Raw genomic sequence first — 72,089 nt, 5'->3', positions numbered from 1 at the left:
TGGTATGAAATTTTTATTAATGGCAAAATTATTAAATGAGAGTTTGACTTACCAAGTATATTTATCGAGGCATGGAGAAGGCTGAGGAATGACTTTTCTTTTTTTTTCTCAGCAAGCAGAGAAATATTCCTCTGCAACACTGCCTCTGGTGGCCATTCAGTATAAACTGCAGATGGAAAAGTCCACTGTTAGTCAATTTTTAGAACTTGAATATTTCAAAACCAAATGCAACACTATCAAAAAAAGATTTTTATAAAGCATCAATTATTAGTACTATGGCGTGTCTAATATTGTGACAATTTAAAGCTCACTAAAAATTATATTCTCAATTTAGATTTCAACCTAGCAGACTTCTTTCCATCCTATACCTCATTTGCTGGTACTCTCTACACAACTCTAGCACCTATATGAGGACTTCGATAGAAAGATCTCTTTGGCAGACAAGATAGTGTGCCCTTCTCACAGGAATTATTATAGGTTATGGTACACCATCGCAATTCAGTGATCTGATATGTTAAGGGAGGAAGGTTTACACTACAGTTTGTGGGAATAATAAAAACTATGAATAACAGATTCCAACATCTTAATTTTAGCACATCCCTATCAGGTAACCTATAGAGAACTCCAGAATGTTATGATCAACCACTCCTTCAAACAAATGTATATGTTTCAAATAATGGCCTAGGTCATTTCATCTCACCACCTTAGTCTTCAGCTGGGCATCCTGTCTACATTGCTCCCTTTGCTATACCATGATACATGTATCCTATTGCGTACTAGGCAACTGATTGGCCCTCATGTTAGATGATATCCTGCTGTAGCTTTGTGATGTAATGGCACCACTTGACCAATCGCCCTTGGTGACGATTACACCGGAGGACCAGACATCAGCAATTACACACTAGGTAACTACCTGTAAATATGACTGCACAGCAAGTAGGAGGTGTAATGGGAAAGTACACTGAACCATTAAAATCATTGTGCTCCTATTTAAAGAAGAGTAGAGTTAGAAGAGGCAACTGATTGGCCCTCATGTGAGATGACATCCTGCTGTAGCTTTGTGATGTAATGGCACCACTTGATCAATCGCCCTGGATGACGATTACACCGGAGGACCAGACATCTGCAATTACACACTAGGGATGTATCTGGGAATAAGTCTGCACAGCAAGTAGGAGGTGTAATGGGAAAGTACTCTGCACCATTGAAAGCATTGGGCTCCTATTTAAAGAGGGCTTGAGTTAGAAGAACACAGTTTCTAAATACCAGTCCATCTTGAGTATCAGTGTCCCACTCGCAGAGAGCAGGGAAACAGGTTAAATAGCTTCCCTCCATCTGAAAGTAAGTCAATTGCTCTAACCTAAGAAACCTCATTCCAGCCTGAAAGATGGTAATTAACTCAGAGAAGAAATTGCCTGCACAAGTATCTAAAGAAGATTTTGTCAGCCACATAGACAGCCAAAGTCTTTGATAAAGTATCATGATGGCCATAGCGTTACCCATATTGCTACCATCTTTGAAGATTATATAAATGCGGAAGACCCCACTAAAAGGCACCGAGTGCCATCAGATGGTATGAAATTTTTATTAATGGCAAAATTATTAAATGAGAGTTTGACTTACCAAGTATATTTATCGAGGCATGGAGAAGGCTGAGGAATGACTTTTCTTTTTTTTTCTCAGCAAGCAGAGAAATATTCCTCTGCAACACTGCCTCTGTTGGCCATTCAGTATAAACTGCAGATGGAAAAGTCCACTGTTAGTCAATTTTTAGAACTTGAATATTTCAAAACCAAATGCAACACTACCAAAAAAAGATTTTTATAAAGCATCAATTATTAGTACTATGGCGTGTCTAATATTGTGACAATTTAAAGCTCACTAAAAATTATAATCTCAATTTAGATTTCAACCTAGCAGACTTCTTTCCATCCTATACCTCATTTGCTGGTACTCTCTACACAACTCTAGCACCTATATGAGGACTTTGATAGAAAGATCTCTTTGGCAGACAAGATAGTGTGCCCTTCTCACAGGAATTATTATAGGTTATGGTACACCATCGCAATTCAGTGATCTGATATGTTAAGGGAGGAAGGTTTACACTAAAGTTTGTGGGAATAATAAAAACTATGAATAACAGATTCCAACATCTTAATTTTAGCACATCCCTATCAGCTAACCTATAGAGAACTCCAGAATGTTATGATTAACCACTCCTTCAAACAAATGTATACGTTTCAAATAATGGCCTAGGTCATTTCATCTCACCACCTTAGGCTTCAGCTGGGCATCCTGTCTCCATTGCTCCCTTTGCTATACCATGATACATGTATCCTATTGCGTACTAGGCAACTGATTGGCCCTCATGTTAGATGATATCCTGCTGTAGCTTTGTGATGTAATGGCACCACTTGACCAATCGCCCTTGGTGACGATTACACCGGAGGACCAGACAACAGCAATTACACACTAGGTAACTACCTGTAAATATGACTGCACAGCAAGTAGGAGGTGTAATGGGAAAGTACACTGAACCATTAAAAGCATTGTGCTCCTATTTAAATAAGACTGGAGTTAGAAGAGGCAACTGATTGGCCCTCATGTGAGATGACATCCTGCTGTAGCTTTGTGATGTAATGGCACCACTTGATCAATCGCCCTGGATGATGATTACACCGGAGGACCAGACATCTGCAATTACACACTAGGGAGGAATCTGGGAATAAGTCTGCACAGCAAGTAGGAGGTGTAATGGGAAAGTACTCTGCACCATTGAAAGCATTGGGCTCCTATTTAAAGAGGGCTAGAGTTAGAAGAACACAGTTTCTAAATACCAGTCCATCTTGAGTATCAGTGTCCCACTCCATCCAAAGCCAAAGCCAAAGTCTTTGATAAAGTATCATGATGGCCATAGCGTTACCCATATTGCTACCATCTTTGAAGATTATATAAATGCGGAAGACCCCACTAAAAGGCACTGAGTGCCATCAGATGGTATGAAATTTTTATTAATGGCAAAATTATTAAATGAGAGTTTGACTTACCAAGTATATTTATCGAGGCATGGAGAAGGCTGAGGAATGACTTTTCTTTTTTTTTCTCAGCAAGCAGAGAAATATTCCTCTGCAACACTGCCTCTGTTGGCCATTCAGTATAAACTGCAGATGGAAAAGTCCACTGTTAGTCAATTTTTAGAACTTGAATATTTCAAAACCAAATGCAACACTACCAAAAAAAGATTTTTATAAAGCATCAATTATTAGTACTATGGCGTGTCTAATATTGTGACAATTTAAAGCTCACTAAAAATTATAATCTCAATTTAGATTTCAACCTAGCAGACTTCTTTCCATCCTATACCTCATTTGCTGGTACTCTCTACACAACTCTAGCACCTATATGAGGATTTCGATAGAAAGATCTCTTTGGCAGACAAGATAGTGTGCCCTTCTCACAGGAATTATTATAGGTTATGGTACACCATCGCAATTCAGTGATCTGATATGTTAAGGGAGGAAGGTTTACACTACAGTTTGTGGGAATAATAAAAACTATGAATAACAGATTCCAACATATTAATTTTAGCACATCCCTATCAGCTAACCTATAGAGAACTCCAGAATGTTATGATCAACCACTCCTTCAAACAAATGTATATGTTTCAAATAATGGCCTAGGTCATTTCATCTCACCACCTTAGTCTTCAGCTGGGCATCCTGTCTACATTGCTCCCTTTGCTATACCATGATACATGTATCCTATTGCGTACTAGGCAACTGATTGGCCCTCATGTTAGATGATATCCTGCTGTAGCTTTGTGATGTAATGGCACCACTTGACCAATCGCCCTTGGTGACGATTACACCGGAGGACCAGACATCAGCAATTACACACTAGGTAACTACCTGTAAATATGACTGCACAGCAAGTAGGAGGTGTAATGGGAAAGTACACTGAACCATTAAAATCATTGTGCTCCTATTTAAAGAAGAGTAGAGTTAGAAGAGGCAACTGATTGGCCCTCATGTGAGATGACATCCTGCTGTAGCTTTGTGATGTAATGGCACCACTTGATCAATCGCCCTGGATGACGATTACACCGGAGGACCAGACATCTGCAATTACACACTAGGGATGTATCTGGGAATAAGTCTGCACAGCAAGTAGGAGGTGTAATGGGAAAGTACTCTGCACCATTGAAAGCATTGGGCTCCTATTTAAAGAGGGCTTGAGTTAGAAGAACACAGTTTCTAAATACCAGTCCATCTTGAGTATCAGTGTCCCACTCGCAGAGAGCAGGGAAACAGGTTAAATAGCTTCCCTCCATCTGAAAGTAAGTCAATTGCTCTAACCTAAGAAACCTCATTCCAGCCTGAAAGATGGTAATTAACTCAGAGAAGAAATTGCCTGCACAAGTATCTAAAGAAGATTTTGTCAGCCACATAGACAGCCAAAGTCTTTGATAAAGTATCATGATGGCCATAGCGTTACCCATATTGCTACCATCTTTGAAGATTATATAAATGCGGAAGACCCCACTAAAAGGCACCGAGTGCCATCAGATGGTATGAAATTTTTATTAATGGCAAAATTATTAAATGAGAGTTTGACTTACCAAGTATATTTATCGAGGCATGGAGAAGGCTGAGGAATGACTTTTCTTTTTTTTTCTCAGCAAGCAGAGAAATATTCCTCTGCAACACTGCCTCTGTTGGCCATTCAGTATAAACTGCAGATGGAAAAGTCCACTGTTAGTCAATTTTTAGAACTTGAATATTTCAAAACCAAATGCAACACTACCAAAAAAAGATTTTTATAAAGCATCAATTATTAGTACTATGGCGTGTCTAATATTGTGACAATTTAAAGCTCACTAAAAATTATAATCTCAATTTAGATTTCAACCTAGCAGACTTCTTTCCATCCTATACCTCATTTGCTGGTACTCTCTACACAACTCTAGCACCTATATGAGGACTTTGATAGAAAGATCTCTTTGGCAGACAAGATAGTGTGCCCTTCTCACAGGAATTATTATAGGTTATGGTACACCATCGCAATTCAGTGATCTGATATGTTAAGGGAGGAAGGTTTACACTAAAGTTTGTGGGAATAATAAAAACTATGAATAACAGATTCCAACATCTTAATTTTAGCACATCCCTATCAGCTAACCTATAGAGAACTCCAGAATGTTATGATTAACCACTCCTTCAAACAAATGTATACGTTTCAAATAATGGCCTAGGTCATTTCATCTCACCACCTTAGGCTTCAGCTGGGCATCCTGTCTCCATTGCTCCCTTTGCTATACCATGATACATGTATCCTATTGCGTACTAGGCAACTGATTGGCCCTCATGTTAGATGATATCCTGCTGTAGCTTTGTGATGTAATGGCACCACTTGACCAATCGCCCTTGGTGACGATTACACCGGAGGACCAGACAACAGCAATTACACACTAGGTAACTACCTGTAAATATGACTGCACAGCAAGTAGGAGGTGTAATGGGAAAGTACACTGAACCATTAAAAGCATTGTGCTCCTATTTAAATAAGACTGGAGTTAGAAGAGGCAACTGATTGGCCCTCATGTGAGATGACATCCTGCTGTAGCTTTGTGATGTAATGGCACCACTTGATCAATCGCCCTGGATGATGATTACACCGGAGGACCAGACATCTGCAATTACACACTAGGGAGGAATCTGGGAATAAGTCTGCACAGCAAGTAGGAGGTGTAATGGGAAAGTACTCTGCACCATTGAAAGCATTGGGCTCCTATTTAAAGAGGGCTAGAGTTAGAAGAACACAGTTTCTAAATACCAGTCCATCTTGAGTATCAGTGTCCCACTCCATCCAAAGCCAAAGCCAAAGTCTTTGATAAAGTATCATGATGGCCATAGCGTTACCCATATTGCTACCATCTTTGAAGATTATATAAATGCGGAAGACCCCACTAAAAGGCACTGAGTGCCATCAGATGGTATGAAATTTTTATTAATGGCAAAATTATTAAATGAGAGTTTGACTTACCAAGTATATTTATCGAGGCATGGAGAAGGCTGAGGAATGACTTTTCTTTTTTTTTCTCAGCAAGCAGAGAAATATTCCTCTGCAACACTGCCTCTGTTGGCCATTCAGTATAAACTGCAGATGGAAAAGTCCACTGTTAGTCAATTTTTAGAACTTGAATATTTCAAAACCAAATGCAACACTACCAAAAAAAGATTTTTATAAAGCATCAATTATTAGTACTATGGCGTGTCTAATATTGTGACAATTTAAAGCTCACTAAAAATTATAATCTCAATTTAGATTTCAACCTAGCAGACTTCTTTCCATCCTATACCTCATTTGCTGGTACTCTCTACACAACTCTAGCACCTATATGAGGATTTCGATAGAAAGATCTCTTTGGCAGACAAGATAGTGTGCCCTTCTCACAGGAATTATTATAGGTTATGGTACACCATCGCAATTCAGTGATCTGATATGTTAAGGGAGGAAGGTTTACACTACAGTTTGTGGGAATAATAAAAACTATGAATAACAGATTCCAACATATTAATTTTAGCACATCCCTATCAGCTAACCTATAGAGAACTCCAGAATGTTATGATCAACCACTCCTTCAAACAAATGTATATGTTTCAAATAATGGCCTAGGTCATTTCATCTCACCACCTTAGTCTTCAGCTGGGCATCCTGTCTACATTGCTCCCTTTGCTATACCATGATACATGTATCCTATTGCGTACTAGGCAACTGATTGGCCCTCATGTTAGATGATATCCTGCTGTAGCTTTGTGATGTAATGGCACCACTTGACCAATCGCCCTTGGTGACGATTACACCGGAGGACCAGACATCAGCAATTACACACTAGGTAACTACCTGTAAATATGACTGCACAGCAAGTAGAAGGTGTAATGGGAAAGTACACTGAACCATTAAAAGCATTGTGCTCCTATTTAAAGAAGACTAGAGTTAGAAGAGGCAACTGATTGGCCCTCATGTGAGATGACATCCTGCTGTAGCTTTGTGATGTAATGGCACCACTTGATCAATCGCCCTGGATGACGATTACACCGGAGGACCAGACATCTGCAATTACACACTAGGGAGGAATCTGGGAATAAGTCTGCACAGCAAGTAGGAGGTGTAATGGGAAAGTACTCTGCACCATTGAAAGCATTGGGCTCCTATTTAAAGAGGGCTAGAGTTAGAAGAACACAGTTTCTAAATACCAGTCCATCTTGAGTATCAGTGTCCCACTCGCAGAGAGCAGGGAAACAGGTTAAATAGCTTCCCTCCATCTGAAAGTAAGTCAATTGCTCTAACCTAAGAAACCTCATTCCAGCCTGAAAGATGGTAATTAACTCAGAGAAGAAATTGCCTGCACAAGTATCTAAAGAAGATTTTGTCAGCCACATAGACAGCCAAAGTCTTTGATAAAGTATCATGATGGCCATAGCGTTACCCATATTGCTACCGTCTTTGAAGATTATATAAATGCGGAAGACCCCACTAAAAGGCACTGAGTGCCATCAGATGGTATGAAATTTTTATTAATGGCAAAATTATTAAATGAGAGTTTGACTTACCAAGTATATTTATCGAGGCATGGAGAAGGCTGAGGAATGACTTTTCTTTTTTTTTTCTCAGCAAGCAGAGAAATATTCCTCTGCAACACTGCCTCTGTTGGCCATTCAGTATAAACTGCAGATGGAAAAGTCCACTGTTAGTCAACTTTTAGAACTTGAATATTTCCAAACCAAATGCAACACTACCAAAAAAAGATTTTTATAAAGCATCACTTATTAGTACTATGGCGTGTCTAATATTGTGACAATTTAAAGCTCACTAAAAATTATAATCTCAATTTAGATTTCAACCTAGCAGACTTCTTTCCATCCTATACCTCATTTGCTGGTACTCTCTACACAACTCTAGCACCTATATGAGGACTTCGATAGAAAGATCTCTTTGGCAGACAAGATAGTGTGCCCTTCTCACAGGAATTATTATAGGTTATGGTACACCATCGCAATTCAGTGATCTGATATGTTAAGGGAGGAAGGTTTACACTACAGTTTGTGGGAATAATAAAAACTATGAATAACAGATTCCAACATCTTAATTTTAGCACATCCCTATCAGCTAACCTATAGAGAACTCCAGAATGTTATGATCAACCACTCCTTCAAACAAATGTATACGTTTCAAATAATGGCCTAGGTCATTTCATCTCACCACCTTAGTCTTCAGCTGGGCATCCTGTCTACATTGCTCCCTTTGCTATACCATGATACATGTATCCTATTGCGTACTAGGCAACTGATTGGCCCTCATGTTAGATGATATCCTGCTGTAGCTTTGTGATGTAATGGCACCACTTGACCAATCGCCCTTGGTGACGATTACACCGGAGGACCAGACATCAGCAATTACACACTAGGTAACTACCTGTAAATATGACTGCACAGCAAGTAGGAGGTGTAATGGGAAAGTACACTGAACCATTAAAAGCATTGTGCTCCTATTTAAAGAGGACTAGAGTTAGAAGAGGCAACTGATTGGCCCTCATGTGAGATGACATCCTGCTGTAGCTTTGTGATGTAATGGCACCACTTGATCAATCGCCCTGGATGACGATTACACCGGAGGACCAGACATCAGCAATTACACACTAGGGATGTATCTGAGAATAAGTCTGCACAGCAAGTAGGAGGTGTAATGGGAAAGTACTCTGCACCATTGAAAGAATTGGGCTCCTATTTAAAGAGGGCTAGAGTTAGAAGAACACAGTTTCTAAATACCAGTCCATCTTGAGTATCAGTGTCCCACTCGCAGAGAGCAGGGAAACAGGTTAAATAGCTTCCCTCCATCTGAAAGTAAGTCAATTGCTCTAACCTAAGAAACCTCATTCCAGCCTGAAAGATGGTAATTAACTCAGAGAAGAAATTGCCTGCACAAGTATCTAAAGAAGATTTTGTCAGCCACATAGACAGCCAAAGTCTTTGATAAAGTATCATGATGGCCATAGCGTTACCCATATTGCTACCGTCTTTGAAGATTATATAAATGCGGAAGACCCCACTAAAAGGCACTGAGTGCCATCAGATGGTATGAAATTTTTATTAATGGCAAAATTATTAAATGAGAGTTTGACTTACCAAGTATATTTATCGAGGCATGGAGAAGGCTGAGGAATGACTTTTCTTTTTTTTTCTCAGCAAGCAGAGAAATATTCCTCTGCAACACTGCCTCTGGTGGCCATTCAGTATAAACTGCAGATGGAAAAGTCCACTGTTAGTCAATTTTTAGAACTTGAATATTTCAAAACCAAATGCAACACTATCAAAAAAAGATTTTTATAAAGCATCAATTATTAGTACTATGGCGTGTCTAATATTGTGACAATTTAAAGCTCACTAAAAATTATATTCTCAATTTAGATTTCAACCTAGCAGACTTCTTTCCATCCTATACCTCATTTGCTGGTACTCTCTACACAACTCTAGCACCTATATGAGGACTTCGATAGAAAGATCTCTTTGGCAGACAAGATAGTGTGCCCTTCTCACAGGAATTATTATAGGTTATGGTACACCATCGCAATTCAGTGATCTGATATGTTAAGGGAGGAAGGTTTACACTACAGTTTGTGGGAATAATAAAAACTATGAATAACAGATTCCAACATCTTAATTTTAGCACATCCCTATCAGGTAACCTATAGAGAACTCCAGAATGTTATGATCAACCACTCCTTCAAACAAATGTATATGTTTCAAATAATGGCCTAGGTCATTTCATCTCACCACCTTAGTCTTCAGCTGGGCATCCTGTCTACATTGCTCCCTTTGCTATACCATGATACATGTATCCTATTGCGTACTAGGCAACTGATTGGCCCTCATGTTAGATGATATCCTGCTGTAGCTTTGTGATGTAATGGCACCACTTGACCAATCGCCCTTGGTGACGATTACACCGGAGGACCAGACATCAGCAATTACACACTAGGTAACTACCTGTAAATATGACTGCACAGCAAGTAGGAGGTGTAATGGGAAAGTACACTGAACCATTAAAATCATTGTGCTCCTATTTAAAGAAGAGTAGAGTTAGAAGAGGCAACTGATTGGCCCTCATGTGAGATGACATCCTGCTGTAGCTTTGTGATGTAATGGCACCACTTGATCAATCGCCCTGGATGACGATTACACCGGAGGACCAGACATCTGCAATTACACACTAGGGATGTATCTGGGAATAAGTCTGCACAGCAAGTAGGAGGTGTAATGGGAAAGTACTCTGCACCATTGAAAGCATTGGGCTCCTATTTAAAGAGGGCTTGAGTTAGAAGAACACAGTTTCTAAATACCAGTCCATCTTGAGTATCAGTGTCCCACTCGCAGAGAGCAGGGAAACAGGTTAAATAGCTTCCCTCCATCTGAAAGTAAGTCAATTGCTCTAACCTAAGAAACCTCATTCCAGCCTGAAAGATGGTAATTAACTCAGAGAAGAAATTGCCTGCACAAGTATCTAAAGAAGATTTTGTCAGCCACATAGACAGCCAAAGTCTTTGATAAAGTATCATGATGGCCATAGCGTTACCCATATTGCTACCATCTTTGAAGATTATATAAATGCGGAAGACCCCACTAAAAGGCACCGAGTGCCATCAGATGGTATGAAATTTTTATTAATGGCAAAATTATTAAATGAGAGTTTGACTTACCAAGTATATTTATCGCGGCATGGAGAAGGCTGAGGAATGACTTTTCTTTTTTTTTCTCAGCAAGCAGAGAAATATTCCTCTGCAACACTGCCTCTGTTGGCCATTCAGTATAAACTGCAGATGGAAAAGTCCACTGTTAGTCAATTTTTAGAACTTGAATATTTCAAAACCAAATGCAACACTACCAAAAAAAGATTTTTATAAAGCATCAATTATTAGTACTATGGCGTGTCTAATATTGTGACAATTTAAAGCTCACTAAAAATTATAATCTCAATTTAGATTTCAACCTAGCAGACTTCTTTCCATCCTATACCTCATTTGCTGGTACTCTCTACACAACTCTAGCACCTATATGAGGACTTTGATAGAAAGATCTCTTTGGCAGACAAGATAGTGTGCCCTTCTCACAGGAATTATTATAGGTTATGGTACACCATCGCAATTCAGTGATCTGATATGTTAAGGGAGGAAGGTTTACACTAAAGTTTGTGGGAATAATAAAAACTATGAATAACAGATTCCAACATCTTAATTTTAGCACATCCCTATCAGCTAACCTATAGAGAACTCCAGAATGTTATGATTAACCACTCCTTCAAACAAATGTATACGTTTCAAATAATGGCCTAGGTCATTTCATCTCACCACCTTAGGCTTCAGCTGGGCATCCTGTCTCCATTGCTCCCTTTGCTATACCATGATACATGTATCCTATTGCGTACTAGGCAACTGATTGGCCCTCATGTTAGATGATATCCTGCTGTAGCTTTGTGATGTAATGGCACCACTTGACCAATCGCCCTTGGTGACGATTACACCGGAGGACCAGACAACAGCAATTACACACTAGGTAACTACCTGTAAATATGACTGCACAGCAAGTAGGAGGTGTAATGGGAAAGTACACTGAACCATTAAAAGCATTGTGCTCCTATTTAAATAAGACTGGAGTTAGAAGAGGCAACTGATTGGCCCTCATGTGAGATGACATCCTGCTGTAGCTTTGTGATGTAATGGCACCACTTGATCAATCGCCCTGGATGATGATTACACCGGAGGACCAGACATCTGCAATTACACACTAGGGAGGAATCTGGGAATAAGTCTGCACAGCAAGTAGGAGGTGTAATGGGAAAGTACTCTGCACCATTGAAAGCATTGGGCTCCTATTTAAAGAGGGCTAGAGTTAGAAGAACACAGTTTCTAAATACCAGTCCATCTTGAGTATCAGTGTCCCACTCCATCCAAAGCCAAAGCCAAAGTCTTTGATAAAGTATCATGATGGCCATAGCGTTACCCATATTGCTACCATCTTTGAAGATTATATAAATGCGGAAGACCCCACTAAAAGGCACTGAGTGCCATCAGATGGTATGAAATTTTTATTAATGGCAAAATTATTAAATGAGAGTTTGACTTACCAAGTATATTTATCGAGGCATGGAGAAGGCTGAGGAATGACTTTTCTTTTTTTTTCTCAGCAAGCAGAGAAATATTCCTCTGCAACACTGCCTCTGTTGGCCATTCAGTATAAACTGCAGATGGAAAAGTCCACTGTTAGTCAATTTTTAGAACTTGAATATTTCAAAACCAAATGCAACACTACCAAAAAAAGATTTTTATAAAGCATCAATTATTAGTACTATGGCGTGTCTAATATTGTGACAATTTAAAGCTCACTAAAAATTATAATCTCAATTTAGATTTCAACCTAGCAGACTTCTTTCCATCCTATACCTCATTTGCTGGTACTCTCTACACAACTCTAGCACCTATATGAGGATTTCGATAGAAAGATCTCTTTGGCAGACAAGATAGTGTGCCCTTCTCACAGGAATTATTATAGGTTATGGTACACCATCGCAATTCAGTGATCTGATATGTTAAGGGAGGAAGGTTTACACTACAGTTTGTGGGAATAATAAAAACTATGAATAACAGATTCCAACATATTAATTTTAGCACATCCCTATCAGCTAACCTATAGAGAACTCCAGAATGTTATGATCAACCACTCCTTCAAACAAATGTATATGTTTCAAATAATGGCCTAGGTCATTTCATCTCACCACCTTAGTCTTCAGCTGGGCATCCTGTCTACATTGCTCCCTTTGCTATACCATGATACATGTATCCTATTGCGTACTAGGCAACTGATTGGCCCTCATGTTAGATGATATCCTGCTGTAGCTTTGTGATGTAATGGCACCACTTGACCAATCGCCCTTGGTGACGATTACACCGGAGGACCAGACATCAGCAATTACACACTAGGTAACTACCTGTAAATATGACTGCACAGCAAGTAGGAGGTGTAATGGGAAAGTACACTGAACCATTAAAATCATTGTGCTCCTATTTAAAGAAGAGTAGAGTTAGAAGAGGCAACTGATTGGCCCTCATGTGAGATGACATCCTGCTGTAGCTTTGTGATGTAATGGCACCACTTGATCAATCGCCCTGGATGACGATTACACCGGAGGACCAGACATCTGCAATTACACACTAGGGATGTATCTGGGAATAAGTCTGCACAGAAAGTAGGAGGTGTAATGGGAAAATACTCTGCACCATTGAAAGCATTGGGCTCCTATTTAAAGAGGGCTTGAGTTAGAAGAACACAGTTTCTAAATACCAGTCCATCTTGAGTATCAGTGTCCCACTCGCAGAGAGCAGGGAAACAGGTTAAATAGCTTCCCTCCATCTGAAAGTAAGTCAATTGCTCTAACCTAAGAAACCTCATTCCAGCCTGAAAGATGGTAATTAACTCAGAGAAGAAATTGCCTGCACAAGTATCTAAAGAAGATTTTGTCAGCCACATAGACAGCCAAAGTCTTTGATAAAGTATCATGATGGCCATAGCGTTACCCATATTGCTACCATCTTTGAAGATTATATAAATGCGGAAGACCCCACTAAAAGGCACCGAGTGCCATCAGATGGTATGAAATTTTTATTAATGGCAAAATTATTAAATGAGAGTTTGACTTACCAAGTATATTTATCGAGGCATGGAGAAGGCTGAGGAATGACTTTTCTTTTTTTTTCTCAGCAAGCAGAGAAATATTCCTCTGCAACACTGCCTCTGTTGGCCATTCAGTATAAACTGCAGATGGAAAAGTCCACTGTTAGTCAATTTTTAGAACTTGAATATTTCAAAACCAAATGCAACACTACCAAAAAAAGATTTTTATAAAGCATCAATTATTAGTACTATGGCGTGTCTAATATTGTGACAATTTAAAGCTCACTAAAAATTATAATCTCAATTTAGATTTCAACCTAGCAGACTTCTTTCCATCCTATACCTCATTTGCTGGTACTCTCTACACAACTCTAGCACCTATATGAGGACTTTGATAGAAAGATCTCTTTGGCAGACAAGATAGTGTGCCCTTCTCACAGGAATTATTATAGGTTATGGTACACCATCGCAATTCAGTGATCTGATATGTTAAGGGAGGAAGGTTTACACTAAAGTTTGTGGGAATAATAAAAACTATGAATAACAGATTCCAACATCTTAATTTTAGCACATCCCTATCAGCTAACCTATAGAGAACTCCAGAATGTTATGATTAACCACTCCTTCAAACAAATGTATACGTTTCAAATAATGGCCTAGGTCATTTCATCTCACCACCTTAGGCTTCAGCTGGGCATCCTGTCTCCATTGCTCCCTTTGCTATACCATGATACATGTATCCTATTGCGTACTAGGCAACTGATTGGCCCTCATGTTAGATGATATCCTGCTGTAGCTTTGTGATGTAATGGCACCACTTGACCAATCGCCCTTGGTGACGATTACACCGGAGGACCAGACAACAGCAATTACACACTAGGTAACTACCTGTAAATATGACTGCACAGCAAGTAGGAGGTGTAATGGGAAAGTACACTGAACCATTAAAAGCATTGTGCTCCTATTTAAATAAGACTGGAGTTAGAAGAGGCAACTGATTGGCCCTCATGTGAGATGACATCCTGCTGTAGCTTTGTGATGTAATGGCACCACTTGATCAATCGCCCTGGATGATGATTACACCGGAGGACCAGACATCTGCAATTACACACTAGGGAGGAATCTGGGAATAAGTCTGCACAGCAAGTAGGAGGTGTAATGGGAAAGTACTCTGCACCATTGAAAGCATTGGGCTCCTATTTAAAGAGGGCTAGAGTTAGAAGAACACAGTTTCTAAATACCAGTCCATCTTGAGTATCAGTGTCCCACTCCATCCAAAGCCAAAGCCAAAGTCTTTGATAAAGTATCATGATGGCCATAGCGTTACCCATATTGCTACCATCTTTGAAGATTATATAAATGCGGAAGACCCCACTAAAAGGCACTGAGTGCCATCAGATGGTATGAAATTTTTATTAATGGCAAAATTATTAAATGAGAGTTTGACTTACCAAGTATATTTATCGAGGCATGGAGAAGGCTGAGGAATGACTTTTCTTTTTTTTTCTCAGCAAGCAGAGAAATATTCCTCTGCAACACTGCCTCTGTTGGCCATTCAGTATAAACTGCAGATGGAAAAGTCCACTGTTAGTCAATTTTTAGAACTTGAATATTTCAAAACAAAATGCAACACTACCAAAAAAAGATTTTTATAAAGCATCAATTATTAGTACTATGGCGTGTCTAATATTGTGACAATTTAAAGCTCACTAAAAATTATAATCTCAATTTAGATTTCAACCTAGCAGACTTCTTTCCATCCTATACCTCATTTGCTGGTACTCTCTACACAACTCTAGCACCTATATGAGGATTTCGATAGAAAGATCTCTTTGGCAGACAAGATAGTGTGCCCTTCTCACAGGAATTATTATAGGTTATGGTACACCATCGCAATTCAGTGATCTGATATGTTAAGGGAGGAAGGTTTACACTACAGTTTGTGGGAATAATAAAAACTATGAATAACAGATTCCAACATATTAATTTTAGCACATCCCTATCAGCTAACCTATAGAGAACTCCAGAATGTTATGATCAACCACTCCTTCAAACAAATGTATACGTTTCAAATAATGGCCTAGGTCATTTCATCTCACCACCTTAGTCTTCAGCTGGGCATCCTGTCTACATTGCTCCCTTTGCTATACCATGATACATGTATCCTATTGCGTACTAGGCAACTGATTGGCCCTCATGTTAGATGATATCCTGAATGAATGAATTGGATTTCTTAAGCGCATGGCTGCCCGAGAGCGTCCCAGCGCTGATACACACAGCTAGCTTCCTAGATCCTCAGACAGCGGACTCATATTCCTCGTGGAAAAAGGAATGTCTTTAAAGATTTCCGAAACCTCTGGAAACAGGGTTCCAGACGGAGAGCAGCAGGAAGATCATTCCAGATCTTGGCTACATTCACAGAGAACCTCCTGCCTCCTGAACGAGCTCTCTTTACTCTGGGAATAGTCAGTAAATTGCTCCCGTCAGAGCGGAGGGGACGAGAGGACTTGTAGGGGCATATAAGGTCCCTGAGGATTGGGGGACCCATTCCCTGGAGAGACTTAAAGGCGATGGAAAGGGCCTTAAATTTAACTCTCTCCCGGATGGGGAGCCAATGGAGAGCTCTAAGAGCAGGCTTGGCCGAAGTTCTTTTTTCAGTGCCTGTCAAAACCCTGGCCGCCGCATTTTGTACTCGCTGGAGGGTGTTGATGGCTGATTCAGGGGCACCGAGCAGCAAGGCGTTACTGTAGTCCAGCCTTGACAGTATAAGCCCCTGAATCAGGAGTTTCCTTGAACTAAAAGGGAGGAGAGGCAGCACCTTTCGGACCGAGCGTAACAAACCATAGCAGATCCCTGCCACTTTCTTCGTATGTACTCTGAACGTCAGGTCGGGCTCTAACCATACTCCCAAGCTCTTAATCTCATTCTTGGGTTGGGGCGCCTCACCCAGACAGGGGGGCCACATGGTTTTGGGAAGGGAGGTGGAAAGGTTGCCTACCATCATAAGTTCCGTTTTGGAACCATTGAGTTTTAGCCGAGATTCTGTCATCCAAGCCAAGATACCTGTCAGACAGCACCCGAATCTTTCTGCCGCATTTTCATGATGGGATAGCGAGACGACAAGCTGGGTGTCATCCGCGTAGGTCACTATTTTCACCCCGAAGGGTGAAACCACATCCTCCAGTGGGGCCATATAGATATTGAAAAGCGTAGGGCTCAACGAGGAGCCCTGCGGGACTCCACACTGGAGGGGGATCGGCTCAGACAGGTTGGTGCCATCGCAGACCTGGTAAGAGCGGTCGTTCAGAAAGGAAGTAATCCAGCTTAGAGCCTGGCCAGATATTCCCACCCTAGTAAGGCGCTGAATAAGGATACCGTGATTGACGGTATCAAAAGCCGCGCTGAGGTCTAGGAGGACCACAGCTGCGGAACCTCCTGCATCAAGAATGCGTCTGGCTTCCTCCACTACTGCAATCAGGGCAGAGTCAGTACCCTGCCCGGGGCGAAAGCCTGTTTGCGAGTGCTTGAGCAGGTTGTGACCTTCTAGGAATGTGGACAGCTGGCGGTTGACAACCTTTTCTGCAATTTTGCCCAGGCCAGGCAATAAAGAAATTGGGCGGAAATTTGCCAGGTCGTCAGGGTCAAGTCCCGGCTTTTTAGGGAGAGCCTTAACCATCGCCTTCTTCCAGCTAGGGGGAACTTCCCCACCGCCGAAGGAGGCGTTCAGGAGGTCCGTAGCCCGTGAGGAGATGGTCTGTGCGATCCTCTTAAGAATATGGATGGGCATAGGGTCAGAGGGGGAACCACTTTTAAGATTAGCTAATTCTTTACGTAGCTGTAATCCTGCTGTAGCTTTGTGATGTAATGGCACCACTTGACCAATCGCCCTTGGTGACGATTACACCGGAGGACCAGACATCAGCAATTACACACTAGGTAACTACCTGTAAATATGACTGCACAGCAAGTAGAAGGTGTAATGGGAAAGTACACTGAACCATTAAAAGCATTGTGCTCCTATTTAAAGAAGACTAGAGCTAGAAGAGGCAACTGATTGGCCCTCATGTGAGATGACATCCTGCTGTAGCTTTGTGATGTAATGGCACCACTTGATCAATCGCCCTGGATGACGATTACACCGGAGGACCAGACATCTGCAATTACACACTAGGGAGGAATCTGGGAATAAGTCTGCACAGCAAGTAGGAGGTGTAATGGGAAAGTACTCTGCACCATTGAAAGCATTGGGCTCCTATTTAAAGAGGGCTAGAGTTAGAAGAACACAGTTTCTAAATACCAGTCCATCTTGAGTATCAGTGTCCCACTCGCAGAGAGCAGGGAAACAGGTTAAATAGCTTCCCTCCATCTGAAAGTAAGTCAATTGCTCTAACCTAAGAAACCTCATTCCAGCCTGAAAGATGGTAATTAACTCAGAGAAGAAATTGCCTGCACAAGTATCTAAAGAAGATTTTGTCAGCCACATAGACAGCCAAAGTCTTTGATAAAGTATCATGATGGCCATAGCGTTACCCATATTGCTACCATCTTTGAAGATTATATAAATGCGGAAGACCCCACTAAAAGGCACTGAGTGCCATCAGATGGTATGAAATTTTTATTAATGGCAAAATTATTAAATGAGAGTTTGACTTACCAAGTATATTTATCGAGGCATGGAGAAGGCTGAGGAATGACTTTTCTTTTTTTTTCTCAGCAAGCAGAGAAATATTCCTCTGCAACACTGCCTCTGGTGGCCATTCAGTATAAACTGCAGATGGAAAAGTCCACTGTTAGTCAATTTTTAGAACTTGAATATTTCAAAACCAAATGCAACACTACCAAAAAAAGATTTTTATAAAGCATCAATTATTAATACTATGGCGTGTCTAATATTGTGACAATTTAAAGCTCACTAAAAATTATAATCTCAATTTAGATTTCAACCTAGCAGACTTCTTTCCATCCTATACCTCATTTGCTGGTACTCTCTACACAACTCTAGCACCTATATGAGGACTTCGATAGAAAGATCTCTTTGGCAGACAAGATAGTGTGCCCTTCTCACAGGAATTATTATAGGTTATGGTACACCATCGCAATTCAGTGATCTGATATGTTAAGGGAGGAAGGTTTACACTACAGTTTGTGGGAATAATAAAAACTATGAATAACAGATTCCAACATCTTAATTTTAGCACATCCCTATCAGCTAACCTATAGAGAACTCCAGAATGTTATGATTAACCACTCCTTCAAACAAATGTATACGTTTCAAATAATGGCCTAGGTCATTTCATCTCACCACCTTAGTCTTCAGCTGGGCATCCTGTCTACATTGCTCCCTTTGCTATACCATGATACATGTATCCTATTGCGTACTAGGCAACTGATTGGCCCTCATGTTAGATGATATCCTGCTGTAGCTTTGTGATGTAATGGCACCACTTGACCAATCGCCCTTGGTGACGATTACACCGGAGGACCAGACAACAGCAATTACACACTAGGTAACTACCTGTAAATATGACTGCACAGCAAGTAGGAGGTGTAATGGGAAAGTACACTGAACCATTAAAAGCATTGTGCTTCTATTTAAAGAAGACTGGAGTTAGAAGAGGCAACTGATTGGCCCTCATGTGAGATGACATCCTGCTGTAGCTTTGTGATGTAATGGCACCACTTGATCAATCGCCCTGGATGATGATTACACCGGAGGACCAGACATCTGCAATTACACACTAGGGAGGAATCTGGGAATAAGTCTGCACAGCAAGTAGGAGGTGTAATGGGAAAGTACTCTGCACCATTGAAAGCATTGGGCTCCTATTTAAAGAGGGCTAGAGTTAGAAGAACACAGTTTCTAAATACCAGTCCATCTTGAGTATCAGTGTCCCACTCGCAGAGAGCAGGGAAACAGGTTAAATAGCTTCCCTCCATCTGAAAGTAAGTCAATTGCTCTAACCTAAGAAACCTCATTCCAGCCTGAAAGATGGTAATTAACTCAGAGAAGAAATTGCCTGCACAAGTATCTAAAGAAGATTTTGTCAGCCACATAGACAGCCAAAGTCTTTGATAAAGTATCATGATGGCCATAGCGTTACCCATATTGCTACCATCTTTGAAGATTATATAAATGCGGAAGACCCCACTAAAAGGCACTGAGTGCCATCAGATGGTATGAAATTTTTATTAATGGCAAAATTATTAAATGAGAGTTTGACTTACCAAGTATATTTATCGAGGCATGGAGAAGGCTGAGGAATGACTTTTCTTTTTTTTTCTCAGCAAGCAGAGAAATATTCCTCTGCAACACTGCCTCTGTTGGCCATTCAGTATAAACTGCAGATGGAAAAGTCCACTGTTAGTCAATTTTTAGAACTTGAATATTTCAAAACCAAATGCAACACTACCAAAAAAAGATTTTTATAAAGCATCAATTATTAGTACTATGGCGTGTCTAATGTTGTGACAATTTAAAGCTCACTAAAAATTATAATCTCAATTTAGATTTCAACCTAGCAGACTTCTTTCCATCCTATACCTCATTTGCTGGTACTCTCTACACAACTCTAGCACCTATATGAGGATTTCGATAGAAAGATCTCTTTGGCAGACAAGATAGTGTGCCCTTCTCACAGGAATTATTATAGGTTATGGTACACCATCGCAATTCAGTGATCTGATATGTTAAGGGAGGAAGGTTTACACTACAGTTTGTGGGAATAATAAAAACTATGAATAACAGATTCCAACATATTAATTTTAGCACATCCCTATCAGCTAACCTATAGAGAACTCCAGAATGTTATGATCAACCACTCCTTCAAACAAATGTATACGTTTCAAATAATGGCCTAGGTCATTTCATCTCACCACCTTAGTCTTCAGCTGGGCATCCTGTCTACATTGCTCCCTTTGCTATACCATGATACATGTATCCTATTGCGTACTAGGCAACTGATTGGCCCTCATGTTAGATGATATCCTGAATGAATGAATTGGATTTCTTAAGCGCATGGCTGCCCGAGAGCGTCCCAGCGCTGATACACACAGCTAGCTTCCTAGATCCTCAGACAGCGGACTCATATTCCTCGTGGAAAAAGGAATGTCTTTAAAGATTTCCGAAACCTCTGGAAACAGGGTTCCAGACGGAGAGCAGCAGGAAGATCATTCCAGATCTTGGCTACATTCACAGAGAACCTCCTGCCTCCTGAACGAGCTCTCTTTACTCTGGGAATAGTCAGTAAATTGCTCCCGTCAGAGCGGAGGGGACGAGAGGACTTGTAGGGGCATATAAGGTCCCTGAGGATTGGGGGACCCATTCCCTGGAGAGACTTAAAGGCGATGGAAAGGGCCTTAAATTTAACTCTCTCCCGGATGGGGAGCCAATGGAGAGCTCTAAGAGCAGGCTTGGCCGAAGTTCTTTTTTCAGTGCCTGTCAAAACCCTGGCCGCCGCATTTTGTACTCGCTGGAGGGTGTTGATGGCTGATTCAGGGGCACCGAGCAGCAAGGCGTTACTGTAGTCCAGCCTTGACAGTATAAGCCCCTGAATCAGGAGTTTCCTTGAACTAAAAGGGAGGAGAGGCAGCACCTTTCGGACCGAGCGTAACAAACCATAGCAGATCCCTGCCACTTTCTTCGTATGTACTCTGAACGTCAGGTCGGGCTCTAACCATACTCCCAAGCTCTTAATCTCATTCTTGGGTTGGGGCGCCTCACCCAGACAGGGGGGCCACATGGTTTTGGGAAGGGAGGTGGAAAGGTTGCCTACCATCATAAGTTCCGTTTTGGAACCATTGAGTTTTAGCCGAGATTCTGTCATCCAAGCCAAGATACCTGTCAGACAGCACCCGAATCTTTCTGCCGCATTTTCATGATGGGATAGCGAGACGACAAGCTGGGTGTCATCCGCGTAGGTCACTATTTTCACCCCGAAGGGTGAAACCACATCCTCCAGTGGGGCCATATAGATATTGAAAAGCGTAGGGCTCAACGAGGAGCCCTGCGGGACTCCACACTGGAGGGGGATCGGCTCAGACAGGTTGGTGCCATCGCAGACCTGGTAAGAGCGGTCGTTCAGAAAGGAAGTAATCCAGCTTAGAGCCTGGCCAGATATTCCCACCCTAGTAAGGCGCTGAATAAGGATACCGTGATTGACGGTATCAAAAGCCGCGCTGAGGTCTAGGAGGACCACAGCTGCGGAACCTCCTGCATCAAGAATGCGTCTGGCTTCCTCCACTACTGCAATCAGGGCAGAGTCAGTACCCTGCCCGGGGCGAAAGCCTGTTTGCGAGTGCTTGAGCAGGTTGTGACCTTCTAGGAATGTGGACAGCTGGCGGTTGACAACCTTTTCTGCAATTTTGCCCAGGCCAGGCAATAAAGAAATTGGGCGGAAATTTGCCAGGTCGTCAGGGTCAAGTCCCGGCTTTTTAGGGAGAGCCTTAACCATCGCCTTCTTCCAGCTAGGGGGAACTTCCCCACCGCCGAAGGAGGCGTTCAGGAGGTCCGTAGCCCGTGAGGAGATGGTCTGTGCGATCCTCTTAAGAATATGGATGGGCATAGGGTCAGAGGGGGAACCACTTTTAAGATTAGCTAATTCTTTACGTAGCTGTAATCCTGCTGTAGCTTTGTGATGTAATGGCACCACTTGACCAATCGCCCTTGGTGACGATTACACCGGAGGACCAGACATCAGCAATTACACACTAGGTAACTACCTGTAAATATGACTGCACAGCAAGTAGAAGGTGTAATGGGAAAGTACACTGAACCATTAAAAGCATTGTGCTCCTATTTAAAGAAGACTAGAGCTAGAAGAGGCAACTGATTGGCCCTCATGTGAGATGACATCCTGCTGTAGCTTTGTGATGTAATGGCACCACTTGATCAATCGCCCTGGATGACGATTACACCGGAGGACCAGACATCTGCAATTACACACTAGGGAGGAATCTGGGAATAAGTCTGCACAGCAAGTAGGAGGTGTAATGGGAAAGTACTCTGCACCATTGAAAGCATTGGGCTCCTATTTAAAGAGGGCTAGAGTTAGAAGAACACAGTTTCTAAATACCAGTCCATCTTGAGTATCAGTGTCCCACTCGCAGAGAGCAGGGAAACAGGTTAAATAGCTTCCCTCCATCTGAAAGTAAGTCAATTGCTCTAACCTAAGAAACCTCATTCCAGCCTGAAAGATGGTAATTAACTCAGAGAAGAAATTGCCTGCACAAGTATCTAAAGAAGATTTTGTCAGCCACATAGACAGCCAAAGTCTTTGATAAAGTATCATGATGGCCATAGCGTTACCCATATTGCTACCATCTTTGAAGATTATATAAATGCGGAAGACCCCACTAAAAGGCACTGAGTGCCATCAGATGGTATGAAATTTTTATTAATGGCAAAATTATTAAATGAGAGTTTGACTTACCAAGTATATTTATCGAGGCATGGAGAAGGCTGAGGAATGACTTTTCTTTTTTTTTCTCAGCAAGCAGAGAAATATTCCTCTGCAACACTGCCTCTGGTGGCCATTCAGTATAAACTGCAGATGGAAAAGTCCACTGTTAGTCAATTTTTAGAACTTGAATATTTCAAAACCAAATGCAACACTACCAAAAAAAGATTTTTATAAAGCATCAATTATTAATACTATGGCGTGTCTAATATTGTGACAATTTAAAGCTCACTAAAAATTATAATCTCAATTTAGATTTCAACCTAGCAGACTTCTTTCCATCCTATACCTCATTTGCTGGTACTCTCTACACAACTCTAGCACCTATATGAGGACTTCGATAGAAAGATCTCTTTGGCAGACAAGATAGTGTGCCCTTCTCACAGGAATTATTATAGGTTATGGTACACCATCGCAATTCAGTGATCTGATATGTTAAGGGAGGAAGGTTTACACTACAGTTTGTGGGAATAATAAAAACTATGAATAACAGATTCCAACATCTTAATTTTAGCACATCCCTATCAGCTAACCTATAGAGAACTCCAGAATGTTATGATTAACCACTCCTTCAAACAAATGTATACGTTTCAAATAATGGCCTAGGTCATTTCATCTCACCACCTTAGTCTTCAGCTGGGCATCCTGTCTACATTGCTCCCTTTGCTATACCATGATACATGTATCCTATTGCGTACTAGGCAACTGATTGGCCCTCATGTTAGATGATATCCTGCTGTAGCTTTGTGATGTAATGGCACCACTTGACCAATCGCCCTTGGTGACGATTACACCGGAGGACCAGACAACAGCAATTACACACTAGGTAACTACCTGTAAATATGACTGCACAGCAAGTAGGAGGTGTAATGGGAAAGTACACTGAACCATTAAAAGCATTGTGCTTCTATTTAAAGAAGACTGGAGTTAGAAGAGGCAACTGATTGGCCCTCATGTGAGATGACATCCTGCTGTAGCTTTGTGATGTAATGGCACCACTTGATCAATCGCCCTGGATGATGATTACACCGGAGGACCAGACATCTGCAATTACACACTAGGGAGGAATCTGGGAATAAGTCTGCACAGCAAGTAGGAGGTGTAATGGGAAAGTACTCTGCACCATTGAAAGCATTGGGCTCCTATTTAAAGAGGGCTAGAGTTAGAAGAACACAGTTTCTAAATACCAGTCCATCTTGAGTATCAGTGTCCCACTCGCAGAGAGCAGGGAAACAGGTTAAATAGCTTCCCTCCATCTGAAAGTAAGTCAATTGCTCTAACCTAAGAAACCTCATTCCAGCCTGAAAGATGGTAATTAACTCAGAGAAGAAATTGCCTGCACAAGTATCTAAAGAAGATTTTGTCAGCCACATAGACAGCCAAAGTCTTTGATAAAGTATCATGATGGCCATAGCGTTACCCATATTGCTACCATCTTTGAAGATTATATAAATGCGGAAGACCCCACTAAAAGGCACTGAGTGCCATCAGATGGTATGAAATTTTTATTAATGGCAAAATTATTAAATGAGAGTTTGACTTACCAAGTATATTTATCGAGGCATGGAGAAGGCTGAGGAATGACTTTTCTTTTTTTTTCTCAGCAAGCAGAGAAATATTCCTCTGCAACACTGCCTCTGTTGGCCATTCAGTATAAACTGCAGATGGAAAAGTCCACTGTTAGTCAATTTTTAGAACTTGAATATTTCAAAACCAAATGCAACACTACCAAAAAAAGATTTTTATAAAGCATCAATTATTAGTACTATGGCGTGTCTAATGTTGTGACAATTTAAAGCTCACTAAAAATTATAATCTCAATTTAGATTTCAACCTAGCAGACTTCTTTCCATCCTATACCTCATTTGCTGGTACTCTCTACACAACTCTAGCACCTATATGAGGATTTCGATAGAAAGATCTCTTTGGCAGACAAGATAGTGTGCCCTTCTCACAGGAATTATTATAGGTTATGGTACACCATCGCAATTCAGTGATCTGATATGTTAAGGGAGGAAGGTTTACACTACAGTTTGTGGGAATAATAAAAACTATGAATAACAGATTCCAACATATTAATTTTAGCACATCCCTATCAGCTAACCTATAGAGAACTCCAGAATGTTATGATCAACCACTCCTTCAAACAAATGTATACGTTTCAAATAATGGCCTAGGTCATTTCATCTCACCACCTTAGTCTTCAGCTGGGCATCCTGTCTACATTGCTCCCTTTGCTATACCATGATACATGTATCCTATTGCGTACTAGGCAACTGATTGGCCCTCATGTTAGATGATATCCTGCTGTAGCTTTGTGATGTAATGGCACCACTTGACCAATCGCCCTTGGTGACGATTACACCGGAGGACCAGACATCAGCAATTACACACTAGGTAACTACCTGTAAATATGACTGCACAGCAAGTAGAAGGTGTAATGGGAAAGTACACTGAACCATTAAAAGCATTGTGCTCCTATTTAAAGAAGACTAGAGTTAGAAGAGGCAACTGATTGGCCCTCATGTGAGATGACATCCTGCTGTAGCTTTGTGATGTAATGGCACCACTTGATCAATCGCCCTGGATGACGATTACACCGGAGGACCAGACATCTGCAATTACACACTAGGGAGGAATCTGGGAATAAGTCTGCACAGCAAGTAGGAGGTGTAATGGGAAAGTACTCTGCACCATTGAAAGCATTGGGCTCCTATTTAAAGAGGGCTAGAGTTAGAAGAACACAGTTTCTAAATACCAGTCCATCTTGAGTATCAGTGTCCCACTCGCAGAGAGCAGGGAAACAGGTTAAATAGCTTCCCTCCATCTGAAAGTAAGTCAATTGCTCTAACCTAAGAAACCTCATTCCAGCCTGAAAGATGGTAATTAACTCAGAGAAGAAATTGCCTGCACAAGTATCTAAAGAAGATTTTGTCAGCCACATAGACAGCCAAAGTCTTTGATAAAGTATCATGATGGCCATAGCGTTACCCATATTGCTACCATCTTTGAAGATTATATAAATGCGGAAGACCCCACTAAAAGGCACTGAGTGCCATCAGATGGTATGAAATTTTTATTAATGGCAAAATTATTAAATGAGAGTTTGACTTACCAAGTATATTTATCGAGGCATGGAGAAGGCTGAGGAATGACTTTTCTTTTTTTTTCTCAGCAAGCAGAGAAATATTCCTCTGCAACACTGCCTCTGTTGGCCATTCAGTATAAACTGCAGATGGAAAAGTCCACTGTTAGTCAACTTTTAGAACTTGAATATTTCAAAACCAAATGCAACACTACCAAAAAAAGATTTTTATAAAGCATCAATTATTAGTACTATGGCGTGTCTAATGTTGTGACAATTTAAAGCTCACTAAAAATTATATTCTCAATTTAGATTTCAACCTAGCAGACTTCTTTCCATCCTATACCTCATTTGCTGGTACTCTCTACACAACTCTAGCACCTATATGAGGACTTCGATAGAAAGATCTCTTTGGCAGACAAGATAGTGTGCCCTTCTCACAGGAATTATTATAGGTTATGGTACACCATCGCAATTCAGTGATCTGATATGTTAAGGGAGGAAGGTTTACACTACAGTTTGTGGGAATAATAAAAACTATGAATAACAGATTCCAACATCTTAATTTTAGCACATCCCTATCAGGTAACCTATAGAGAACTCCAGAATGTTATGATCAACCACTCCTTCAAACAAATGTATATGTTTCAAATAATGGCCTAGGTCATTTCATCTCACCACCTTAGTCTTCAGCTGGGCATCCTGTCTACATTGCTCCCTTTGCTATACCATGATACATGTATCCTATTGCGTACTAGGCAACTGATTGGCCCTCATGTTAGATGATATCCTGCTGTAGCTTTGTGATGTAATGGCACCACTTGACCAATCGCCCTTGGTGACGATTACACCGGAGGACCAGACATCAGCAATTACACACTAGGTAACTACCTGTAAATATGACTGCACAGCAAGTAGGAGGTGTAATGGGAAAGTACACTGAACCATTAAAATCATTGTGCTCCTATTTAAAGAAGAGTAGAGTTAGAAGAGGCAACTGATTGGCCCTCATGTGAGATGACATCCTGCTGTAGCTTTGTGATGTAATGGCACCACTTGATCAATCGCCCTGGATGACGATTACACCGGAGGACCAGACATCTGCAATTACACACTAGGGATGTATCTGGGAATAAGTCTGCACAGCAAGTAGGAGGTGTAATGGGAAAGTACTCTGCACCATTGAAAGCATTGGGCTCCTATTTAAAGAGGGCTAGAGTTAGAAGAACACAGTTTCTAAATACCAGTACATCTTGAGTATCAGTGTCCCACTCGCAGAGAGCAGGGAAACAGGTTAAATAGCTTCCCTCCATCTGAAAGTAAGTCAATTGCTCTAACCTAAGAAACCTCATTCCAGCCTGAAAGATGGTAATTAGCTCAGAGAAGAAATTGCCTGCACAAGTATCTAAAGAAGATTTTGTCAGCCACATAGACAGCCAAAGTCTTTGATAAAGTATCATGATGGCCATAGCGTTACCCATATTGCTACCGTCTTTGAAGATTATATAAATGCGGAAGACCCCACTAAAAGGCACTGAGTGCCATCAGATGGTATGAAATTTTTATTAATGGCAAAATTATTAAATGAGAGTTTGACTTACCAAGTATATTTATCGAGGCATGGAGAAGGCTGAGGAATGAGTTTTCTTTTTTTTTTCTCAGCAAGCAGAGAAATATTCCTCTGCAACACTGCCTCTGGTGGCCATTCAGTATAAACTGCAGATGGAAAAGTCCACTGTTAGTCAATTTTTAGAACTTGAATATTTCCAAACAAAATGCAACACTACCAAAAAAAGATTTTTATAAAGCATCAATTATTAGTACTATGGCGTGTCTAATATTGTGACAATTTAAAGCTCACTAAAAATTATAATCTCAATTTAGATTTCAACCTAGCAGACTTCTTTCCATCCTATACCTCATTTGCTGGTACTCTCTACACAACTCTAGCACCTATATGAGGACTTCGATAGAAAGATCTCTTTGGCAGACAAGATAGTGTGCCCTTCTCACAGGAATTATTATAGGTTATGGTACACCATCGCAATTCAGTGATCTGATATGTTAAGGGAGGAAGGTTTACACTACAGTTTGTGGGAATAATAAAAACTATGAATAACAGATTCCAACATCTTAATTTTAGCACATCCCTATCAGCTAACCTATAGAGAACTCCAGAATATTATGATCAACCACTCCTTCAAACAAATGTAAACGTTTCAAATAATGGCCTAGGTCATTTCATCTCACCACCTTAGTCTTCAGCTGGGCATCCTGTCTACATTGCTCCCTTTGCTATACCATGATACATGTATCCTATTGCGTACTAGGCAACTGATTGGCCCTCATGTTAGATGATATCCTGCTGTAGCTTTGTGATGTAAGGGCACCACTTGACCAATCGCCCTTGGTGACGATTACACCGGAGGACCAGACATCAGCAATTACACACTAGGTAACTACCTGTAAATATGACTGCACAGCAAGTAGGAGGTGTAATGGGAAAGTACACTGAACCATTAAAAGCATTGTGCTCCTATTTAAAGAAGACTAGAGTTAGAAGAGGCAACTGATTGGCCCTCATGTGAGATGACATCCTGCTGTAGCTTTGTGATGTAATGGCACCACTTGATCAATCGCCCTGGATGACGATTACACCGGAGGACCAGACATCTGCAATTACACACTAGGGATGTATCTGGGAATAAGTCTGCACAGCAAGTAGGAGGTGTAATGGGAAAGTACTCTGCACCATTGAAAGCATTGGGCTCCTATTTAAAGAGGGCTTGAGTTAGAAGAACACAGTTTCTAAATACCAGTCCATCTTGAGTATCAGTGTCCCACTCGCAGAGAGCAGGGAAACAGGTTAAATAGCTTCCCTCCATCTGAAAGTAAGTCAATTGCTCTAACCTAAGAAACCTCATTCCAGCCTGAAAGATGGTAATTAACTCAGAGAAGAAATTGCCTGCACAAGTATCTAAAGAAGATTTTGTCAGCCACATAGACAGCCAAAGTCTTTGATAAAGTATCATGATGGCCATAGCGTTACCCATATTGCTACCATCTTTGAAGATTATATAAATGCGGAAGACCCCACTAAAAGGCACTGAGTGCCATCAGATGGTATGAAATTTTTATTAATGGCAAAATTATTAAATGAGAGTTTGACTTACCAAGTATATTTATCGAGGCATGGAGAAGGCTGAGGAATGACTTTTCTTTTTTTTTCTCAGCAAGCAGAGAAATATTCCTCTGCAACACTGCCTCTGTTGGCCATTCAGTATAAACTGCAGATGGAAAAGTCCACTGTTAGTCAATTTTTAGAACTTGAATATTTCCAAACAAAATGCAACACTACCAAAAAAAGATTTTTATAAAGCATCAATTATTAGTACTATGGCGTGTCTAATATTGTGACAATTTAAAGCTCACTAAAAATTATAATCTCAATTTAGATTTCAACCTAGCAGACTTCTTTCCATCCTATACCTCATTTGCTGGTACTCTCTACACAACTCTAGCACCTATATGAGGACTTCGATAGAAAGATCTCTTTGGCAGACAAGATAGTGTGCCCTTCTCACAGGAATTATTATAGGTTATGGTACACCATCGCAATTCAGTGATCTGATATGTTAAGGGAGGAAGGTTTACACTACAGTTTGTGGGAATAATAAAAACTATGAATAACAGATTCCAACATCTTAATTTTAGCACATCCCTATCAGCTAACCTATAGAGAACTCCAGAATATTATGATCAACCACTCCTTCAAACAAATGTAAACGTTTCAAATAATGGCCTAGGTCATTTCATCTCACCACCTTAGTCTTCAGCTGGGCATCCTGTCTACATTGCTCCCTTTGCTATACCATGATACATGTATCCTATTGCGTACTAGGCAACTGATTGGCCCTCATGTTAGATGATATCCTGCTGTAGCTTTGTGATGTAAGGGCACCACTTGACCAATCGCCCTTGGTGACGATTACACCGGAGGACCAGACATCAGCAATTACACACTAGGTAACTACCTGTAAATATGACTGCACAGCAAGTAGGAGGTGTAATGGGAAAGTACACTGAACCATTAAAAGCATTGTGCTCCTATTTAAAGAAGACTAGAGTTAGAAGAGGCAACTGATTGGCCCTCATGTGAGATGACATCCTGCTGTAGCTTTGTGATGTAATGGCACCACTTGATCAATCGCCCTGGATGACGATTACACCGGAGGACCAGACATCTGCAATTACACACTAGGGATGTATCTGGGAATAAGTCTGCACAGCAAGTAGGAGGTGTAATGGGAAAGTACTCTGCACCATTGAAAGCATTGGGCTCCTATTTAAAGAGGGCTTGAGTTAGAAGAACACAGTTTCTAAATACCAGTCCATCTTGAGTATCAGTGTCCCACTCGCAGAGAGCAGGGAAACAGGTTAAATAGCTTCCCTCCATCTGAAAGTAAGTCAATTGCTCTAACCTAAGAAACCTCATTCCAGCCTGAAAGATGGTAATTAACTCAGAGAAGAAATTGCCTGCACAAGTATCTAAAGAAGATTTTGTCAGCCACATAGACAGCCAAAGTCTTTGATAAAGTATCATGATGGCCATAGCGTTACCCATATTGCTACCATCTTTGAAGATTATATAAATGCGGAAGACCCCACTAAAAGGCACTGAGTGCCATCAGATGGTATGAAATTTTTATTAATGGCAAAATTATTAAATGAGAGTTTGACTTACCAAGTATATTTATCGAGGCATGGAGAAGGCTGAGGAATGACTTTTCTTTTTTTTTCTCAGCAAGCAGAGAAATATTCCTCTGCAACACTGCCTCTGTTGGCCATTCAGTATAAACTGCAGATGGAAAAGTCCACTGTTAGTCAATTTTTAGAACTTGAATATTTCAAAACCAAATGCAACACTACCAAAAAAAGATTTTTATAAAGCATCAATTATTAGTACTATGGCGTGTCTAATATTGTGACAATTTAAAGCTCACTAAAAATTATAATCTCAATTTAGATTTCAACCTAGCAGACTTCTTTCCATCCTATACCTCATTTGCTGGTACTCTCTACACAACTCTAGCACCTATATGAGGACTTTGATAGAAAGATCTCTTTGGCAGACAAGATAGTGTGCCCTTCTCACAGGAATTATTATAGGTTATGGTACACCATCGCAATTCAGTGATCTGATATGTTAAGGGAGGAAGGTTTACACTAAAGTTTGTGGGAATAATAAAAACTATGAATAACAGATTCCAACATCTTAATTTTAGCACATCCCTATCAGCTAACCTATAGAGAACTCCAGAATGTTATGATTAACCACTCCTTCAAACAAATGTATACGTTTCAAATAATGGCCTAGGTCATTTCATCTCACCACCTTAGGCTTCAGCTGGGCATCCTGTCTCCATTGCTCCCTTTGCTATACCATGATACATGTATCCTATTGCGTACTAGGCAACTGATTGGCCCTCATGTTAGATGATATCCTGCTGTAGCTTTGTGATGTAATGGCACCACTTGACCAATCGCCCTTGGTGACGATTACACCGGAGGACCAGACAACAGCAATTACACACTAGGTAACTACCTGTAAATATGACTGCACAGCAAGTAGGAGGTGTAATGGGAAAGTACACTGAACCATTAAAAGCATTGTGCTCCTATTTAAAGAAGACTGGAGTTAGAAGAGGCAACTGATTGGCCCTCATGTGAGATGACATCCTGCTGTAGCTTTGTGATGTAATGGCACCACTTGATCAATCGCCCTGGATGACGATTACACCGGAGGACCAGACATCTGCAATTACACACTAGGGATGTATCTGGGAATAAGTCTGCACAGCAAGTAGGAGGTGTAATGGGAAAGTACTCTGCACCATTGAAAGCATTGGGCTCCTATTTAAAGAGGGCTTGAGTTAGAAGAACACAGTTTCTAAATACCAGTCCATCTTGAGTATCAGTGTCCCACTCGCAGAGAGCAGGGAAACAGGTTAAATAGCTTCCCTCCATCTGAAAGTAAGTCAATTGCTCTAACCTAAGAAACCTCATTCCAGCCTGAAAGATGGTAATTAACTCAGAGAAGAAATTGCCTGCACAAGTATCTAAAGAAGATTTTGTCAGCCACATAGACAGCCAAAGTCTTTGATAAAGTATCATGATGGCCATAGCGTTACCCATATTGCTACCATCTTTGAAGATTATATAAATGCGGAAGACCCCACTAAAAGGCACTGAGTGCCATCAGATGGTATGAAATTTTTATTAATGGCAAAATTATTAAATGAGAGTTTGACTTACCAAGTATATTTATCGAGGCATGGAGAAGGCTGAGGAATGACTTTTCTTTTTTTTTCTCAGCAAGCAGAGAAATATTCCTCTGCAACACTGCCTCTGTTGGCCATTCAGTATAAACTGCAGATGGAAAAGTCCACTGTTAGTCAATTTTTAGAACTTGAATATTTCCAAACAAAATGCAACACTACCAAAAAAAGATTTTTATAAAGCATCAATTATTAGTACTATGGCGTGTCTAATATTGTGACAATTTAAAGCTCACTAAAAATTATAATCTCAATTTAGATTTCAACCTAGCAGACTTCTTTCCATCCTATACCTCATTTGCTGGTACTCTCTACACAACTCTAGCACCTATATGAGGACTTCGATAGAAAGATCTCTTTGGCAGACAAGATAGTGTGCCCTTCTCACAGGAATTATTATAGGTTATGGTACACCATCGCAATTCAGTGATCTGATATGTTAAGGGAGGAAGGTTTACACTACAGTTTGTGGGAATAATAAAAACTATGAATAACAGATTCCAACATCTTAATTTTAGCACATCCCTATCAGCTAACCTATAGAGAACTCCAGAATATTATGATCAACCACTCCTTCAAACAAATGTAAACGTTTCAAATAATGGCCTAGGTCATTTCATCTCACCACCTTAGTCTTCAGCTGGGCATCCTGTCTACATTGCTCCCTTTGCTATACCATGATACATGTATCCTATTGCGTACTAGGCAACTGATTGGCCCTCATGTTAGATGATATCCTGCTGTAGCTTTGTGATGTAAGGGCACCACTTGACCAATCGCCCTTGGTGACGATTACACCGGAGGACCAGACATCAGCAATTACACACTAGGTAACTACCTGTAAATATGACTGCACAGCAAGTAGGAGGTGTAATGGGAAAGTACACTGAACCATTAAAAGCATTGTGCTCCTATTTAAAGAAGACTAGAGTTAGAAGAGGCAACTGATTGGCCCTCATGTGAGATGACATCCTGCTGTAGCTTTGTGATGTAATGGCACCACTTGATCAATCGCCCTGGATGACGATTACACCGGAGGACCAGACATCTGCAATTACACACTAGGGATGTATCTGGGAATAAGTCTGCACAGCAAGTAGGAGGTGTAATGGGAAAGTACTCTGCACCATTGAAAGCATTGGGCTCCTATTTAAAGAGGGCTTGAGTTAGAAGAACACAGTTTCTAAATACCAGTCCATCTTGAGTATCAGTGTCCCACTCGCAGAGAGCAGGGAAACAGGTTAAATAGCTTCCCTCCATCTGAAAGTAAGTCAATTGCTCTAACCTAAGAAACCTCATTCCAGCCTGAAAGATGGTAATTAACTCAGAGAAGAAATTGCCTGCACAAGTATCTAAAGAAGATTTTGTCAGCCACATAGACAGCCAAAGTCTTTGATAAAGTATCATGATGGCCATAGCGTTACCCATATTGCTACCATCTTTGAAGATTATATAAATGCGGAAGACCCCACTAAAAGGCACTGAGTGCCATCAGATGGTATGAAATTTTTATTAATGGCAAAATTATTAAATGAGAGTTTGACTTACCAAGTATATTTATCGAGGCATGGAGAAGGCTGAGGAATGACTTTTCTTTTTTTTTCTCAGCAAGCAGAGAAATATTCCTCTGCAACACTGCCTCTGTTGGCCATTCAGTATAAACTGCAGATGGAAAAGTCCACTGTTAGTCAATTTTTAGAACTTGAATATTTCAAAACCAAATGCAACACTACCAAAAAAAGATTTTTATAAAGCATCAATTATTAGTACTATGGCGTGTCTAATATTGTGACAATTTAAAGCTCACTAAAAATTATAATCTCAATTTAGATTTCAACCTAGCAGACTTCTTTCCATCCTATACCTCATTTGCTGGTACTCTCTACACAACTCTAGCACCTATATGAGGACTTTGATAGAAAGATCTCTTTGGCAGACAAGATAGTGTGCCCTTCTCACAGGAATTATTATAGGTTATGGTACACCATCGCAATTCAGTGATCTGATATGTTAAGGGAGGAAGGTTTACACTAAAGTTTGTGGGAATAATAAAAACTATGAATAACAGATTCCAACATCTTAATTTTAGCACATCCCTATCAGCTAACCTATAGAGAACTCCAGAATGTTATGATTAACCACTCCTTCAAACAAATGTATACGTTTCAAATAATGGCCTAGGTCATTTCATCTCACCACCTTAGGCTTCAGCTGGGCATCCTGTCTCCATTGCTCCCTTTGCTATACCATGATACATGTATCCTATTGCGTACTAGGCAACTGATTGGCCCTCATGTTAGATGATATCCTGCTGTAGCTTTGTGATGTAATGGCACCACTTGACCAATCGCCCTTGGTGACGATTACACCGGAGGACCAGACAACAGCAATTACACACTAGGTAACTACCTGTAAATATGACTGCACAGCAAGTAGGAGGTGTAATGGGAAAGTACACTGAACCATTAAAAGCATTGTGCTCCTATTTAAAGAAGACTGGAGTTAGAAGAGGCAACTGATTGGCCCTCATGTGAGATGACATCCTGCTGTAGCTTTGTGATGTAATGGCACCACTTGATCAATCGCCCTGGATGATGATTACACCGGAGGACCAGACATCTGCAATTACACACTAGGGAGGAATCTGGGAATAAGTCTGCACAGCAAGTAGGAGGTGTAATGGGAAAGTACTCTGCACCATTGAAAGCATTGGGCTCCTATTTAAAGAGGGCTAGAGTTAGAAGAACACAGTTTCTAAATACCAGTCCATCTTGAGTATCAGTGTCCCACTCCATCCAAAGCCAAAGCCAAAGTCTTTGATAAAGTATCATGATGGCCATAGCGTTACCCATATTGCTACCATCTTTGAAGATTATATAAATGCGGAAGACCCCACTAAAAGGCACTGAGTGCCATCAGATGGTATGAAATTTTTATTAATGGCAAAATTATTAAATGAGAGTTTGACTTACCAAGTATATTTATCGAGGCATGGAGAAAGCTGAGGAATGACTTTTCTTTTTTTTTCTCAGCAAGCAGAGAAATATTCCTCTGCAACACTGCCTCTGTTGGCCATTCAGTATAAACTGCAGATGGAAAAGTCCACTGTTAGTCAATTTTTAGAACTTGAATATTTCAAAACCAAATGCAACACTACCAAAAAAAGATTTTTATAAAGCATCAATTATTAGTACTATGGCGTGTCTAATATTGTGACAATTTAAAGCTCACTAAAAATTATAATCTCAATTTAGATTTCAACCTAGCAGACTTCTTTCCATCCTATACCTCATTTGCTGGTACTCTCTACACAACTCTAGCACCTATATGAGGATTTCGATAGAAAGATCTCTTTGGCACACAAGATAGTGTGCCCTTCTCACAGGAATTATTATAGGTTATGGTACACCATCGCAATTCAGTGATCTGATATGTTAAGGGAGGAAGGTTTACACTACAGTTTGTGGGAATAATAAAAACTATGAATAACAGATTCCAACATATTAATTTTAGCACATCCCTATCAGCTAACCTATAGAGAACTCCAGAATGTTATGATCAACCACTCCTTCAAACAAATGTATACGTTTCAAATAATGGCCTAGGTCATTTCATCTCACCACCTTAGTCTTCAGCTGGGCATCCTGTCTACATTGCTCCCTTTGCTATACCATGATACATGTATCCTATTGCGTACTAGGCAACTGATTGGCCCTCATGTTAGATGATATCCTGCTGTAGCTTTGTGATGTAATGGCACCACTTGACCAATCGCCCTTGGTGACGATTACACCGGAGGACCAGACATCAGCAATTACACACTAGATAACTACCTGTAAATATGACTGCACAGCAAGTAGAAGGTGTAATGGGAAAGTACACTGAACCATTAAAAGCATTGTGCTCCTATTTAAAGAAGACTAGAGTTAGAAGAGGCAACTGATTGGCCCTCATGTGAGATGACATCCTGCTGTAGCTTTGTGATGTAATGGCACCACTTGATCAATCGCCCTGGATGACGATTACACCGGAGGACCAGACATCTGCAATTACACACTAGGGAGGAATCTGGGAATAAGTCTGCACAGCAAGTAGGAGGTGTAATGGGAAAGTACTCTGCACCATTGAAAGCATTGGGCTCCTATTTAAAGAGGGCTAGAGTTAGAAGAACACAGTTTCTAAATACCAGTCCATCTTGAGTATCAGTGTCCCACTCGCAGAGAGCAGGGAAACAGGTTAAATAGCTTCCCTCCATCTGAAAGTAAGTCAATTGCTCTAACCTAAGAAACCTCATTCCAGCCTGAAAGATGGTAATTAACTCAGAGAAGAAATTGCCTGCACAAGTATCTAAAGAAGATTTTGTCAGCCACATAGACAGCCAAAGTCTTTGATAAAGTATCATGATGGCCATAGCGTTACCCATATTGCTACCATCTTTGAAGATTATATAAATGCGGAAGACCCCACTAAAAGGCACTGAGTGCCATCAGATGGTATGAAATTTTTATTAATGGCAAAATTATTAAATGAGAGTTTGACTTACCAAGTATATTTATCGAGGCATGGAGAAGGCTGAGGAATGACTTTTCTTTTTTTTTTCTCAGCAAGCAGAGAAATATTCCTCTGCAACACTGCCTCTGTTGGCCATTCAGTATAAACTGCAGATGGAAAAGTCCACTGTTAGTCAATTTTTAGAACTTGAATATTTCAAAACCAAATGCAACACTACCAAAAAAAGATTTTTATAAAGCATCAATTATTAGTACTATGGCGTGTCTAATATTGTGACAATTTAAAGCTCACTAAAAATTATAATCTCAATTTAGATTTCAACCTAGCAGACTTCTTTCCATCCTATACCTCATTTGCTGGTACTCTCTACACAACTCTAGCACCTATATGAGGACTTCGATAGAAAGATCTCTTTGGCAGACAAGATAGTGTGCCCTTCTCACAGGAATTATTATAGGTTATGGTACACCATTGCAATTCAGTGATCTGATATGTTAAGGGAGGAAGGTTTACACTACAGTTTGTGGGAATAATAAAAACTATGAATAACAGATTCCAACATCTTAATTTTAGCACATCCCTATCAGCTAACCTATAGAGAACTCCAGAATATTATGATCAACCACTCCTTCAAACAAATGTAAACGTTTCAAATAATGGCCTAGGTCATTTCATCTCACCACCTTAGTCTTCAGCTGGGCATCCTGTCTACATTGCTCCCTTTGCTATACCATGATACATGTATCCTATTGCGTACTAGGCAACTGATTGGCCCTCATGTTAGATGATATCCTGCTGTAGCTTTGTGATGTAAGGGCACCACTTGACCAATCGCCCTTGGTGACGATTACACCGGAGGACCAGACATCAGCAATTACACACTAGGTAACTACCTGTAAATATGACTGCACAGCAAGTAGGAGGTGTAATGGGAAAGTACACTGAACCATTAAAAGCATTGTGCTCCTATTTAAAGAAGACTAGAGTTAGAAGAGGCAACTGATTGGCCCTCATGTGAGATGACATCCTGCTGTAGCTTTGTGATGTAATGGCACCACTTGATCAATCGCCCTGGATGACGATTACACCGGAGGACCAGACATCTGCAATTACACACTAGGGATGTATCTGGGAATAAGTCTGCACAGCAAGTAGGAGGTGTAATGGGAAAGTACTCTGCACCATTGAAAGCATTGGGCTCCTATTTAAAGAGGGCTAGAGTTAGAAGAACACAGTTTCTAAATACCAGTCCATCTTGAGTATCAGTGTCCCACTCGCAGAGAGCAGGGAAACAGGTTAAATAGCTTCCCTCCATCTGAAAGTAAGTCAATTGCTCTAACCTAAGAAACCTCATTCCAGCCTGAAAGATGGTAATTAACTCAGAGAAGAAATTGCCTGCACAAGTATCTAAAGAAGATTTTGTCAGCCACATAGACAGCCAAAGTCTTTGATAAAGTATCATGATGGCCATAGCGTTACCCATATTGCTACCATCTTTGAAGATTATATAAATGCGGAAGACCCCACTAAAAGGCACTGAGTGCCATCAGATGGTATGGAATTTTTATTAATGGCAAAATTATTAAATGAGAGTTTGACTTACCAAGTATATTTATCGAGGCATGGAGAAGGCTGAGGAATGACTTTTCTTTTTTTTTCTCAGCAAGCAGAGAAATATTCCTCTGCAACACTGCCTCTGTTGGCCATTCAGTATAAACTGCAGATGGAAAAGTCCACTGTTAGTCAATTTTTAGAACTTGAATATTTCAAAACCAAATGCAACACTACCAAAAAAAGATTTTTATAAAGCATCAATTATTAGTACTATGGCGTGTCTAATATTGTGACAATTTAAAGCTCACTAAAAATTATAATCTCAATTTAGATTTCAACCTAGCAGACTTCTTTCCATCCTATACCTCATTTGCTGGTACTCTCTACACAACTCTAGCACCTATATGAGGACTTTGATAGAAAGATCTCTTTGGCAGACAAGATAGTGTGCCCTTCTCACAGGAATTATTATAGGTTATGGTACACCATCGCAATTCAGTGATCTGATATGTTAAGGGAGGAAGGTTTACACTACAGTTTGTGGGAATAATAAAAACTATGAATAACAGATTCCAACATCTTAATTTTAGCACATCCCTATCAGCTAACCTATAGAGAACTCCAGAATATTATGATCAACCACTCCTTCAAACAAATGTAAACGTTTCAAATAATGGCCTAGGTCATTTCATCTCACCACCTTAGTCTTCAGCTGGGCATCCTGTCTACATTGCTCCCTTTGCTATACCATGATACATGTATCCTATTGCGTACTAGGCAACTGATTGGCCCTCATGTTAGATGATATCCTGCTGTAGCTTTGTGATGTAATGGCACCACTTGACCAATCGCCCTTGGTGACGATTACACCGGAGGACCAGACATCAGCAATTACACACTAGGTAACTACCTGTAAATATGACTGCACAGCAAGTAGGAGGTGTAATGGGAAAGTACACTGAACCATTAAAAGCATTGTGCTCCTATTTAAAGAAGACTAGAGTTAGAAGAGGCAACTGATTGGCCCTCATGTGAGATGACATCCTGCTGTAGCTTTGTGATGTAATGGCACCACTTGATCAATCGCCCTGGATGACGATTACACCGGAGGACCAGACATCTGCAATTACACACTAGGGATGTATCTGGGAATAAGTCTGCACAGCAAGTAGGAGGTGTAATGGGAAAGTACTCTGCACCATTGAAAGCATTGGGCTCCTATTTAAAGAGGGCTTGAGTTAGAAGAACACAGTTTCTAAATACCAGTCCATCTTGAGTATCAGTGTCCCACTCGCAGAGAGCAGGGAAACAGGTTAAATAGCTTCCCTCCATCTGAAAGTAAGTCAATTGCTCTAACCTAAGAAACCTCATTCCAGCCTGAAAGATGGTAATTAACTCAGAGAAGAAATTGCCTGCACAAGTATCTAAAGAAGATTTTGTCAGCCACATAGACAGCCAAAGTCTTTGATAAAGTATCATGATGGCCATAGCGTTACCCATATTGCTACCATCTTTGAAGATTATATAAATGCGGAAGACCCCACTAAAAGGCACTGAGTGCCATCAGATGGTATGAAATTTTTATTAATGGCAAAATTATTAAATGAGAGTTTGACTTACCAAGTATATTTATCGAGGCATGGAGAAGGCTGAGGAATGACTTTTCTTTTTTTTTTCTCAGCAAGCAGAGAAATATTCCTCTGCAACACTGCCTCTGTTGGCCATTCAGTATAAACTGCAGATGGAAAAGTCCACTGTTAGTCAATTTTTAGAACTTGAATATTTCAAAACCAAATGCAACACTACCAAAAAAAGATTTTTATAAAGCATCAATTATTAGTACTATGGCGTGTCTAATATTGTGACAATTTAAAGCTCACTAAAAATTATAATCTCAATTTAGATTTCAACCTAGCAGACTTCTTTCCATCCTATACCTCATTTGCTGGTACTCTCTACACAACTCTAGCACCTATATGAGGACTTTGATAGAAAGATCTCTTTGGCAGACAAGATAGTGTGCCCTTCTCACAGGAATTATTATAGGTTATGGTACACCATCGCAATTCAGTGATCTGATATGTTAAGGGAGGAAGGTTTACACTAAAGTTTGTGGGAATAATAAAAACTATGAATAACAGATTCCAACATCTTAATTTTAGCACATCCCTATCAGCTAACCTATAGAGAACTCCAGAATGTTATGATTAACCACTCCTTCAAACAAATGTATACGTTTCAAATAATGGCCTAGGTCATTTCATCTCACCACCTTAGGCTTCAGCTGGGCATCCTGTCTCCATTGCTCCCTTTGCTATACCATGATACATGTATCCTATTGCGTACTAGGCAACTGATTGGCCCTCATGTTAGATGATATCCTGCTGTAGCTTTGTGATGTAATGGCACCACTTGACCAATCGCCCTTGGTGACGATTACACCGGAGGACCAGACAACAGCAATTACACACTAGGTAACTACCTGTAAATATGACTGCACAGCAAGTAGGAGGTGTAATGGGAAAGTACACTGAACCATTAAAAGCATTGTGCTCCTATTTAAAGAAGACTGGAGTTAGAAGAGGCAACTGATTGGCCCTCATGTGAGATGACATCCTGCTGTAGCTTTGTGATGTAATGGCACCACTTGATCAATCGCCCTGGATGATGATTACACCGGAGGACCAGACATCTGCAATGACACACTAGGGAGGAATCTGGGAATAAGTCTGCACAGCAAGTAGGAGGTGTAATGGGAAAGTACTCTGCACCATTGAAAGCATTGGGCTCCTATTTAAAGAGGGCTAGAGTTAGAAGAACACAGTTTCTAAATACCAGTCCATCTTGAGTATCAGTGTCCCACTCCATCCAAAGCCAAAGCCAAAGTCTTTGATAAAGTATCATGATGGCCATAGCGTTACCCATATTGCTACCATCTTTGAAGATTATATAAATGCGGAAGACCCCACTAAAAGGCACTGAGTGCCATCAGATGGTATGAAATTTTTATTAATGGCAAAATTATTAAATGAGAGTTTGACTTACCAAGTATATTTATCGAGGCATGGAGAAGGCTGAGGAATGGCTTTTCTTTTTTTTTCTCAGCAAGCAGAGAAATATTCCTCTGCAACACTGCCTCTGTTGGCCATTCAGTATAAACTGCAGATGGAAAAGTCCACTGTTAGTCAATTTTTAGAACTTGAATATTTCAAAACCAAATGCAACACTACCAAAAAAAGATTTTTATAAAGCATCAATTATTAGTACTATGGCGTGTCTAATATTGTGACAATTTAAAGCTCACTAAAAATTATAATCTCAATTTAGATTTCAACCTAGCAGACTTCTTTCCATCCTATACCTCATTTGCTGGTACTCTCTACACAACTCTAGCACCTATATGAGGATTTCGATAGAAAGATCTCTTTGGCACACAAGATAGTGTGCCCTTCTCACAGGAATTATTATAGGTTATGGTACACCATCGCAATTCAGTGATCTGATATGTTAAGGGAGGAAGGTTTACACTACAGTTTGTGGGAATAATAAAAACTATGAATAACAGATTCCAACATATTAATTTTAGCACATCCCTATCAGCTAACCTATAGAGAACTCCAGAATGTTATGATCAACCACTCCTTCAAACAAATGTATACGTTTCAAATAATGGCCTAGGTCATTTCATCTCACCACCTTAGTCTTCAGCTGGGCATCCTGTCTACATTGCTCCCTTTGCTATACCATGATACATGTATCCTATTGCGTACTAGGCAACTGATTGGCCCTCATGTTAGATGATATCCTGCTGTAGCTTTGTGATGTAATGGCACCACTTGACCAATCGCCCTTGGTGACGATTACACCGGAGGACCAGACATCAGCAATTACACACTAGGTAACTACCTGTAAATATGACTGCACAGCAAGTAGAAGGTGTAATGGGAAAGTACACTGAACCATTAAAAGCATTGTGCTCCTATTTAAAGAAGACTAGAGTTAGAAGAGGCAACTGATTGGCCCTCATGTGAGATGACATCCTGCTGTAGCTTTGTGATGTAATGGCACCACTTGATCAATCGCCCTGGATGACGATTACACCGGAGGACCAGACATCTGCAATTACACACTAGGGAGGAATCTGGGAATAAGTCTGCACAGCAAGTAGGAGGTGTAATGGGAAAGTACTCTGCACCATTGAAAGCATTGGGCTCCTATTTAAAGAGGGCTAGAGTTAGAAGAACACAGTTTCTAAATACCAGTCCATCTTGAGTATCAGTGTCCCACTCGCAGAGAGCAGGGAAACAGGTTAAATAGCTTCCCTCCATCTGAAAGTAAGTCAATTGCTCTAACCTAAGAAACCTCATTCCAGCCTGAAAGATGGTAATTAACTCAGAGAAGAAATTGCCTGCACAAGTATCTAAAGAAGATTTTGTCAGCCACATAGACAGCCAAAGTCTTTGATAAAGTATCATGATGGCCATAGCGTTACCCATATTGCTACCATCTTTGAAGATTATATAAATGCGGAAGACCCCACTAAAAGGCACTGAGTGCCATCAGATGGTATGAAATTTTTATTAATGGCAAAATTATTAAATGAGAGTTTGACTTACCAAGTATATTTATCGAGGCATGGAGAAGGCTGAGGAATGACTTTTCTTTTTTTTTCTCAGCAAGCAGAGAAATATTCCTCTGCAACACTGCCTCTGGTGGCCATTCAGTATAAACTGCAGATGGAAAAGTCCACTGTTAGTCAATTTTTAGAACTTGAATATTTCAAAACCAAATGCAACACTACCAAAAAAAGATTTTTATAAAGCATCAATTATTAATACTATGGCGTGTCTAATATTGTGACAATTTAAAGCTCACTAAAAATTATAATCTCAATTTAGATTTCAACCTAGCAGACTTCTTTCCATCCTATACCTCATTTGCTGGTACTCTCTACACAACTCTAGCACCTATATGAGGACTTCGATAGAAAGATCTCTTTGGCAGACAAGATAGTGTGCCCTTCTCACAGGAATTATTATAGGTTATGGTACGCCATCGCAATTCAGTGATCTGATATGTTAAGGGAGGAAGGTTTACACTACAGTTTGTGGGAATAATAAAAACTATGAATAACAGATTCCAACATCTTAATTTTAGCACATCCCTATCAGCTAACCTATAGAGAACTCCAGAATGTTATGATTAACCACTCCTTCAAACAAATGTATACGTTTCAAATAATGGCCTAGGTCATTTCATCTCACCACCTTAGTCTTCAGCTGGGCATCCTGTCTACATTGCTCCCTTTGCTATACCATGATACATGTATCCTATTGCGTACTAGGCAACTGATTGGCCCTCATGTTAGATGATATCCTGCTGTAGCTTTGTGATGTAATGGCACCACTTGACCAATCGCCCTTGGTGACGATTACACCGGAGGACCAGACAACAGCAATTACACACTAGGTAACTACCTGTAAATATGACTGCACAGCAAGTAGGAGGTGTAATGGGAAAGTACACTGAACCATTAAAAGCATTGTGCTCCTATTTAAAGAAGACTGGAGTTAGAAGAGGCAACTGATTGGCCCTCATGTGAGATGACATCCTTCTGTAGCTTTGTGATGTAATGGCACCACTTGATCAATCGCCCTGGATGATGATTACACCGGAGGACCAGACATCTGCAATTACACACTAGGGAAGAATCTGGGAATAAGTCTGCACAGCAAGTAGGAGGTGTAATGGGAAAGTACTCTGCACCATTGAAAGCATTGGGCTCCTATTTAAAGAGGGCTAGAGTTAGAAGAACACAGTTTCTAAATACCAGTCCATCTTGAGTATCAGTGTCCCACTCGCAGAGAGCAGGGAAACAGGTTAAATAGCTTCCCTCCATCTGAAAGTAAGTCAATTGCTCTAACCTAAGAAACCTCATTCCAGCCTGAAAGATGGTAATTAACTCAGAGAAGAAATTGCCTGCACAAGTATCTAAAGAAGATTTTGTCAGCCACATAGACAGCCAAAGTCTTTGATAAAGTATCATGATGGCCATAGCGTTACCCATATTGCTACCATCTTTGAAGATTATATAAATGCGGAAGACCCCACTAAAAGGCACTGAGTGCCATCAGATGGTATGAAATTTTTATTAATGGCAAAATTATTAAATGAGAGTTTGACTTACCAAGTATATTTATCGAGGCATGGAGAAGGCTGAGGAATGACTTTTCTTTTTTTTTCTCAGCAAGCAGAGAAATATTCCTCTGCAACACTGCCTCTGTTGGCCATTCAGTATAAACTGCAGATGGAAAAGTCCACTGTTAGTCAATTTTTAGAACTTGAATATTTCAAAACCAAATGCAACACTACCAAAAAAAGATTTTTATAAAGCATCAATTATTAGTACTATGGCGTGTCTAATATTGTGACAATTTAAAGCTCACTAAAAATTATAATCTCAATTTAGATTTCAACCTAGCAGACTTCTTTCCATCCTATACCTCATTTGCTGGTACTCTCTACACAACTCTAGCACCTATATGAGGACTTCGATAGAAAGATCTCTTTGGCAGACAAGATAGTGTGCCCTTCTCACAGGAATTATTATAGGTTATGGTACACCATCGCAATTCAGTGATCTGATATGTTAAGGGAGGAAGGTTTACACTACAGTTTGTGGGAATAATAAAAACTATGAATAACAGATTCCAACATCTTAATTTTAGCACATCCCTATCAGCTAACCTATAGAGAACTCCAGAATGTTATGATTAACCACTCCTTCAAACAAATGTATACGTTTCAAATAATGGCCTAGGTCATTTCATCTCACCACCTTAGTCTTCAGCTGGGCATCCTGTCTACATTGCTCCCTTTGCTATACCATGATACATGTATCCTATTGCGTACTAGGCAACTGATTGGCCCTCATGTTAGATGATATCCTGCTGTAGCTTTGTGATGTAATGGCACCACTTGACCAATCGCCCTTGGTGACGATTACACCGGAGGACCAGACAACAGCAATTACACACTAGGTAACTACCTGTAAATATGACTGCACAGCAAGTAGGAGGTGTAATGGGAAAGTACACTGAACCATTAAAAGCATTGTGCTCCTATTTAAAGAAGACTGGAGTTAGAAGAGGCAACTGATTGGCCCTCATGTGAGATGACATCCTGCTGTAGCTTTGTGATGTAATGGCACCACTTGATCAATCGCCCTGGATGATGATTACACCGGAGGACCAGACATCTGCAATTACACACTAGGGAGGAATCTGGGAATAAGTCTGCACAGCAAGTAGGAGGTGTAATGGGAAAGTACTCTGCACCATTGAAAGCATTGGGCTCCTATTTAAAGAGGGCTAGAGTTAGAAGAACACAGTTTCTAAATACCAGTCCATCTTGAGTATCAGTGTCCCACTCGCAGAGAGCAGGGAAACAGGTTAAATAGCTTCCCTCCATCTGAAAGTAAGTCAATTGCTCTAACCTAAGAAACCTCATTCCAGCCTGAAAGATGGTAATTAACTCAGAGAAGAAATTGCCTGCACAAGTATCTAAAGAAGATTTTGTCAGCCACATAGACAGCCAAAGTCTTTGATAAAGTATCATGATGGCCATAGCGTTACCCATATTGCTACCATCTTTGAAGATTATATAAATGCGGAAGACCCCACTAAAAGGCACTGAGTGCCATCAGATGGTATGAAATTTTTATTAATGGCAAAATTATTAAATGAGAGTTTGACTTACCAAGTATATTTATCGAGGCATGGAGAAGGCTGAGGAATGACTTTTCTTTTTTTTTCTCAGCAAGCAGAGAAATATTCCTCTGCAACACTGCCTCTGTTGGCCATTCAGTATAAACTGCAGATGGAAAAGTCCACTGTTAGTCAATTTTTAGAACTTGAATATTTCAAAACCAAATGCAACACTACCAAAAAAAGCTTTTTATAAAGCATCAATTATTAGTACTATGGCGTGTCTAATATTGTGACAATTTAAAGCTCACTAAAAATTATAATCTCAATTTAGATTTCAACCTAGCAGACTTCTTTCCATCCTATACCTCATTTGCTGGTACTCTCTACCCAACTCTAGCACCTATATGAGGATTTCGATAGAAAGATCTCTTTGGCAGACAAGATAGTGTGCCCTTCTCACAGGAATTATTATAGGTTATGGTACACCATCGCAATTGAGTGATCTGATATGTTAAGGGAGGAAGGTTTACACTACAGTTTGTGGGAATAATAAAAACTATGAATAACAGATTCCAACATCTTAATTTTAGCACATCCCTATCAGCTAACCTATAGAGAACTCCAGAATATTATGATCAACCACTCCTTCAAACAAATGTAAACGTTTCAAATAATGGCCTAGGTCATTTCATCTCACCACCTTAGTCTTCAGCTGGGCATCCTGTCTACATTGCTCCCTTTGCTATACCATGATACATGTATCCTATTGCGTACTAGGCAACTGATTGGCCCTCATGTTAGATGATATCCTGCTGTAGCTTTGTGATGTAAGGGCACCACTTGACCAATCGCCCTTGGTGACGATTACACCGGAGGACCAGACATCAGCAATTACACACTAGGTAACTACCTGTAAATATGACTGCACAGCAAGTAGGAGGTGTAATGGGAAAGTACACTGAACCATTAAAAGCATTGTGCTCCTATTTAAAGAAGACTAGAGTTAGAAGAGGCAACTGATTGGCCCTCATGTGAGATGACATCCTGCTGTAGCTTTGTGATGTAATGGCACCACTTGATCAATCGCCCTGGATGACGATTACACCGGAGGACCAGACATCTGCAATTACACACTAGGGATGTATCTGGGAATAAGTCTGCACAGCAAGTAGGAGGTGTAATGGGAAAGTACTCTGCACCATTGAAAGCATTGGGCTCCTATTTAAAGAGGGCTAGAGTTAGAAGAACACAGTTTCTAAATACCAGTCCATCTTGAGTATCAGTGTCCCACTCGCAGAGAGCAGGGAAACAGGTTAAATAGCTTCCCTCCATCTGAAAGTAAGTCAATTGCTCTAACCTAAGAAACCTCATTCCAGCCTGAAAGATGGTAATTAACTCAGAGAAGAAATTGCCTGCACAAGTATCTAAAGAAGATTTTGTCAGCCACATAGACAGCCAAAGTCTTTGATAAAGTATCATGATGGCCATAGCGTTACCCATATTGCTACCATCTTTGAAGATTATATAAATGCGGAAGACCCCACTAAAAGGCACTGAGTGCCATCAGATGGTATGGAATTTTTATTAATGGCAAAATTATTAAATGAGAGTTTGACTTACCAAGTATATTTATCGAGGCATGGAGAAGGCTGAGGAATGACTTTTCTTTTTTTTTCTCAGCAAGCAGAGAAATATTCCTCTGCAACACTGCCTCTGTTGGCCATTCAGTATAAACTGCAGATGGAAAAGTCCACTGTTAGTCAATTTTTAGAACTTGAATATTTCAAAACCAAATGCAACACTACCAAAAAAAGATTTTTATAAAGCATCAATTATTAGTACTATGGCGTGTCTAATATTGTGACAATTTAAAGCTCACTAAAAATTATAATCTCAATTTAGATTTCAACCTAGCAGACTTCTTTCCATCCTATACCTCATTTGCTGGTACTCTCTACACAACTCTAGCACCTATATGAGGACTTTGATAGAAAGATCTCTTTGGCAGACAAGATAGTGTGCCCTTCTCACAGGAATTATTATAGGTTATGGTACACCATCGCAATTCAGTGATCTGATATGTTAAGGGAGGAAGGTTTACACTACAGTTTGTGGGAATAATAAAAACTATGAATAACAGATTCCAACATCTTAATTTTAGCACATCCCTATCAGCTAACCTATAGAGAACTCCAGAATATTATGATCAACCACTCCTTCAAACAAATGTAAACGTTTCAAATAATGGCCTAGGTCATTTCATCTCACCACCTTAGTCTTCAGCTGGGCATCCTGTCTACATTGCTCCCTTTGCTATACCATGATACATGTATCCTATTGCGTACTAGGCAACTGATTGGCCCTCATGTTAGATGATATCCTGCTGTAGCTTTGTGATGTAATGGCACCACTTGACCAATCGCCCTTGGTGACGATTACACCGGAGGACCAGACATCAGCAATTACACACTAGGTAACTACCTGTAAATATGACTGCACAGCAAGTAGGAGGTGTAATGGGAAAGTACACTGAACCATTAAAAGCATTGTGCTCCTATTTAAAGAAGACTAGAGTTAGAAGAGGCAACTGATTGGCCCTCATGTGAGATGACATCCTGCTGTAGCTTTGTGATGTAATGGCACCACTTGATCAATCGCCCTGGATGACGATTACACCGGAGGACCAGACATCTGCAATTACACACTAGGGATGTATCTGGGAATAAGTCTGCACAGCAAGTAGGAGGTGTAATGGGAAAGTACTCTGCACCATTGAAAGCATTGGGCTCCTATTTAAAGAGGGCTTGAGTTAGAAGAACACAGTTTCTAAATACCAGTCCATCTTGAGTATCAGTGTCCCACTCGCAGAGAGCAGGGAAACAGGTTAAATAGCTTCCCTCCATCTGAAAGTAAGTCAATTGCTCTAACCTAAGAAACCTCATTCCAGCCTGAAAGATGGTAATTAACTCAGAGAAGAAATTGCCTGCACAAGTATCTAAAGAAGATTTTGTCAGCCACATAGACAGCCAAAGTCTTTGATAAAGTATCATGATGGCCATAGCGTTACCCATATTGCTACCATCTTTGAAGATTATATAAATGCGGAAGACCCCACTAAAAGGCACTGAGTGCCATCAGATGGTATGAAATTTTTATTAATGGCAAAATTATTAAATGAGAGTTTGACTTACCAAGTATATTTATCGAGGCATGGAGAAGGCTGAGGAATGACTTTTCTTTTTTTTTTCTCAGCAAGCAGAGAAATATTCCTCTGCAACACTGCCTCTGTTGGCCATTCAGTATAAACTGCAGATGGAAAAGTCCACTGTTAGTCAATTTTTAGAACTTGAATATTTCAAAACCAAATGCAACACTACCAAAAAAAGATTTTTATAAAGCATCAATTATTAGTACTATGGCGTGTCTAATATTGTGACAATTTAAAGCTCACTAAAAATTATAATCTCAATTTAGATTTCAACCTAGCAGACTTCTTTCCATCCTATACCTCATTTGCTGGTACTCTCTACACAACTCTAGCACCTATATGAGGACTTTGATAGAAAGATCTCTTTGGCAGACAAGATAGTGTGCCCTTCTCACAGGAATTATTATAGGTTATGGTACACCATCGCAATTCAGTGATCTGATATGTTAAGGGAGGAAGGTTTACACTAAAGTTTGTGGGAATAATAAAAACTATGAATAACAGATTCCAACATCTTAATTTTAGCACATCCCTATCAGCTAACCTATAGAGAACTCCAGAATGTTATGATTAACCACTCCTTCAAACAAATGTATACGTTTCAAATAATGGCCTAGGTCATTTCATCTCACCACCTTAGGCTTCAGCTGGGCATCCTGTCTCCATTGCTCCCTTTGCTATACCATGATACATGTATCCTATTGCGTACTAGGCAACTGATTGGCCCTCATGTTAGATGATATCCTGCTGTAGCTTTGTGATGTAATGGCACCACTTGACCAATCGCCCTTGGTGACGATTACACCGGAGGACCAGACAACAGCAATTACACACTAGGTAACTACCTGTAAATATGACTGCACAGCAAGTAGGAGGTGTAATGGGAAAGTACACTGAACCATTAAAAGCATTGTGCTCCTATTTAAAGAAGACTGGAGTTAGAAGAGGCAACTGATTGGCCCTCATGTGAGATGACATCCTTCTGTAGCTTTGTGATGTAATGGCACCACTTGATCAATCGCCCTGGATGATGATTACACCGGAGGACCAGACATCTGCAATTACACACTAGGGAAGAATCTGGGAATAAGTCTGCACAGCAAGTAGGAGGTGTAATGGGAAAGTACTCTGCACCATTGAAAGCATTGGGCTCCTATTTAAAGAGGGCTAGAGTTAGAAGAACACAGTTTCTAAATACCAGTCCATCTTGAGTATCAGTGTCCCACTCGCAGAGAGCAGGGAAACAGGTTAAATAGCTTCCCTCCATCTGAAAGTAAGTCAATTGCTCTAACCTAAGAAACCTCATTCCAGCCTGAAAGATGGTAATTAACTCAGAGAAGAAATTGCCTGCACAAGTATCTAAAGAAGATTTTGTCAGCCACATAGACAGCCAAAGTCTTTGATAAAGTATCATGATGGCCATAGCGTTACCCATATTGCTACCATCTTTGAAGATTATATAAATGCGGAAGACCCCACTAAAAGGCACTGAGTGCCATCAGATGGTATGAAATTTTTATTAATGGCAAAATTATTAAATGAGAGTTTGACTTACCAAGTATATTTATCGAGGCATGGAGAAGGCTGAGGAATGACTTTTCTTTTTTTTTCTCAGCAAGCAGAGAAATATTCCTCTGCAACACTGCCTCTGTTGGCCATTCAGTATAAACTGCAGATGGAAAAGTCCACTGTTAGTCAATTTTTAGAACTTGAATATTTCAAAACCAAATGCAACACTACCAAAAAAAGATTTTTATAAAGCATCAATTATTAGTACTATGGCGTGTCTAATATTGTGACAATTTAAAGCTCACTAAAAATTATAATCTCAATTTAGATTTCAACCTAGCAGACTTCTTTCCATCCTATACCTCATTTGCTGGTACTCTCTACACAACTCTAGCACCTATATGAGGACTTCGATAGAAAGATCTCTTTGGCAGACAAGATAGTGTGCCCTTCTCACAGGAATTATTATAGGTTATGGTACACCATCGCAATTCAGTGATCTGATATGTTAAGGGAGGAAGGTTTACACTACAGTTTGTGGGAATAATAAAAACTATGAATAACAGATTCCAACATCTTAATTTTAGCACATCCCTATCAGCTAACCTATAGAGAACTCCAGAATGTTATGATTAACCACTCCTTCAAACAAATGTATACGTTTCAAATAATGGCCTAGGTCATTTCATCTCACCACCTTAGTCTTCAGCTGGGCATCCTGTCTACATTGCTCCCTTTGCTATACCATGATACATGTATCCTATTGCGTACTAGGCAACTGATTGGCCCTCATGTTAGATGATATCCTGCTGTAGCTTTGTGATGTAATGGCACCACTTGACCAATCGCCCTTGGTGACGATTACACCGGAGGACCAGACAACAGCAATTACACACTAGGTAACTACCTGTAAATATGACTGCACAGCAAGTAGGAGGTGTAATGGGAAAGTACACTGAACCATTAAAAGCATTGTGCTCCTATTTAAAGAAGACTGGAGTTAGAAGAGGCAACTGATTGGCCCTCATGTGAGATGACATCCTGCTGTAGCTTTGTGATGTAATGGCACCACTTGATCAATCGCCCTGGATGATGATTACACCGGAGGACCAGACATCTGCAATTACACACTAGGGAGGAATCTGGGAATAAGTCTGCACAGCAAGTAGGAGGTGTAATGGGAAAGTACTCTGCACCATTGAAAGCATTGGGCTCCTATTTAAAGAGGGCTAGAGTTAGAAGAACACAGTTTCTAAATACCAGTCCATCTTGAGTATCAGTGTCCCACTCGCAGAGAGCAGGGAAACAGGTTAAATAGCTTCCCTCCATCTGAAAGTAAGTCAATTGCTCTAACCTAAGAAACCTCATTCCAGCCTGAAAGATGGTAATTAACTCAGAGAAGAAATTGCCTGCACAAGTATCTAAAGAAGATTTTGTCAGCCACATAGACAGCCAAAGTCTTTGATAAAGTATCATGATGGCCATAGCGTTACCCATATTGCTACCATCTTTGAAGATTATATAAATGCGGAAGACCCCACTAAAAGGCACTGAGTGCCATCAGATGGTATGAAATTTTTATTAATGGCAAAATTATTAAATGAGAGTTTGACTTACCAAGTATATTTATCGAGGCATGGAGAAGGCTGAGGAATGACTTTTCTTTTTTTTTCTCAGCAAGCAGAGAAATATTCCTCTGCAACACTGCCTCTGTTGGCCATTCAGTATAAACTGCAGATGGAAAAGTCCACTGTTAGTCAATTTTTAGAACTTGAATATTTCAAAACCAAATGCAACACTACCAAAAAAAGCTTTTTATAAAGCATCAATTATTAGTACTATGGCGTGTCTAATATTGTGACAATTTAAAGCTCACTAAAAATTATAATCTCAATTTAGATTTCAACCTAGCAGACTTCTTTCCATCCTATACCTCATTTGCTGGTACTCTCTACCCAACTCTAGCACCTATATGAGGATTTCGATAGAAAGATCTCTTTGGCAGACAAGATAGTGTGCCCTTCTCACAGGAATTATTATAGGTTATGGTACACCATCGCAATTGAGTGATCTGATATGTTAAGGGAGGAAGGTTTACACTACAGTTTGTGGGAATAATAAAAACTATGAATAACAGATTCCAACATCTTAATTTTAGCACATCCCTATCAGCTAACCTATAGAGAACTCCAGAATATTATGATCAACCACTCCTTCAAACAAATGTAAACGTTTCAAATAATGGCCTAGGTCATTTCATCTCACCACCTTAGTCTTCAGCTGGGCATCCTGTCTACATTGCTCCCTTTGCTATACCATGATACATGTATCCTATTGCGTACTAGGCAACTGATTGGCCCTCATGTTAGATGATATCCTGCTGTAGCTTTGTGATGTAAGGGCACCACTTGACCAATCGCCCTTGGTGACGATTACACCGGAGGACCAGACATCAGCAATTACACACTAGGTAACTACCTGTAAATATGACTGCACAGCAAGTAGGAGGTGTAATGGGAAAGTACACTGAACCATTAAAAGCATTGTGCTCCTATTTAAAGAAGACTAGAGTTAGAAGAGGCAACTGATTGGCCCTCATGTGAGATGACATCCTGCTGTAGCTTTGTGATGTAATGGCACCACTTGATCAATCGCCCTGGATGACGATTACACCGGAGGACCAGACATCTGCAATTACACACTAGGGATGTATCTGGGAATAAGTCTGCACAGCAAGTAGGAGGTGTAATGGGAAAGTACTCTGCACCATTGAAAGCATTGGGCTCCTATTTAAAGAGGGCTAGAGTTAGAAGAACACAGTTTCTAAATACCAGTCCATCTTGAGTATCAGTGTCCCACTCGCAGAGAGCAGGGAAACAGGTTAAATAGCTTCCCTCCATCTGAAAGTAAGTCAATTGCTCTAACCTAAGAAACCTCATTCCAGCCTGAAAGATGGTAATTAACTCAGAGAAGAAATTGCCTGCACAAGTATCTAAAGAAGATTTTGTCAGCCACATAGACAGCCAAAGTCTTTGATAAAGTATCATGATGGCCATAGCGTTACCCATATTGCTACCATCTTTGAAGATTATATAAATGCGGAAGACCCCACTAAAAGGCACTGAGTGCCATCAGATGGTATGGAATTTTTATTAATGGCAAAATTATTAAATGAGAGTTTGACTTACCAAGTATATTTATCGAGGCATGGAGAAGGCTGAGGAATGACTTTTCTTTTTTTTTCTCAGCAAGCAGAGAAATATTCCTCTGCAACACTGCCTCTGTTGGCCATTCAGTATAAACTGCAGATGGAAAAGTCCACTGTTAGTCAATTTTTAGAACTTGAATATTTCAAAACCAAATGCAACACTACCAAAAAAAGATTTTTATAAAGCATCAATTATTAGTACTATGGCGTGTCTAATATTGTGACAATTTAAAGCTCACTAAAAATTATAATCTCAATTTAGATTTCAACCTAGCAGACTTCTTTCCATCCTATACCTCATTTGCTGGTACTCTCTACACAACTCTAGCACCTATATGAGGACTTTGATAGAAAGATCTCTTTGGCAGACAAGATAGTGTGCCCTTCTCACAGGAATTATTATAGGTTATGGTACACCATCGCAATTCAGTGATCTGATATGTTAAGGGAGGAAGGTTTACACTACAGTTTGTGGGAATAATAAAAACTATGAATAACAGATTCCAACATCTTAATTTTAGCACATCCCTATCAGCTAACCTATAGAGAACTCCAGAATATTATGATCAACCACTCCTTCAAACAAATGTAAACGTTTCAAATAATGGCCTAGGTCATTTCATCTCACCACCTTAGTCTTCAGCTGGGCATCCTGTCTACATTGCTCCCTTTGCTATACCATGATACATGTATCCTATTGCGTACTAGGCAACTGATTGGCCCTCATGTTAGATGATATCCTGCTGTAGCTTTGTGATGTAATGGCACCACTTGACCAATCGCCCTTGGTGACGATTACACCGGAGGACCAGACATCAGCAATTACACACTAGGTAACTACCTGTAAATATGACTGCACAGCAAGTAGGAGGTGTAATGGGAAAGTACACTGAACCATTAAAAGCATTGTGCTCCTATTTAAAGAAGACTAGAGTTAGAAGAGGCAACTGATTGGCCCTCATGTGAGATGACATCCTGCTGTAGCTTTGTGATGTAATGGCACCACTTGATCAATCGCCCTGGATGACGATTACACCGGAGGACCAGACATCTGCAATTACACACTAGGGATGTATCTGGGAATAAGTCTGCACAGCAAGTAGGAGGTGTAATGGGAAAGTACTCTGCACCATTGAAAGCATTGGGCTCCTATTTAAAGAGGGCTTGAGTTAGAAGAACACAGTTTCTAAATACCAGTCCATCTTGAGTATCAGTGTCCCACTCGCAGAGAGCAGGGAAACAGGTTAAATAGCTTCCCTCCATCTGAAAGTAAGTCAATTGCTCTAACCTAAGAAACCTCATTCCAGCCTGAAAGATGGTAATTAACTCAGAGAAGAAATTGCCTGCACAAGTATCTAAAGAAGATTTTGTCAGCCACATAGACAGCCAAAGTCTTTGATAAAGTATCATGATGGCCATAGCGTTACCCATATTGCTACCATCTTTGAAGATTATATAAATGCGGAAGACCCCACTAAAAGGCACTGAGTGCCATCAGATGGTATGAAATTTTTATTAATGGCAAAATTATTAAATGAGAGTTTGACTTACCAAGTATATTTATCGAGGCATGGAGAAGGCTGAGGAATGACTTTTCTTTTTTTTTTCTCAGCAAGCAGAGAAATATTCCTCTGCAACACTGCCTCTGTTGGCCATTCAGTATAAACTGCAGATGGAAAAGTCCACTGTTAGTCAATTTTTAGAACTTGAATATTTCAAAACCAAATGCAACACTACCAAAAAAAGATTTTTATAAAGCATCAATTATTAGTACTATGGCGTGTCTAATATTGTGACAATTTAAAGCTCACTAAAAATTATAATCTCAATTTAGATTTCAACCTAGCAGACTTCTTTCCATCCTATACCTCATTTGCTGGTACTCTCTACACAACTCTAGCACCTATATGAGGACTTTGATAGAAAGATCTCTTTGGCAGACAAGATAGTGTGCCCTTCTCACAGGAATTATTATAGGTTATGGTACACCATCGCAATTCAGTGATCTGATATGTTAAGGGAGGAAGGTTTACACTAAAGTTTGTGGGAATAATAAAAACTATGAATAACAGATTCCAACATCTTAATTTTAGCACATCCCTATCAGCTAACCTATAGAGAACTCCAGAATGTTATGATTAACCACTCCTTCAAACAAATGTATACGTTTCAAATAATGGCCTAGGTCATTTCATCTCACCACCTTAGGCTTCAGCTGGGCATCCTGTCTCCATTGCTCCCTTTGCTATACCATGATACATGTATCCTATTGCGTACTAGGCAACTGATTGGCCCTCATGTTAGATGATATCCTGCTGTAGCTTTGTGATGTAATGGCACCACTTGACCAATCGCCCTTGGTGACGATTACACCGGAGGACCAGACAACAGCAATTACACACTAGGTAACTACCTGTAAATATGACTGCACAGCAAGTAGGAGGTGTAATGGGAAAGTACACTGAACCATTAAAAGCATTGTGCTCCTATTTAAAGAAGACTGGAGTTAGAAGAGGCAACTGATTGGCCCTCATGTGAGATGACATCCTGCTGTAGCTTTGTGATGTAATGGCACCACTTGATCAATCGCCCTGGATGATGATTACACCGGAGGACCAGACATCTGCAATGACACACTAGGGAGGAATCTGGGAATAAGTCTGCACAGCAAGTAGGAGGTGTAATGGGAAAGTACTCTGCACCATTGAAAGCATTGGGCTCCTATTTAAAGAGGGCTAGAGTTAGAAGAACACAGTTTCTAAATACCAGTCCATCTTGAGTATCAGTGTCCCACTCCATCCAAAGCCAAAGCCAAAGTCTTTGATAAAGTATCATGATGGCCATAGCGTTACCCATATTGCTACCATCTTTGAAGATTATATAAATGCGGAAGACCCCACTAAAAGGCACTGAGTGCCATCAGATGGTATGAAATTTTTATTAATGGCAAAATTATTAAATGAGAGTTTGACTTACCAAGTATATTTATCGAGGCATGGAGAAGGCTGAGGAATGACTTTTCTTTTTTTTTCTCAGCAAGCAGAGAAATATTCCTCTGCAACACTGCCTCTGTTGGCCATTCAGTATAAACTGCAGATGGAAAAGTCCACTGTTAGTCAATTTTTAGAACTTGAATATTTCAAAACCAAATGCAACACTACCAAAAAAAGATTTTTATAAAGCATCAATTATTAGTACTATGGCGTGTCTAATATTGTGACAATTTAAAGCTCACTAAAAATTATAATCTCAATTTAGATTTCAACCTAGCAGACTTCTTTCCATCCTATACCTCATTTGCTGGTACTCTCTACACAACTCTAGCACCTATATGAGGATTTCGATAGAAAGATCTCTTTGGCACACAAGATAGTGTGCCCTTCTCACAGGAATTATTATAGGTTATGGTACACCATCGCAATTCAGTGATCTGATATGTTAAGGGAGGAAGGTTTACACTACAGTTTGTGGGAATAATAAAAACTATGAATAACAGATTCCAACATATTAATTTTAGCACATCCCTATCAGCTAACCTATAGAGAACTCCAGAATGTTATGATCAACCACTCCTTCAAACAAATGTATACGTTTCAAATAATGGCCTAGGTCATTTCATCTCACCACCTTAGTCTTCAGCTGGGCATCCTGTCTACATTGCTCCCTTTGCTATACCATGATACATGTATCCTATTGCGTACTAGGCAACTGATTGGCCCTCATGTTAGATGATATCCTGCTGTAGCTTTGTGATGTAAGGGCACCACTTGACCAATCGCCCTTGGTGACGATTACACCGGAGGACCAGACATCAGCAATTACACACTAGGTAACTACCTGTAAATATGACTGCACAGCAAGTAGGAGGTGTAATGGGAAAGTACACTGAACCATTAAAAGCATTGTGCTCCTATTTAAAGAAGACTAGAGTTAGAAGAGGCAACTGATTGGCCCTCATGTGAGATGACATCCTGCTGTAGCTTTGTGATGTAATGGCACCACTTGATCAATCGCCCTGGATGACGATTACACCGGAGGACCAGACATCTGCAATTACACACTAGGGATGTATCTGGGAATAAGTCTGCACAGCAAGTAGGAGGTGTAATGGGAAAGTACTCTGCACCATTGAAAGCATTGGGCTCCTATTTAAAGAGGGCTAGAGTTAGAAGAACACAGTTTCTAAATACCAGTCCATCTTGAGTATCAGTGTCCCACTCGCAGAGAGCAGGGAAACAGGTTAAATAGCTTCCCTCCATCTGAAAGTAAGTCAATTGCTCTAACCTAAGAAACCTCATTCCAGCCTGAAAGATGGTAATTAACTCAGAGAAGAAATTGCCTGCACAAGTATCTAAAGAAGATTTTGTCAGCCACATAGACAGCCAAAGTCTTTGATAAAGTATCATGATGGCCATAGCGTTACCCATATTGCTACCATCTTTGAAGATTATATAAATGCGGAAGACCCCACTAAAAGGCACTGAGTGCCATCAGATGGTATGGAATTTTTATTAATGGCAAAATTATTAAATGAGAGTTTGACTTACCAAGTATATTTATCGAGGCATGGAGAAGGCTGAGGAATGACTTTTCTTTTTTTTTCTCAGCAAGCAGAGAAATATTCCTCTGCAACACTGCCTCTGTTGGCCATTCAGTATAAACTGCAGATGGAAAAGTCCACTGTTAGTCAATTTTTAGAACTTGAATATTTCAAAACCAAATGCAACACTACCAAAAAAAGATTTTTATAAAGCATCAATTATTAGTACTATGGCGTGTCTAATATTGTGACAATTTAAAGCTCACTAAAAATTATAATCTCAATTTAGATTTCAACCTAGCAGACTTCTTTCCATCCTATACCTCATTTGCTGGTACTCTCTACACAACTCTAGCACCTATATGAGGACTTTGATAGAAAGATCTCTTTGGCAGACAAGATAGTGTGCCCTTCTCACAGGAATTATTATAGGTTATGGTACACCATCGCAATTCAGTGATCTGATATGTTAAGGGAGGAAGGTTTACACTACAGTTTGTGGGAATAATAAAAACTATGAATAACAGATTCCAACATCTTAATTTTAGCACATCCCTATCAGCTAACCTATAGAGAACTCCAGAATATTATGATCAACCACTCCTTCAAACAAATGTAAACGTTTCAAATAATGGCCTAGGTCATTTCATCTCACCACCTTAGTCTTCAGCTGGGCATCCTGTCTACATTGCTCCCTTTGCTATACCATGATACATGTATCCTATTGCGTACTAGGCAACTGATTGGCCCTCATGTTAGATGATATCCTGCTGTAGCTTTGTGATGTAATGGCACCACTTGACCAATCGCCCTTGGTGACGATTACACCGGAGGACCAGACATCAGCAATTACACACTAGGTAACTACCTGTAAATATGACTGCACAGCAAGTAGGAGGTGTAATGGGAAAGTACACTGAACCATTAAAAGCATTGTGCTCCTATTTAAAGAAGACTAGAGTTAGAAGAGGCAACTGATTGGCCCTCATGTGAGATGACATCCTGCTGTAGCTTTGTGATGTAATGGCACCACTTGATCAATCGCCCTGGATGACGATTACACCGGAGGACCAGACATCTGCAATTACACACTAGGGATGTATCTGGGAATAAGTCTGCACAGCAAGTAGGAGGTGTAATGGGAAAGTACTCTGCACCATTGAAAGCATTGGGCTCCTATTTAAAGAGGGCTTGAGTTAGAAGAACACAGTTTCTAAATACCAGTCCATCTTGAGTATCAGTGTCCCACTCGCAGAGAGCAGGGAAACAGGTTAAATAGCTTCCCTCCATCTGAAAGTAAGTCAATTGCTCTAACCTAAGAAACCTCATTCCAGCCTGAAAGATGGTAATTAACTCAGAGAAGAAATTGCCTGCACAAGTATCTAAAGAAGATTTTGTCAGCCACATAGACAGCCAAAGTCTTTGATAAAGTATCATGATGGCCATAGCGTTACCCATATTGCTACCATCTTTGAAGATTATATAAATGCGGAAGACCCCACTAAAAGGCACTGAGTGCCATCAGATGGTATGAAATTTTTATTAATGGCAAAATTATTAAATGAGAGTTTGACTTACCAAGTATATTTATCGAGGCATGGAGAAGGCTGAGGAATGACTTTTCTTTTTTTTTTCTCAGCAAGCAGAGAAATATTCCTCTGCAACACTGCCTCTGTTGGCCATTCAGTATAAACTGCAGATGGAAAAGTCCACTGTTAGTCAATTTTTAGAACTTGAATATTTCAAAACCAAATGCAACACTACCAAAAAAAGATTTTTATAAAGCATCAATTATTAGTACTATGGCGTGTCTAATATTGTGACAATTTAAAGCTCACTAAAAATTATAATCTCAATTTAGATTTCAACCTAGCAGACTTCTTTCCATCCTATACCTCATTTGCTGGTACTCTCTACACAACTCTAGCACCTATATGAGGACTTTGATAGAAAGATCTCTTTGGCAGACAAGATAGTGTGCCCTTCTCACAGGAATTATTATAGGTTATGGTACACCATCGCAATTCAGTGATCTGATATGTTAAGGGAGGAAGGTTTACACTAAAGTTTGTGGGAATAATAAAAACTATGAATAACAGATTCCAACATCTTAATTTTAGCACATCCCTATCAGCTAACCTATAGAGAACTCCAGAATGTTATGATTAACCACTCCTTCAAACAAATGTATACGTTTCAAATAATGGCCTAGGTCATTTCATCTCACCACCTTAGGCTTCAGCTGGGCATCCTGTCTCCATTGCTCCCTTTGCTATACCATGATACATGTATCCTATTGCGTACTAGGCAACTGATTGGCCCTCATGTTAGATGATATCCTGCTGTAGCTTTGTGATGTAATGGCACCACTTGACCAATCGCCCTTGGTGACGATTACACCGGAGGACCAGACAACAGCAATTACACACTAGGTAACTACCTGTAAATATGACTGCACAGCAAGTAGGAGGTGTAATGGGAAAGTACACTGAACCATTAAAAGCATTGTGCTCCTATTTAAAGAAGACTGGAGTTAGAAGAGGCAACTGATTGGCCCTCATGTGAGATGACATCCTTCTGTAGCTTTGTGATGTAATGGCACCACTTGATCAATCGCCCTGGATGATGATTACACCGGAGGACCAGACATCTGCAATTACACACTAGGGAAGAATCTGGGAATAAGTCTGCACAGCAAGTAGGAGGTGTAATGGGAAAGTACTCTGCACCATTGAAAGCATTGGGCTCCTATTTAAAGAGGGCTAGAGTTAGAAGAACACAGTTTCTAAATACCAGTCCATCTTGAGTATCAGTGTCCCACTCGCAGAGAGCAGGGAAACAGGTTAAATAGCTTCCCTCCATCTGAAAGTAAGTCAATTGCTCTAACCTAAGAAACCTCATTCCAGCCTGAAAGATGGTAATTAACTCAGAGAAGAAATTGCCTGCACAAGTATCTAAAGAAGATTTTGTCAGCCACATAGACAGCCAAAGTCTTTGATAAAGTATCATGATGGCCATAGCGTTACCCATATTGCTACCATCTTTGAAGATTATATAAATGCGGAAGACCCCACTAAAAGGCACTGAGTGCCATCAGATGGTATGAAATTTTTATTAATGGCAAAATTATTAAATGAGAGTTTGACTTACCAAGTATATTTATCGAGGCATGGAGAAGGCTGAGGAATGACTTTTCTTTTTTTTTCTCAGCAAGCAGAGAAATATTCCTCTGCAACACTGCCTCTGTTGGCCATTCAGTATAAACTGCAGATGGAAAAGTCCACTGTTAGTCAATTTTTAGAACTTGAATATTTCAAAACCAAATGCAACACTACCAAAAAAAGATTTTTATAAAGCATCAATTATTAGTACTATGGCGTGTCTAATATTGTGACAATTTAAAGCTCACTAAAAATTATAATCTCAATTTAGATTTCAACCTAGCAGACTTCTTTCCATCCTATACCTCATTTGCTGGTACTCTCTACACAACTCTAGCACCTATATGAGGACTTCGATAGAAAGATCTCTTTGGCAGACAAGATAGTGTGCCCTTCTCACAGGAATTATTATAGGTTATGGTACACCATCGCAATTCAGTGATCTGATATGTTAAGGGAGGAAGGTTTACACTACAGTTTGTGGGAATAATAAAAACTATGAATAACAGATTCCAACATCTTAATTTTAGCACATCCCTATCAGCTAACCTATAGAGAACTCCAGAATGTTATGATTAACCACTCCTTCAAACAAATGTATACGTTTCAAATAATGGCCTAGGTCATTTCATCTCACCACCTTAGTCTTCAGCTGGGCATCCTGTCTACATTGCTCCCTTTGCTATACCATGATACATGTATCCTATTGCGTACTAGGCAACTGATTGGCCCTCATGTTAGATGATATCCTGCTGTAGCTTTGTGATGTAATGGCACCACTTGACCAATCGCCCTTGGTGACGATTACACCGGAGGACCAGACAACAGCAATTACACACTAGGTAACTACCTGTAAATATGACTGCACAGCAAGTAGGAGGTGTAATGGGAAAGTACACTGAACCATTAAAAGCATTGTGCTCCTATTTAAAGAAGACTGGAGTTAGAAGAGGCAACTGATTGGCCCTCATGTGAGATGACATCCTGCTGTAGCTTTGTGATGTAATGGCACCACTTGATCAATCGCCCTGGATGATGATTACACCGGAGGACCAGACATCTGCAATTACACACTAGGGAGGAATCTGGGAATAAGTCTGCACAGCAAGTAGGAGGTGTAATGGGAAAGTACTCTGCACCATTGAAAGCATTGGGCTCCTATTTAAAGAGGGCTAGAGTTAGAAGAACACAGTTTCTAAATACCAGTCCATCTTGAGTATCAGTGTCCCACTCGCAGAGAGCAGGGAAACAGGTTAAATAGCTTCCCTCCATCTGAAAGTAAGTCAATTGCTCTAACCTAAGAAACCTCATTCCAGCCTGAAAGATGGTAATTAACTCAGAGAAGAAATTGCCTGCACAAGTATCTAAAGAAGATTTTGTCAGCCACATAGACAGCCAAAGTCTTTGATAAAGTATCATGATGGCCATAGCGTTACCCATATTGCTACCATCTTTGAAGATTATATAAATGCGGAAGACCCCACTAAAAGGCACTGAGTGCCATCAGATGGTATGAAATTTTTATTAATGGCAAAATTATTAAATGAGAGTTTGACTTACCAAGTATATTTATCGAGGCATGGAGAAGGCTGAGGAATGACTTTTCTTTTTTTTTCTCAGCAAGCAGAGAAATATTCCTCTGCAACACTGCCTCTGTTGGCCATTCAGTATAAACTGCAGATGGAAAAGTCCACTGTTAGTCAATTTTTAGAACTTGAATATTTCAAAACCAAATGCAACACTACCAAAAAAAGCTTTTTATAAAGCATCAATTATTAGTACTATGGCGTGTCTAATATTGTGACAATTTAAAGCTCACTAAAAATTATAATCTCAATTTAGATTTCAACCTAGCAGACTTCTTTCCATCCTATACCTCATTTGCTGGTACTCTCTACCCAACTCTAGCACCTATATGAGGATTTCGATAGAAAGATCTCTTTGGCAGACAAGATAGTGTGCCCTTCTCACAGGAATTATTATAGGTTATGGTACACCATCGCAATTGAGTGATCTGATATGTTAAGGGAGGAAGGTTTACACTACAGTTTGTGGGAATAATAAAAACTATGAATAACAGATTCCAACATCTTAATTTTAGCACATCCCTATCAGCTAACCTATAGAGAACTCCAGAATATTATGATCAACCACTCCTTCAAACAAATGTAAACGTTTCAAATAATGGCCTAGGTCATTTCATCTCACCACCTTAGTCTTCAGCTGGGCATCCTGTCTACATTGCTCCCTTTGCTATACCATGATACATGTATCCTATTGCGTACTAGGCAACTGATTGGCCCTCATGTTAGATGATATCCTGCTGTAGCTTTGTGATGTAAGGGCACCACTTGACCAATCGCCCTTGGTGACGATTACACCGGAGGACCAGACATCAGCAATTACACACTAGGTAACTACCTGTAAATATGACTGCACAGCAAGTAGGAGGTGTAATGGGAAAGTACACTGAACCATTAAAAGCATTGTGCTCCTATTTAAAGAAGACTAGAGTTAGAAGAGGCAACTGATTGGCCCTCATGTGAGATGACATCCTGCTGTAGCTTTGTGATGTAATGGCACCACTTGATCAATCGCCCTGGATGACGATTACACCGGAGGACCAGACATCTGCAATTACACACTAGGGATGTATCTGGGAATAAGTCTGCACAGCAAGTAGGAGGTGTAATGGGAAAGTACTCTGCACCATTGAAAGCATTGGGCTCCTATTTAAAGAGGGCTAGAGTTAGAAGAACACAGTTTCTAAATACCAGTCCATCTTGAGTATCAGTGTCCCACTCGCAGAGAGCAGGGAAACAGGTTAAATAGCTTCCCTCCATCTGAAAGTAAGTCAATTGCTCTAACCTAAGAAACCTCATTCCAGCCTGAAAGATGGTAATTAACTCAGAGAAGAAATTGCCTGCACAAGTATCTAAAGAAGATTTTGTCAGCCACATAGACAGCCAAAGTCTTTGATAAAGTATCATGATGGCCATAGCGTTACCCATATTGCTACCATCTTTGAAGATTATATAAATGCGGAAGACCCCACTAAAAGGCACTGAGTGCCATCAGATGGTATGGAATTTTTATTAATGGCAAAATTATTAAATGAGAGTTTGACTTACCAAGTATATTTATCGAGGCATGGAGAAGGCTGAGGAATGACTTTTCTTTTTTTTTCTCAGCAAGCAGAGAAATATTCCTCTGCAACACTGCCTCTGTTGGCCATTCAGTATAAACTGCAGATGGAAAAGTCCACTGTTAGTCAATTTTTAGAACTTGAATATTTCAAAACCAAATGCAACACTACCAAAAAAAGATTTTTATAAAGCATCAATTATTAGTACTATGGCGTGTCTAATATTGTGACAATTTAAAGCTCACTAAAAATTATAATCTCAATTTAGATTTCAACCTAGCAGACTTCTTTCCATCCTATACCTCATTTGCTGGTACTCTCTACACAACTCTAGCACCTATATGAGGACTTTGATAGAAAGATCTCTTTGGCAGACAAGATAGTGTGCCCTTCTCACAGGAATTATTATAGGTTATGGTACACCATCGCAATTCAGTGATCTGATATGTTAAGGGAGGAAGGTTTACACTACAGTTTGTGGGAATAATAAAAACTATGAATAACAGATTCCAACATCTTAATTTTAGCACATCCCTATCAGCTAACCTATAGAGAACTCCAGAATATTATGATCAACCACTCCTTCAAACAAATGTAAACGTTTCAAATAATGGCCTAGGTCATTTCATCTCACCACCTTAGTCTTCAGCTGGGCATCCTGTCTACATTGCTCCCTTTGCTATACCATGATACATGTATCCTATTGCGTACTAGGCAACTGATTGGCCCTCATGTTAGATGATATCCTGCTGTAGCTTTGTGATGTAATGGCACCACTTGACCAATCGCCCTTGGTGACGATTACACCGGAGGACCAGACATCAGCAATTACACACTAGGTAACTACCTGTAAATATGACTGCACAGCAAGTAGGAGGTGTAATGGGAAAGTACACTGAACCATTAAAAGCATTGTGCTCCTATTTAAAGAAGACTAGAGTTAGAAGAGGCAACTGATTGGCCCTCATGTGAGATGACATCCTGCTGTAGCTTTGTGATGTAATGGCACCACTTGATCAATCGCCCTGGATGACGATTACACCGGAGGACCAGACATCTGCAATTACACACTAGGGATGTATCTGGGAATAAGTCTGCACAGCAAGTAGGAGGTGTAATGGGAAAGTACTCTGCACCATTGAAAGCATTGGGCTCCTATTTAAAGAGGGCTTGAGTTAGAAGAACACAGTTTCTAAATACCAGTCCATCTTGAGTATCAGTGTCCCACTCGCAGAGAGCAGGGAAACAGGTTAAATAGCTTCCCTCCATCTGAAAGTAAGTCAATTGCTCTAACCTAAGAAACCTCATTCCAGCCTGAAAGATGGTAATTAACTCAGAGAAGAAATTGCCTGCACAAGTATCTAAAGAAGATTTTGTCAGCCACATAGACAGCCAAAGTCTTTGATAAAGTATCATGATGGCCATAGCGTTACCCATATTGCTACCATCTTTGAAGATTATATAAATGCGGAAGACCCCACTAAAAGGCACTGAGTGCCATCAGATGGTATGAAATTTTTATTAATGGCAAAATTATTAAATGAGAGTTTGACTTACCAAGTATATTTATCGAGGCATGGAGAAGGCTGAGGAATGACTTTTCTTTTTTTTTTCTCAGCAAGCAGAGAAATATTCCTCTGCAACACTGCCTCTGTTGGCCATTCAGTATAAACTGCAGATGGAAAAGTCCACTGTTAGTCAATTTTTAGAACTTGAATATTTCAAAACCAAATGCAACACTACCAAAAAAAGATTTTTATAAAGCATCAATTATTAGTACTATGGCGTGTCTAATATTGTGACAATTTAAAGCTCACTAAAAATTATAATCTCAATTTAGATTTCAACCTAGCAGACTTCTTTCCATCCTATACCTCATTTGCTGGTACTCTCTACACAACTCTAGCACCTATATGAGGACTTTGATAGAAAGATCTCTTTGGCAGACAAGATAGTGTGCCCTTCTCACAGGAATTATTATAGGTTATGGTACACCATCGCAATTCAGTGATCTGATATGTTAAGGGAGGAAGGTTTACACTAAAGTTTGTGGGAATAATAAAAACTATGAATAACAGATTCCAACATCTTAATTTTAGCACATCCCTATCAGCTAACCTATAGAGAACTCCAGAATGTTATGATTAACCACTCCTTCAAACAAATGTATACGTTTCAAATAATGGCCTAGGTCATTTCATCTCACCACCTTAGGCTTCAGCTGGGCATCCTGTCTCCATTGCTCCCTTTGCTATACCATGATACATGTATCCTATTGCGTACTAGGCAACTGATTGGCCCTCATGTTAGATGATATCCTGCTGTAGCTTTGTGATGTAATGGCACCACTTGACCAATCGCCCTTGGTGACGATTACACCGGAGGACCAGACAACAGCAATTACACACTAGGTAACTACCTGTAAATATGACTGCACAGCAAGTAGGAGGTGTAATGGGAAAGTACACTGAACCATTAAAAGCATTGTGCTCCTATTTAAAGAAGACTGGAGTTAGAAGAGGCAACTGATTGGCCCTCATGTGAGATGACATCCTGCTGTAGCTTTGTGATGTAATGGCACCACTTGATCAATCGCCCTGGATGATGATTACACCGGAGGACCAGACATCTGCAATGACACACTAGGGAGGAATCTGGGAATAAGTCTGCACAGCAAGTAGGAGGTGTAATGGGAAAGTACTCTGCACCATTGAAAGCATTGGGCTCCTATTTAAAGAGGGCTAGAGTTAGAAGAACACAGTTTCTAAATACCAGTCCATCTTGAGTATCAGTGTCCCACTCCATCCAAAGCCAAAGCCAAAGTCTTTGATAAAGTATCATGATGGCCATAGCGTTACCCATATTGCTACCATCTTTGAAGATTATATAAATGCGGAAGACCCCACTAAAAGGCACTGAGTGCCATCAGATGGTATGAAATTTTTATTAATGGCAAAATTATTAAATGAGAGTTTGACTTACCAAGTATATTTATCGAGGCATGGAGAAGGCTGAGGAATGACTTTTCTTTTTTTTTCTCAGCAAGCAGAGAAATATTCCTCTGCAACACTGCCTCTGTTGGCCATTCAGTATAAACTGCAGATGGAAAAGTCCACTGTTAGTCAATTTTTAGAACTTGAATATTTCAAAACCAAATGCAACACTACCAAAAAAAGATTTTTATAAAGCATCAATTATTAGTACTATGGCGTGTCTAATATTGTGACAATTTAAAGCTCACTAAAAATTATAATCTCAATTTAGATTTCAACCTAGCAGACTTCTTTCCATCCTATACCTCATTTGCTGGTACTCTCTACACAACTCTAGCACCTATATGAGGATTTCGATAGAAAGATCTCTTTGGCACACAAGATAGTGTGCCCTTCTCACAGGAATTATTATAGGTTATGGTACACCATCGCAATTCAGTGATCTGATATGTTAAGGGAGGAAGGTTTACACTACAGTTTGTGGGAATAATAAAAACTATGAATAACAGATTCCAACATATTAATTTTAGCACATCCCTATCAGCTAACCTATAGAGAACTCCAGAATGTTATGATCAACCACTCCTTCAAACAAATGTATACGTTTCAAATAATGGCCTAGGTCATTTCATCTCACCACCTTAGTCTTCAGCTGGGCATCCTGTCTACATTGCTCCCTTTGCTATACCATGATACATGTATCCTATTGCGTACTAGGCAACTGATTGGCCCTCATGTTAGATGATATCCTGCTGTAGCTTTGTGATGTAATGGCACCACTTGACCAATCGCCCTTGGTGACGATTACACCGGAGGACCAGACATCAGCAATTACACACTAGGTAACTACCTGTAAATATGACTGCACAGCAAGTAGAAGGTGTAATGGGAAAGTACACTGAACCATTAAAAGCATTGTGCTCCTATTTAAAGAAGACTAGAGTTAGAAGAGGCAACTGATTGGCCCTCATGTGAGATGACATCCTGCTGTAGCTTTGTGATGTAATGGCACCACTTGATCAATCGCCCTGGATGACGATTACACCGGAGGACCAGACATCTGCAATTACACACTAGGGAGGAATCTGGGAATAAGTCTGCACAGCAAGTAGGAGGTGTAATGGGAAAGTACTCTGCACCATTGAAAGCATTGGGCTCCTATTTAAAGAGGGCTAGAGTTAGAAGAACACAGTTTCTAAATACCAGTCCATCTTGAGTATCAGTGTCCCACTCGCAGAGAGCAGGGAAACAGGTTAAATAGCTTCCCTCCATCTGAAAGTAAGTCAATTGCTCTAACCTAAGAAACCTCATTCCAGCCTGAAAGATGGTAATTAACTCAGAGAAGAAATTGCCTGCACAAGTATCTAAAGAAGATTTTGTCAGCCACATAGACAGCCAAAGTCTTTGATAAAGTATCATGATGGCCATAGCGTTACCCATATTGCTACCATCTTTGAAGATTATATAAATGCGGAAGACCCCACTAAAAGGCACTGAGTGCCATCAGATGGTATGAAATTTTTATTAATGGCAAAATTATTAAATGAGAGTTTGACTTACCAAGTATATTTATCGAGGCATGGAGAAGGCTGAGGAATGACTTTTCTTTTTTTTTCTCAGCAAGCAGAGAAATATTCCTCTGCAACACTGCCTCTGGTGGCCATTCAGTATAAACTGCAGATGGAAAAGTCCACTGTTAGTCAATTTTTAGAACTTGAATATTTCAAAACCAAATGCAACACTACCAAAAAAAGATTTTTATAAAGCATCAATTATTAATACTATGGCGTGTCTAATATTGTGACAATTTAAAGCTCACTAAAAATTATAATCTCAATTTAGATTTCAACCTAGCAGACTTCTTTCCATCCTATACCTCATTTGCTGGTACTCTCTACACAACTCTAGCACCTATATGAGGACTTCGATAGAAAGATCTCTTTGGCAGACAAGATAGTGTGCCCTTCTCACAGGAATTATTATAGGTTATGGTACGCCATCGCAATTCAGTGATCTGATATGTTAAGGGAGGAAGGTTTACACTACAGTTTGTGGGAATAATAAAAACTATGAATAACAGATTCCAACATCTTAATTTTAGCACATCCCTATCAGCTAACCTATAGAGAACTCCAGAATGTTATGATTAACCACTCCTTCAAACAAATGTATACGTTTCAAATAATGGCCTAGGTCATTTCATCTCACCACCTTAGTCTTCAGCTGGGCATCCTGTCTACATTGCTCCCTTTGCTATACCATGATACATGTATCCTATTGCGTACTAGGCAACTGATTGGCCCTCATGTTAGATGATATCCTGCTGTAGCTTTGTGATGTAATGGCACCACTTGACCAATCGCCCTTGGTGACGATTACACCGGAGGACCAGACAACAGCAATTACACACTAGGTAACTACCTGTAAATATGACTGCACAGCAAGTAGGAGGTGTAATGGGAAAGTACACTGAACCATTAAAAGCATTGTGCTCCTATTTAAAGAAGACTGGAGTTAGAAGAGGCAACTGATTGGCCCTCATGTGAGATGACATCCTTCTGTAGCTTTGTGATGTAATGGCACCACTTGATCAATCGCCCTGGATGATGATTACACCGGAGGACCAGACATCTGCAATTACACACTAGGGAAGAATCTGGGAATAAGTCTGCACAGCAAGTAGGAGGTGTAATGGGAAAGTACTCTGCACCATTGAAAGCATTGGGCTCCTATTTAAAGAGGGCTAGAGTTAGAAGAACACAGTTTCTAAATACCAGTCCATCTTGAGTATCAGTGTCCCACTCGCAGAGAGCAGGGAAACAGGTTAAATAGCTTCCCTCCATCTGAAAGTAAGTCAATTGCTCTAACCTAAGAAACCTCATTCCAGCCTGAAAGATGGTAATTAACTCAGAGAAGAAATTGCCTGCACAAGTATCTAAAGAAGATTTTGTCAGCCACATAGACAGCCAAAGTCTTTGATAAAGTATCATGATGGCCATAGCGTTACCCATATTGCTACCATCTTTGAAGATTATATAAATGCGGAAGACCCCACTAAAAGGCACTGAGTGCCATCAGATGGTATGAAATTTTTATTAATGGCAAAATTATTAAATGAGAGTTTGACTTACCAAGTATATTTATCGAGGCATGGAGAAGGCTGAGGAATGACTTTTCTTTTTTTTTCTCAGCAAGCAGAGAAATATTCCTCTGCAACACTGCCTCTGTTGGCCATTCAGTATAAACTGCAGATGGAAAAGTCCACTGTTAGTCAATTTTTAGAACTTGAATATTTCAAAACCAAATGCAACACTACCAAAAAAAGATTTTTATAAAGCATCAATTATTAGTACTATGGCGTGTCTAATATTGTGACAATTTAAAGCTCACTAAAAATTATAATCTCAATTTAGATTTCAACCTAGCAGACTTCTTTCCATCCTATACCTCATTTGCTGGTACTCTCTACACAACTCTAGCACCTATATGAGGACTTCGATAGAAAGATCTCTTTGGCAGACAAGATAGTGTGCCCTTCTCACAGGAATTATTATAGGTTATGGTACACCATCGCAATTCAGTGATCTGATATGTTAAGGGAGGAAGGTTTACACTACAGTTTGTGGGAATAATAAAAACTATGAATAACAGATTCCAACATCTTAATTTTAGCACATCCCTATCAGCTAACCTATAGAGAACTCCAGAATGTTATGATTAACCACTCCTTCAAACAAATGTATACGTTTCAAATAATGGCCTAGGTCATTTCATCTCACCACCTTAGTCTTCAGCTGGGCATCCTGTCTACATTGCTCCCTTTGCTATACCATGATACATGTATCCTATTGCGTACTAGGCAACTGATTGGCCCTCATGTTAGATGATATCCTGCTGTAGCTTTGTGATGTAATGGCACCACTTGACCAATCGCCCTTGGTGACGATT

Source organism: Lissotriton vulgaris, chromosome 10, assembly GCF_964263255.1.
Source record: "Lissotriton vulgaris chromosome 10, aLisVul1.2, whole genome shotgun sequence".
In the NCBI taxonomy this organism is placed as follows: Eukaryota; Metazoa; Chordata; class Amphibia; order Caudata; family Salamandridae; genus Lissotriton; species Lissotriton vulgaris.
The sequence above is the reverse complement of the archived record's forward strand: the minus strand, read 5'-3'. Positions refer to the sequence as shown.